Genomic DNA, 72,089 nt, shown 5'->3' with positions numbered 1-72,089 from the left:
CAGAAACCAATGAGCTGATATACAACTCAGCATCAGTGACCTGAGATGCTTGGTTATAAGAGCAACCATGAGACCCAATACCCACCATGGAAAAGACGGTTAGAGGCTAAGATCAAGATCACAAGGAGGGAAGTGAGTCAACTGTCAGAGCTCCAAAGGGGTGCAATGAAAAGATCAGTACCCAAGAAGTACAGCCAGATACCTGAAGCACTCGAAACTGCCAAACAAAGGCTCCAAGCCTTGGCCAGCCGCCTAAAGAGATACACGAGAGAGAATGAAGCCAGGAGGATTAACCGGCTCTTCGCCACCCAACCAGCTAAAGTGTACTCTCAATGGCAGGGTAATAACAACAGAGCAGACCCACCCAGGCTGGAGACTGAACAATACTGGAAAGGCATATGGGAAAGGGAGGCGTCCCACAACAGCAATGCACAGTTGCTAACCTCTCTACGAGAGGACCACAGCAACCTCCCGGAACAAGCCCCGGTAACCATCACTGTGGCAGATGTCCAAGACAGAGTCTTGGGTATGAAAAACTGGACAGCACCAGGACCTGACATGATCCATGCCTACTGGCTGAAGAAACTCACTGCCCTCCATGAGCGACTGGCAGCTCAACTGAACCAGCTGCTACAAAATGGGACTCACCCTGAATGGTTAACTGAAGGGCGCACAATCCTGATACAGAAGGATCCCTCAAGGCAGGCGCGGAGCTATGAGGTAACTGGGAACCCGGGATGGATGGGGGCCTGAGTCTGGAGGTGCCAGGTAGGGAGGAATGGTTTCAAGTCGCTTAAATGTCTGATTATAGACGGAGAAAGTGCGCCCTCACCTGTTGAGAAAGGTGTATTTAATGTTAAAGTTACTTTCCCTCAATGGAATATATACTAGTATGTCCCAATTGTTGTTTCACTTACGGTTTAGCTGGGTAAAAATCAAAAGACAAACACCCCCCTCAACAGTTTCCAGCAGCGCAAGTGATACACGTAAGGGGCCCGGTGATTGGCCCTATGGAGGAATTCAAAGGTGCTAAATTCAAGAATTAAGAGACGATATGATGATGATTTTGTTTTTAGTCTCATGTCACTTTTCTCAACGTAAAACTGTTGTGTGATTGGGTGTATTTATGTATATGGAAAACAACCCAAATTATTCAGCTTCCAGAAGCCAGTTTTTGAGCTAGAAAGTTGGATCAATAGTTTTGAATAGCAATTGTCAGAAACAATGAAGGAATATGTACTGTTGGACCGAAACATTAAATTGGTCCTGCTTGGTTCTGGTCTGATGTAGCTGGGGAACATCTCAGAGATGTCTTCTGTTCTTACTTTTCTGATCATGTGAAATAAAAAAAAATCCATCTCTTCACTCATTATTTTCTCCTCCTCCAAACCTGTGAACTTGTAATATTTGTTTCTCTCTGCCTTGATCACCATATTTACCATGCCGTTGAATACCACACATATTAAAAACCTCAGGAAGTCTCTGCAGTAGGGAGAAAGCTTGGGGTGGAGGATCTGATGGACAATTAATGGATTTTTGCCTGTCTGATGTTATGGAAATTTCATTATCAAGGAATGAGAAATTGTTTCAATAATAAGAGAAAGATTAATCTTTGTCTTTAAGTTTCTTTATTCGAAGGCAAAAGCGTTTGAAGACCCGTCTCACTGAGCGCAGTCAGGAGAAGAGCCCTGAGCAACACACATCACATCGTTATATAGTCACAGCAAGACAAAGACCCTCCCAAAGTCTGATGTTATCTCTACTGCCAGATGGACCAGAGACACCCTGACCCCCACCTCATGAACTATCTCTCACCTCTTGGAGGAGATGATTTTATGGCAGGAAAAAGAGCTGAAACGGATTTCAGGGTTTCTTTTCAAAAGTATCTGTAATAACTCACATTATGATTGTAATAAGAGTAACTAATAAGTTATGGTTATTATAACATTATAAATGAATGTTAAATCAAAAAGGTTATAAGTGTGATTTTGACATTGAACTTGAAAAGGTGTAAAATGTACCTGAGAAAAAAAAAGAATAAGTCTTTGCTAGTGGATTACGTGCCCTCCATGGATCTACATACCCATTTTGAGTCATAAAATCCGAAATCGATTTAGACATATTCGACTGTGTAAAGACCCGAGGTGAAGAGCGATCTAATGCTGGGTTCATTACACAGTTCAAGTCCCCAGCTAGAATCAACTGATGAGTGTCAAGAGAAGGAAGTGTGCTAAATAGATTATTTATAAAATCTGGATTATCAAAATTTGGTGCATAAATGTTCACTAATAAAACAGGGGTGTGGAACAGACAGCCTGCAATTATAAGAAATCTGCCATATGTATCTCGCATTATTTTTGATGCTGTGAAATGAACCTTCTTGTTAAATAATATGGCTACTCCTCTAGCTTTCGAGTTGAAGCCCGAGTGATAAATCTCTCCAACCCATGAATATTTGAGCCTGGACCAATGTATATTCTGCAGATGTGTTTCCTGTAGAAATACTATGTCAGGGTTTAAGCGCTTCAGATGAGAGTTTATTTTAGATCGCTTTATTGGGCTGTTAAGACCTTTAACATTCCAACTTAGGAATCTAACAGCAGGTGAAGATGGGGAAGCTTTCAAATCAATGGACATGTGACCAGATGTTTATAACAGAAGTTGAAAGATATTGCCACCCCTCCCACAACCTCCCCCAGAGTAAGAAGAAGAAAAGAAAAAAAAAAAGAGAAAAAGATAAAAATAAATTGATACTAAAATAAACATACAACCATTTTCCCCCATCCCTTGCTTGCGCTCTGCCCTTCCCCAAATGAAGGAACCGTGCGGACTCCAACAGGAGCCACTAGAAAACATATCCTTACAGCCAAACAACGCAACAACAAAAAACCAACTCCTAAGTACTAGGCGACTCCTGCAGATTTAAACGAAAAGAAATAAAATTAAAATATACAATAGTGTGGAAGTCAGCAGAAAAAGACGAAAAAGATTTGAGTCTTGTTTAATTCTCAATGTCTTCCAACATCAAACCAAAAATCGAATGAACCACAACCGTTGGTCACTTCACACCTCACCTTCTCTCCTTCAAAATAAAAGCATACATTCTGGTGTGAAATATATACATTGTATCCGCCACACAGGCCCCCCCTGAACACACAGAATGTCACAAACACAAAAACCCATAACATGCAAAACAACATTACAAGTATATAAAGAAAACAGACACACAACGGAAAAACTAAACAGCAGTGACAAACAAAGCAATTGAACTACCTAACGGTAACGGCTAGGGAGCTTAATAAGTCGGTCACCACGGCTTCTCTTCACCGGAACAGGGGTTGAAAGTGAAAAAGACTCTCCAGATCGTCTGTTACTGAACTGTCCACCTGAGGGGAACAAATCAGCTGTTAGGGAAGGACCTGGAAGAGTGGGTAAAGACACTGGGGGACGACCACGGCGCGGTGGTTGAGCCAACTCAACTGGGTCACCTGGTAACATGTGAGCTGGCTTCAGACGGTCCACAGAAATACTCTCCTGATTACCCCCCAACTCCACCAAAAAATCTTTAGGTCCCCTCTCCAAAACATGGAATGGACCATCGTAAGGAGGCTGAAGTGGTGAGCGGTGTGAGTCATGGCGGATAAATACATACTCAGCAGACATTAGGTCCTTTGGCACAAACACCTGTGGAAGGCAGTGATGGGCTGCTAACGGGGCAAAAGATCTAGATTCCCCATTTAGAACCGTTTTATTTCCCTGGGAATCAACCGAACCCGACGGACCCGGAAGAAATTCCCCTGGTACCCGCAAGGGCTGGCCCAGGACCAACTCAGCTGAAGAAAACCGCAGGTCCTCTTTTGGGACCGAACGCAGGCCCAACAAAACCCAAGGCATGCGATCTATCCAACTATTATCTACCAATGAGGCCCGCAATGCAGCCTTCATTGTGCGATGGAACCTCTCACAAAGACCATTGGCCTGCGGATGGTAGGCAGCAGTACGGTGGAGTTTAACCCCAAGGCTCTCTGCAACTGTAGTCCACAACTCTGAAGTGAACTGGGGACCTCTGTCAGAGGTCAAATCCAATGGCACACCAAACCGGGACACCCAGGAGGAGATAAATGCTCGAGCCACATCAGCCGAAGTGGTTGATGACAGCGGAACTGCCTCCGGCCATCGAGTAGTTCTGTCCACCATCGTCAGGAGACAGGTAAAACCTCTGGAAGGTGGAAGCAGCCCCACTAAGTCCACATGCACATGTTCAAACTTCCGTTGCGGAACAGGAAAGTGTTCCAGTGGAGCCTTAGTATGCCGTTGGACCTTGGCACGCTGGCAAGCCAAACAGGAAACCGCCCATGTCCGTACATCTTTACGGAGTCCCGGCCACACAAACTTTGCCCCTACCAGTTTAACAGAAGCTTTGACGCCTGGGTGTGAAAGGGAATGAACTGCCTCAAAAACCAGCCGACGCCAACTAGAAGGGACCAAAGGCCGAGGTTTGCCAGTCGAGACATCGCAAAGAAGGGTTGTGCCACACTCATGAAAGGAGACCTCCTCTAAATGCAAACTGGATTCAGCTGCTTTAAAGGCCAGAATATCTGGGTCGGTCAGTTGGTCTGTGGCCATGGCAAGGTAGTCCACACCTAAATGCACAGAAGTAACCCTTGGTCTGGACAGCCAGTCAGCCACCAGATTATTCTTGCCAGCTACATGCTGAATGTCAGTAGTGAACTCTGAAATGGCAGATAAATGCCGCTGTTGCCGAGCCGACCACGGTTCAGAAACTTTTGCCATAGCAAAAGTGAGAGGCTTGTGGTCAACAAAAGCAGTAAAGTCCCTGCCCTCCAACATGAAGCGGAAATGGCGTGTTGCCAGAAAAAGGGCAAGCAGTTCCCTGTCAAAGGTGCTATATTTTTTTTCAACATCCCGGAGTTTCCTGCTAAAAAAAGCGAGGGGTTGCCAGGCACCATCTACCCATTGCTCACAAACTGCCCCAACTGCATAATCAGAGGTGTCAGTTGTTAGAGCCACAGGAGCAACTGGAGATGGATGGGCCAAAAGCGCAGCATTAGCCAAGGCCTAATTGGCATCATCGAATGCCTGCACCCTCTCGGGGGTCCACTCAATCTGCTGGTCCCCTTTTTTGCCTCTAAGTGCCTCATACAAGGGGTGCATGAGGTGAGCTGCCCGTGGGATGAAACGGTTATAAAAGTTAATCATACCCAAAAACTCCTGCAGGGGCTTCACTGAGGGAGGGCGGGGAAAATCGGAAACTGCTTCAACCTTTGCAGGCAGGGGAACAGCCCCTTGAGAAGACACTTTGTGTCCCAGAAACTCAACAGCAGGCAGTCCAAATTGGCATTTAGCTGGGTTCACGATCAGGCCATGTTCACTGAGCCCAACAAACAGCTGCCGAAGGTGCACCATGTGTTCTTCCGCAGAGGGACTAGCCACCAATATGTCGTCCAAATAGACGAACAAAAACGGCATACCCTGCAGGACCGAATCCATAAGCCGCTGGAAAGTCTGCGCTGCGCCTTTAAGACCGAAGGGCATCTGTAAAAACTCAAAAAGACCAAAAGGCGTGATAACTGCAGTTTTGGGTACATCTAAAGGATGGACTGGAACCTGATGGTAGCCTCGCACCAAGTCCACCTGAGAGAACACGGTTGCTCCAGCCAGGCGGGCAAAAAAGTCCTGAATGTGAGGAATTGGGTACCTGTCATTACTGGTTGCGTTGTTAAGGCGCCGAAAATCCCCACAGGGTCGCCAACCCCCGTCTGCTTTGGGAACCATGTGCAATGGAGATGCCCATGGACTTTTGGAGCGCCGTACAATGCCAAGACGCTCCATGTTTGCATACTCCTCCTTTGCTATCGCTAACTTAGCGGTGTCTTGGCGGCGCGTTCGTGCAAAAACCGGTGGACCGACTGTAGTTATACATGCTCCACCCCATGCTTAGCCATGGTAGCAGAAAATGTGGGAACCGTTAAAGATGGGAACTCTGTTAACAGACGCTGATACTCATAACCTGTGGCAAGCATGTTGGCAAGAGGTCGTTGGCTGGGACCGCCAAGTTTACAGGGGTATGTATCAAAAGACAGCATCTATTAAGCATTTATTAGCAACATGCACTAATAACCTAAAAGCACACAAAAATCTGCACCCAAAATAGGTAAAGATACAGAAGCTATCAGAAAGTCCCACTGAAACTGACGTCCGTTGAAACACACAGTCAGTGGCGCAACTACACATTATTCAGGTGGATGCGAAAACATAGATCGGCGCCCCCCACCACCCAACCCCCCGAGGGAAGGATCGTCAGGGTGAAGGAGCGACGCTCTCCCCCCCCGAGGCGACGATACGTGAAGGGTAAAACTCGCTACATTTACCTTGTTATGTGCGCGAGGTGAAGGAGCGTTACACGCGCCGAAGTGTATGGGAAAACAATCATCGGCGCGCCGCCCCCTCCAGACGGGGTTTTGGCGCCCCCTCTGGTGCTGCGCCCCTATGCGTTGCATACCCTGCATACCCACTTTTTGCGCCACTGCACACAGTCACCAACCTCGAGCCAAAAGTGCGAATCGGGGCCGTTAGCCGCGTCCAGTGGCGGTCCGTTACTTTTGCACAAAATGTCCGCTGCCGAAACTGGCATGATGCTCCGCTGTGCACCCGAGTCCACCAGGAAACGCCGTCCCGAGACCTCATCCATGATGAAAAGCAGCTTGTCCGAGCTGCCGGCACACACAGCTGCTAGCGAGCGCCGACTCTGTCGTTTCCCTGACGCACGAACGAACACGGAGGAATGCAGCGCTTCGCCTTCACTCCGAACCGGCGATGGTAGAAGCAGAGAACGTCGTCCTTCCATCGCTCTGTCACCGCAGCCACGGCACCAAAAGGCTCCGACTCTCCATGTGTCACAACTGGTAGAAGTGCATTCACACTGTAGTGCCTGGAAGCCAACAAAATCCGGTCCGCTTCTTCAGCCAGGGAGCGATAATCCTTGGTCCGGATCAGCGGGGAGCTGGCCAGCGCGGTGCGAACAGGTGGGGGAAGCTGGCGCAGAAACAGATGTGTAAAAAGGAAAGAAACATCTCCCGAGCCAAGAAATGCCAGCATGTTCTCCATCAGCTCAGAGGGTTTTGCGATCCCCCAAGCCATTCAGAGAGAGCAAGCGATCGGCCCGCTCCGCGTCTGACAGTTGGTAGAGCCGAAGCAGATTCTCCTTGAGACGCTGTATTTGTTAGCGGTTGGTGGGTTTTCCTCAGCAGACCCGTCAGACGGCGTGTTGAAACGGAATCCAACGCAGCAACTACATGGAAGTACTTGGTCTCATCTGTGGTTATCCCACGGAGATGGAACTGGGCTTCCACATGTTGGAACCATGGTTCTGGATCGTGTTGCCAGAACTCTGGGAGCTTGATAACGGCAGCAAAAACAGAAGCGGCGGTTGGAGCAACGGCCGCCTGGCAAGAAACTGGGTCCGAAACCACAGCTGGCGGAGAAGCGGCGGCAGCATCTGGTGAGATTTCGTTAAAAAACATGTCCAGATGTTTGCAGATGTTCGGGGTCACCAATGTGGAAGTCAGCAGAAAAAGACGAAAAGATTTGAGTCTTGTTTAATTCTCCATGTCTTCCAACATAAAACCAAAAATCGAATGACCCACAACCGTTGGTCACTTCACACCTCACCTTCTCTCCTTCAAAATAAAAGCATACATGCTGGTGTGAATATATACATTGTATCCGCCACAATAGGCACTATTCTAGGAAACCAAGAACACCTACAGAAAACAACCATCATTTGAATTACACAAGTAAGCAGCAACTGTTTCAAAACAGTCTTTTTTTTTCCCCCCATTTCCTCATAACCAGGGGAATATTACTTAATATTACTTAACCAGACAAAACAAAGTCCCCAGAATGTGAAACAAATCATTCTGATTATAGATCTCACTTGGTAATAGACTCGATGTAGATATTAGCTTCCTCGGGAGAGGTGAAGACTCGCGTAGTTCCATCATAGGTAATCCGCAACCGGGCCGGATGAAGTAAGCCGAACCGGACCCCCCAATGCCACGGAGCCGGCGACGGCAATCTGTGAAGGCTGCCCGTGCTCGGGCCGTCCTGGCAGTATAATCAGGGAAAACGAAGATGGTCATACCGTTCACCTTGATCTGCTGTAGCTCCCTTGCCTTCGTCAGGATTTTGGCACAGTCAGTGTAGTAATGTAGCTTAGCTACGATGGGGCGAGGGCCTCACCTGCCTTGGGTTTAGGGATTGGAATACGGTGAGCGCGGTCTAGCAACGGTTCCTCCGCGAAACCGAAGGCTTCCTTTAGCAACCTAGAGACCGCAGCCGTCGAAGCCGACAAAGGGTCTTCCTCCGGGACACCAATGATGCGGATGTTCTGACGCCGGGACCGGGACTCCAAATCATCACATTTATCCTCCAACTGTGCCACAGTTTTAGTAAGGCTGTCTACTGTCTTCCGGAGACTGACGATGTCATCAGAGCAGGTGGATAGGGATTTCTCCATCTCTGTAACCGTTGCGTTTAGCCCCGTAAAACTGTCCTGCACCGCAGAAAGGCCAGAGGACAATTCCTTCTTGAAGGATAGCAGCTCGGACTTAATTGAAGAGAGACTTTCACCAAGAACAGCATGAAACTCTGCTTTAAGTATAGCAGTAAAGTCATCCCGAAGAGCCGCAAGTAGCTCCTTTTTAAGATTGCTAACATCGCTAATTACAGCGGCTCGGGCCGCTGCCTCCGACCCAGGAGACGACTCAGCACAGGACGAGGACTCACCACGAGGAGCAGGCCGCAGGTGAGACTGAATCGAATTTCCCCCTTTAACCGGCTTTGGTGGCATTTTGGTGACCAAACAAAAAAGGCAGAGTTCAATGTAAGGATTACTTATCGTTTGAGGTCGAAGTCGAAAAAAAAAGTGCCAGGAAATAATCGAAAAAAAACAGCCAACCCCGCAGGAGCACACCAAAACACGACTTACTCCACCGCCATTCAGCCGGAAGTCAAGGTGTAAAATGTAACTGTAATTAAAGGTCACTGATGTTGTGTTGAAGGTATATGGGAGGTGAAAGGTCAGGGGAAAAGAGGAACTGATAGGAGAACGGAGGTGACTAAGGCCTTATTGCTAAACTTCAACTTGTCTAAGAAAAGGTTGGGCAGGAAACAGAGGTAGGAGGAACTGTTGAGCAACTTGGGGACATTAGAACAGACATGAGGTCATGAGGTCTCCAGGGTGATGGATATGAGATCATCTGTCCAAGCAGTCGGCCAATGAGAGGCACAGCAACAAAGCTAGCCAATGTAAACGCACCAAAAGGTGGATAAATCCTTTATAAGGTGGGTGCAAAAGAGGAATCTTTGGTTGGATCCTTCAGGCAGCTTCGAGCCAAGACGGAGATGGACAAAGAACTCTGCAGCTGAAGAAGAGCCGGGGCCACAGAGCCGGAGACTGTTCTGCACATGGGGACCAACCCGTTAGCCCCGCAACATGTGGCTTCAAATCGCACTTCTCTCAACAGCTGGGTTCAGACCCCCAAAGACAAAGACCAAGGCAAAGATGAAGATAAAGACAAAGATAAAGACAAAGACAAAGGCAAAGAGGAAGAACTGCTGTGTTCCTTCCGTGGGACCAGGAAGATCATGAGACGAGGAGAAGGGAGCTACAGAGCTGCAAGACAAGAAGCTGAGGACCGCTACGCGCATGAGGAAGTCACCCTGAGGCCCGAGACCTGCCGCTCTAAGTCAGTACTCTTCCTGTACTGGGAACCTCCTGCTGCTGCAACACCTTCTTCATCATCAGGCCAGTTCTGGGGTTCAAAATGCCAAACTCTGTCCGTCTCTCTCAAAGTTTCCCTTTTTTAGTTCTCAGTGTCAGCATTAGGGAAAGATAGGCTAGATTATTGATTTTACTTATTTGATTATTTCTGCTACTGAATTAAGCTGTACTGACCCTTGCAAAATTGCCTTACTAATAAAATAATTAGCATTAAGAAAATCTAAAAGATGTTGTGGACATTCAATTAATGAGTCACCTTAAAGTTCTTTGATGGTTGTGAAATAGCTATGAAGTTTGATTCTGGGAGGAAAAAGTAGAAATGTTTTATAGGTTGCTTTTAGCCAAAACTAAAACAACACCCTTGGGACTCGCCCGAGTCACTAAAACCAACCTGGTTCAGTAACAAGTGCAAGTTGTAATAAAGAGAAAGAGCGACCGTTAACAGGTGTGCTCTGTGAAGCTAGCTGGTTGCAGGCTGCTCAATCTGGCTAATTCACAGAGTGTCTTTCTCGATGCTTAAACAGAGTTTACTTCAGTTCTGAACAGGGTAAAATCCCATCAGATTTAGAAAACTCAAATTACCCGTTAGATGGAGAGCTGGCTGCACATCTCCCTCCTCTGAGAAGGGGAAGTACAGAGAGAGAGAAGGGGAGGGAGGTGTTGCGCAACAACAAGTGGCGCCCAACGTGGGGCGTTGCGTAACCACAACAAGGTGGAGCCCAACGTCATAGAAGTCTAAGCGTGTAAAACAGACGAGAGGGTCTGAATAGCTCACTTGGGAGACTAACTCTTAGGAAATAGAGTTGGGAGCGACTGATGAGGCTTATCAGCCGCGACCCTTGCAGTAACTGTACAGCGTGCAGGCGAGGGAAAGCTTCCACTGAGGATCAACAGCTGTGTCCAGAAGGGAAGCCAGTAGCCAACCTAGCCGAGACCCATCCCTACTCTAAGGTACCCAGAGAGGCTTTGGGGGATAGGCGACTCGGAGACAAAGAGACCGAGGAGTACGACGCAAGGTCGTACGTCCAGAAGATGTAAGTAATTTCACAAGGAAGTGGTGAAATGCATCTGGAGCTCAAGGTCGAGCATCTGAGCACACGCATGAGGGAGCTCATTGGCGTGGAAATGATGAAGTGGACTGCTATGTCCAGCAGAGGAAAATTGTCTTTGTCGGAGCCGAGAAGTGGGACAGTACTCCCAAAGGACGGGAGGTCCCAGAAGAGTACGTGGATGAGGTCGTGCGGAGCGTGCATGAAGCCCTTGGACATGCAGGCGTACGGCCTACCCGTAAGGAGCTGGATGAGCATGAGCTTTGGATCCCAGTGAAACAAGTCCAACGCGTGCTACGGGGCTGTGAGGTATGTGGACAATACAACGCAGGCCGCCGAGGGCAGCGGTTGGAAGGATTGACCATCAAAAGCACGATCCCCTGGGGCTCAATCTGCATGGATGTAGCAGGCCCCATGGATAACAGAAAAGAGAGGTGAGGAGTACCTCTTGGTGCTGATGGACATGGTGTAACAGTGACAGCTGAAAAAGAGCAGGTCTTCCCCTGCAGAGGAACTCCGTTCACGTCACAGAAAGCCGGAAGGCGAAGGCACTTCTCCTTTTTGCCCAGAGAGGGAAAGGGGAAGTTGCAGTTTACAGTGTCATTGAAAACAGGACAGAAAGTTTGGATTAAAGATCAAGATCGGCCTGTAGTCACGGTGATCAAGTTGAAATTCAATGGAATGGATTTTGTGAAGCAAGTACTGCACTGTAAAAAAGTATTACTTATGAAGAAAGGGGTCCACGAGGTCAGTGTTCAAGCCAGTTCTTAGCTAAAGCGAACCAGAACATTGCAAGAATCAAGCATCATGCCATCCTGTGTTAGACTGGCTACTATTACAGGATGATTGCCATTCAAAGAACAACTTCAAGGCTTAGGACTAGGAGGGCCCTGAAGAAATTGGATTATGCTAAAGAAGAACTCCTGTCACAAAAGGATGGATTAAACAGGAAAAGGGACTGAAGTCGTGAGGAAGGAGTGGCGTCATAGACAACCACCAAGATCAATCCTGCAACAAAGTGTTGAAATCACACCCAACACCTGGAAGCAACCTGTGGACTTCACAGAGTCCTGCCTGACAGAGTCCTGTTGCCTCCGACAACTCCAGTAACCCTTTAACGACCCCAGCGATGGAAAAGGATTATGATTATGGATAAAGCGTCATGCTGCTTATGCTTTTTGTTTTGCTCTACTGAACACCCAGAGTTTTTTTTATTGAGGGTTTTTGCCCATCAACCTGTCCCTAAGGAATCTTCCACATCCTGAAGAACCAACGCTTCATTCAGCTGAGGATTTTTTGTCACTATTAAAGGAAAAGAGCGACCTGGGTTCTCTGAAACATTCGTCACTTCCTGAGAGACATCAAAACTCCAAGGAGGGGGTGTCAAAGAGCAGTGGAGTTTGAAGACTGCTGTGCCCTTGGTGACGATGGAGGATCTGCATCTTCACATCCCAGACTGCTGTGGCCTTGGTGACGATGGAGGATCTTCACATCCCAGACTGCAATCTTCTCTTTCCAGGAGAGGAGGGCGTAGACCTGCAAGAGGATGTTGGGTTCCCAGCATGTGAAAGGTCTGACCTCGCGGAGGGGGTGTCGAGAAAAGTCGAGCTCATCCCACTTCCCCATGCTGGAGATTTTAGTTTAATAGTAATAATAAATAAAATTACCTTAAAATTAATTACACAGGTGACATCAAGACCCAACAGTCAGACGGTAATAAAATGAATCTGGTTGTTTGTTGTTATTGTGTCCTGCAAACTTTGCTTTAATTCTACTTTTTTCTATTTAATCATAAAAAATCAAAGTCAGGCAGAAAGAGAGTCATGAAACAGGAAGAGCTGGTTTCCTGAAGAAAAGAGGAAGTTTCTATCTTAATTCAGGCTAAAAATATTTCAGACCATTCCTTATTTTAAAGCATTAAAGGTTTTTAAAGAATAAAATCTAAACGTTTTGAGAGATTGGATAAAACCCAGAGTAAAATACTTAAAATAATGACTTATAATTATGCCAATAATTAATATTGGTTTAACCAGTGGTTGATGTTGGTTTGATTATAAGAATATTTACACTTACTCTTACACTTGTGGAAATACTTAAAGGTAAAACAAGAAACTGTAACATGGTATCAGATTATTAGAATAATGGATTATTCTTGGTTTTTGTCAGAAATGTCTGTAATAACTCACATTATGATTATAATAATAGTAACTAATAAGTTATGGTTATTATATCATTATAAATGAATGTTAAATCAAAAAGGTTATAAATGTGATTTTGACATTGAACTTGAAAAGGTGTAAAATGTTGTAACTGTAATTAAAGGTCACTGATGTTGTGTTGGAGGTAGATGGGAGGTGAAAGGTCAGGGGAAAAGAGGAACTGATGGGAGAGCAGAGGTGACTAAGGCCTTATTGCTAAACTTCAACTTGCCTAAGAAAAGGTTGGGCAGGAAACAGAGGTAGGAGGAACTGTTGAGCAACTTGGGGACATTAGAACAGACATCAGGTCATGAGGTCTCCAAGGTGATGGATATGAGATCATCTGTCCAAGCAGTCAGCCAATGAGAGGCACAGCAACAAAGCTAGCCAATGCAAACGCACCAAAAGGTGGATAAACCCTTTATAAGGTGGGTGCAAAAGAGGAATCTTTGGTTGGATCCTTCAGGCAGCTTCGAGCCAAGACTGAGATGGACAAAGAACTCTGCAGCTGAAGAAGAGCCGGGGCCACAGAGCCGAAGACTGTTCTGCACATGGGGACCAACCCGTTAGCCCCGCAACATGTGGCTTCAAATCGCACTTCTCTTAACAGCTGGGTTTAGACCCCCAAAGACAAAGACCAAGGCAAAGATGAAGATAAAGACAAAGATAAAGACAAAGGCAAAGAACAAAGGCAAAGAGGAAGAACTGGTGCGTTCCTTCTGTGGGACCAGGAAGATCGTGAGATGAGGAGAAGGGAGCTACAGAGCTGCAAGACAAGAAGCTGAGGACCGCTACACGCATGAGGAAGTCACCCTGAGGCCCGAGACCTGCCGCTCTAAGTCAGTACTCTTCCTGTACTGGGAACCTCCTGCTGCTGCAACACCTTCTTCATCATCAGGCCAGTTCTGGGGTTCAAGATGCCAAACTCTGTCCGTCTCTCTCAAAGTTTCCCTTTTTTAGTTCTCAGTGTCAGCATTAGGGAAAGATAGGCTAGATTATTGATTTTACTTATTTGATTATTTCTGCTACTGAATTAAGCTGTACTGACCCTTGCAAAATTGCCTTACTAATAAAATAATTAGCATTAAGAAAATCTAAAAGATGTTGTGGACATTCAATTAATGAGTCACCTTAAAGTTCTTTGATGGTTGTGAAATAGCTATGAAATTTGATTCTGGGAGGAGAAAGTGGAAAATGTTTTATAGGTTGCTTTTAGCCAAAACTAAAACAACACCCTTGGGACTCGCCCGAGTCACTAAAACCAACCTGGTTCAGTAACAAGTGCACGTTGTAAAAAAGAGAAAGAGCGACCGTTAACAGGTGAAGCTCTGTGAAACTAGCTTATTGCAGGCTGCTCAATCTGGCTAATTCACAGGGTGAAGAAGGTGGGACATCTGGATGGAGGTCGTTAGAAACCAGGCTAGTCTTTCTCGATGCTTAAACAGAGTTTACTCAGTTCTGAACAGGGTAAAATCCCATCAGATTTAGAAAACTCAATTTACCCGTTAGATGGAGAGCTGGCTGCACATCTCCCTCCTCTGAGAAGGGGAAGTAGAGAGAGAGAGAAGGGGGGGAGGTGTTGCGCAACAACAAAATGTACAACTCAATAAAAATCAAATATAATCACGATTAGAATATATATATTTGAATTTGAAAGATGTTTTGCCAACAATTGTTACCTAAACCAGAAAGATTATATGACACAAATATTAAGAAAAGATATTGGATTGGTGATTTTACCATAGCATAGATTATCCAACAAGGAGAATATAATGGTTTCAATATCCAGTAATTATTCCGTTACATAATAATAATATGTCTAATTAAAAAAAATCCAGAGTGTGGAGAAATAAATTGTGTATAAACAGAGAATCTGAAGTAGCTGAAGCAAATAATCCAGGAGTGAATTGATCTGTTGACTTTCTGCTGAGGACGATTCCCAGCTCAGATCTTCACTAGCAGGACTTTAACTGCAGTCATGCAGATTTATTCTTCATGGAGATTCATCAGATCAACGATGAACAGGACAGATGATCAGAGGAGCAGAGTTTGTGCCTCCATAATTAAGAAAAGGACTGAAGTATGGGCGGAGTTTCTCATTGAGGAAGTCACAGTCAGTAAAGGAGTAGATCAGATCTGCAGTATCTACATCATAGAAGGAAACCAGACCCTGATCATAATCCACAAACACCCCGATCTTCTCTGGACCAGGATGGAGCGGGAAAAGGACTGAAGTATCTTCCCCTGTTGAGTACCGATTTCCGTTTCTCAACACCAAAGCCCAGAAACCGTCATCAATACACACATTGATTTCTCCCTTCCTGTCTACAGACTCTCTGGCCACTCCTACATCCCAGTGAGTTTTTCCTGTAACCTGAACCTCAAAGTAAAATTTCCCCGAAGAGAAACTCTGCTGTCCTAAAACATTAGCAAACACAGTGAATCTCTCTGGATTGTCTGGAAGTTTCTTCCAATTATTTCCATGTTTCACCTGTTTTCCATCTCTAGACAGGATGAGTTTAGGATGAGCCGTATCAGGATCCAGAGTCACATCCACTGCATGCTGCCTGACCCTCTCCAGCTCCAGCAGCTTCTTCACAGTGTCCTTCAAACAAGGGAGACGTCTTTCCACTTTCTCCTGATATGATGATGTTTGGGCCGTTTGCTCTCCTTGGGTCTCGTTGGGTGGATCGTCTTTCACGGAGGAATCACTTTGGGTCACCTCACAGCTCCTCTTTAACAGCTCCGCGATCTCCTGTTCCTGAGCTTTAATGAACTCTTCAGCCTCTTTCTCTGTAGTTTCCTGTTCATCTTCGATATTGGGCTCCTTCTGACCTCCTTCAGCAGTCTCCATTTTCTGGTCTTCAGCAGACTCCTCCTCATTCTGACCTCTTTCTGCTTTGTACTTTTCTGCAGCCTCTTTCCTGATCTTCATCAACTCTTTCACCTGATGAATCTTTTCTTCTCTCATCTTGATCTTCTCCTGAATCTCACTCTCTGTCATAAATCCTCTATAACCCATACTCTGAGGAATAATCTTCTTGTAATCAAAAAGGGAGCAGAAACGGCAGACAAGCGTTTTGCCGTCGCTGCTCATCAGGTCCATCGGTGTGTTGTGCTTCAGACACATCTTGTTTTCTGGATTCTCATGGCAACGTAATTTCTCCAGCAGGTCATTCCTGTTAATTTTCTCTAAAATTGTGCTGGTCACCTCCAGGCATCGCTGAAGTGTGTATGTCTGCACCATCAAGTCAACGATGTCAATGCTTTTTTTTCTCTCTAGGGTACTTTTATGGATAGGTTGGACCCCAGGAAGGATCTCCGGTTGCTGTAGGAACCACTTGAATTCCTCAAACTCTTCCTGACCTAAGTTTTTCAAAGCGTTCAAGATGTCTTCTGACTTCATCTTTGGCCCTAATACAGTCAGACAACACAGTGATATGATATCAATATAAGAAAATAATACTGACCATCAGTTTTTACAGAGTAAACACAACTATTCATTGTTAAATGTTATTAGCTCTGTTTCCATTTTATTTTGAGAATTTTAATTTTTTACCTGCTGTCATAAATTATTTCAAATAAAACTTTCTGAGACGTTGAAGGTTTGAAGAGTAAATATCCATTCAAGCATTTTCTATACCAGAAAATATAGATTAGAGCAGAGTGATGGGGCTTTTGGTGCCTGTCTTTGGTTCACTCTCCAGATTGCTATATGTGGCTTTAACACCTATTTTACAGTAGTAAATTTTTACACAATCAATTGATGTGGATGGACACCTTAAAATAATATTTGGATTAGTTGTTCCCTGATAAAATATTTCTACAATTTAAAATGATATATTTCTGTTTTATTAACCTCATCAACATCACAGTTCTCTGGGAATTTTTCCTCCAATTTTATCAGATCCAGGCAACTTACCTCAGATTTCTGTTATGTTTCCTATTAACAGAGGTTGATAACAGAAATGTTCTACAAACATTTACAACTTTTTGGATGTTTTGGTTTCGTTAAGGGGGAAAACATTAGTAATTTTTTTAAATGTTGTTGTCTTTACTTGATTTCAACCTGATGATTTTATTATTCATGGCTAAATGTCCTCTGTCCTACATAGATGTAAGTTTGGTCATTATATTGAATATTTTGAAGTAAGAGGCTGTTAAAACGTGTAAATTTATGTCTTCCAATGTTATTATGGGCCTGATGTTAAACTTGTGTTTGACTCTATATAAACTTTAAAGGTGAAAAATCCTGAGGAAGTTTCTTACTATCTCCAGTCGGAGACGCCATGTCTTCTGGATGAAGGTGTAGCTGTGCCACAAACGTCTGGATCTTTAAAGAGGAAGAGAGAAAATAATGAATGAATGTCAATGTATATCAAAAATTGAATGTAATGTATGAAAGCAACCGTCATACAGTTTATGGTTTATGGTTCAGGGACCTACAGTAGTAAATTAGTCTAATAATAACTATATTATTATTATTAGACTAATGGTCTTATTTTAATTATACTTGAATTTCCCCAATGAGAGACAATAAAGGTTATTGCTATTCTTCAGTGACCTATTTCCATTTTTGCAACGGTTGGTAGACATGAAGGAGCATTGAGAAAAAAAGGGGAAGACATCCGATAAAGGTACCATGGTTGGGAGTCTAACCATGGTAAACTGCAATGAGGGTTATAGCCTCCTCATATGGAGTCCCTGCTCTGTCATCACACCACACAACACCCCAGACTATTTCTATTCTAAAACAAGGATAACTGAGAAAATATTCCAAATTTACTATGGATTTCAGTCACTATTTCTGGGAGAAACGCATCGTTCAGCTAAAATGATCTAATCAGAACTTCCTGAACCTGTTGAGTTGAGTCCTGTGTTAGTCCAGCCTGCTGAATCTCAGTAAATATCAGGATTTGCACTCACCAGTATTTGATTCGGGTGCTGAGAAGGTTTTCTGATCTGCAGCTCTGCTGATGCTCTGACAACGTTTCACTTCAGTGAGTCTATTTAAAGCTGATGTTGCTCCACCCCTGATTTCAGGTATTTGTTAAGGTTTGTTTCCTCCTTCAGGCTCATTTTTAACTCTATGGTTTGATTGAAACTTGAATAACAAGTGCATTATGAAAGGAAGGTTTCACAGCTCAACAAATAGAAGAAATGTGAAATATAAAATGTCTTTATTTTTTATTCCGCACAGAATTCATAGAACTTTTTTATAGTAACAAATTTCAGTGATTCTTGAGAATAGGGACAAAATGGGTTTAAATTTTCCTTTTTTTATTATTCCTCAGCCTTACGTATGCAAATATGACAAACAATATGTTATTTGTCATATATATTTTTATATGACAAATAATATTTGTCATATAAATATTAGCATATTTACATTTATTTTTAAATGTAAATATGCTAAGGTACAGGCTCCCAGTTGCAGCATTTTTTTAAAAAATTACATTTTTAATGGACCTGACCCAGAACTTTGTCACCATCTGACAAAAATAAATATAAAATTATTTTAAATGACCCTATTAATTGTATTTTTTTACTCATTTTACAGACAAATTTATTAGTGATTTATTTTGTTTGTTTTTCAGGTAGAAATTAATTTAACCCCCCTCTAGGGTGGAAGAGGTAAGATAGATTTGTTTTTATTACAGACAAGATAATTAGTAACATTTGTTGAAGCAACATTTCTATCATGTGGTTTGTTTTTACCTCTAATTACAAAAAATGAGATGGGATTATTGTTTCTATTTTATATTTTTATGATCTTGTTGATCTTCTTAATATGAATGACAGATCAGGGAGTTCAAGTCCAGCGTGACCATCCTGCAACTTTCAGATTCTTCCCTGCTCCAACACACCTGAATCAAATGAAAGGCTGGTCAGCAGGTCTGTTCAGAGCTAATCCTGGTCTGTTGGAGTAAAGATGCATCTAAACCAGAGTTTCTCCCCCCTGGTCCTCTGCCCTCCTGCTCTGCATGTTTTAGATGAGCCTTTATTCCAGAACAGCTGATTAAAATGATTGCATGACCATCAAGTACTGCAAGGGTGTCAGCTTTGGTTGCTGACACCCTTGTCAGCAACCAAAGCATCTTACTCCAACTTTAAAATACGGACCTCAGATTGAAGTTGACTTTAATGGTTGCAGAATAATACAGCCAACTTCAGCTTGTCTTCATGAAAGGAGTGAGAGGAGACAAGATGTTTGACACATGTAGAGGCTGACAACCTACCTATTTATACTGTGAAACACCCAAGTCCCAAACTGAAATTAATTAACTAATTCAGTGAACTAAAAAAAAAATAAAAATCTAAATAACTAAAATAAAAAAAATAAATTAAAAAAATTATTGTTATTTAATTTTAAATAAAAATTTTAATTTTGGAAGAAACAAATAAAAATAAACTAAATCTAAATTCTAAAATTTAACTGAAAATAGAGAAATAGCTCCTGTAGCTCTGATACATTTGATATTTGTCTCCAGTGTCCCTGTGATGTTGCCAAGTTGTAGTTTGCACAAATCAGTTTAGGAAGGAGTTCTTTGAGAACTACCAACACAACATGACAGGATTCTCCAAAATCCTTGGACTGAAGGAAAGTTCTGTTCCTGTTGTTCATCACTAATGGCGTCGTTGTTCAGCCTGAACCTGATTTGTGAGCTTTAGACTAACAATGAACAGTGGCTGCATGATGTAACTTTAATGTTAATATTCACATGATTTGTGTAAATATTAACAAATCCTATATGATTAATTTCTTTGGATTATAACACTCAGATTTCAATAATATAAGCAAACCTATATTCAATAAAGGTTTTATATATAATATTGATTAAACAAAATCACAGTTATATTTTGATTTATTCCAGAATGAGGGGAGGTTCAAGGTTTGGTGATAATCAGGTTTGAACGTTAAACAATTGCTTGCAAATGCAAGATTCTCTCTATTAATTCCATATGTAAGTACTAAATACTTTTTGAAAGGTCAGATGTAATACTCTAATTTTAACTGTTTGCATTACTTTTAAGTGGACAATAATCATAATTAATAGAAACATTGGTTTCAGAAATAAATGAGCTTTTCAGTAATGTAATTTATTTAATGGGTCTTTATATGAAAATTGCAACCTGCCTGAAACGGTACAGCAGGCGCATTAAATTATGAATCAGAAAGTACACATTTAAAGTAAGTAATTAATAAAATGGGCACCAAATGTACAATTAGAAAGAAGATTGGAAGTGATGAAGGTAAAATAAAAAATTCAATAGAGATAATTTAGTCAGCTAATGTTAATTTACCGACGTGGTATTATTAATGTATCTATATAGTTATGAGTTATTTTACTTTTTTCCTGTTTATTTTCGGTTTACGAACCAGTCCAGTTGGTGGCGGTAAGGAACCATGATTGTTGGTCTCCCGACGGCCATTAATCACAAGAAGAAGAAGAAACGTAGTTTGGCGCCGTAACAGGCCGCTGGATATTCTGAGATTGTTGGGATTATTTACCGGTAAATTATACTTCGAACACCTTTTTCCAAAGTATAACTTATTTCGTTCAGTTTTTTTCTCCCGCCCTGATTAAGTTATTGAAGGCATTTTTGTGTTTCATCGGATCTTGTAAGCATGACGACAGAAAACAAACGGCTCGACTTCTTAGCGGCATTTCGCTCGGCTGCTGGCGCCTGAGAAACAGAAATGGCGTCAAAACAGCAGCAGATTGAGGATGAACGTTAAAGAGGAATCGCTACAATCAAGGGAGGATCTGCTGGACTCATCTAAAGGTAAGTGAAGCAACTCCTGGAGCGGCGGACCGAGAAGACGTCTCAAGGTAAGAGCTGCTGCTGGTCGTTGCTAGCTGTTGATGCTAATCTGATGATGCTATAATCAAATACGCTATAAAGCAGCAGTCACTCTAAAGAATATCACTTTGATAAACCCTGATTTAAATATAAAGTGATTAATCTAAATAATGAACTGATGTTTTGGGTTAAAATAAGGTCTTCAGTTTAGATTTAAACAAATTAAAATCCTTTTTTTTTTAACACGGCTACCCAATAGATTGAAATTCAATCTAAATAATTCAGAAACTGGTATACATTCTCATCAGTATCATCTATTACAGTCAATAGTTCAAACTGATAGTATTCATGTTCTACAACAATATAATGTGAATTTTTCGTGCCAGTAAAATACTTGGCCACATTCAATTTCATCTTTCCTGCATGACGACTGTTAAAGGAGCGATTTAAACACAGCGGCACCATCTGATGAATCTGCAGGTAATTATCGGATCCATTATTTGATCTTTATAATATAATCTTTAGCCGTTGTATCCAAACGTTTATTCTGAACTTAGTTGCTATTGTCATAGTTTGCCTGTTTGCCTGTTTTTACTCCCGATTCATGTATAGAAAATTAGAAACTTAAGGAAACCTAACACACTTTGGCAGGACTTTATCCTGTAATCTTATTTATTTTTTCTCAGCTATGCTTTACTGCATTGCGACAGTTTATTTTTTAGTTGTAGACCTAGGAGATTTTGTTTCTGTAAATAAATGAAACTGATTGTTCCTCCTTTTGTTTGGTAGAAAGCGGTAAATATAAGTTGTCCCCATTTCTCGGACTACTATCATTTTGGCAAAGTCTATAGCTTCGGTTGTGCAGCATGTCTGGTTTGTTTCTAATGTGAAATCCTCACCATTAAAGCCTGGTGTCTGACCTTTATATGAGTATGGTGCAAAATGTATGTTGTAACCTTGAGTTCTACAGACCCTATGCAAAATATTTAAAATATTTTTATAGAAATAAAATCTATTTAGAATATGTACTCTATGAACAATGGAAAATTGAATTTGCCCTCAGTTAGCATAAGAATCTAACATTTATTAGTTTCATCAGTTATGGCAGAAAATTTAGTGATGGAAAGTTTAGTCAGGCATGTTAAATAATAATAATAATACATTTTATTTCAAAGGCGCCTTTCTGGCACTCAAGGACACCGTACAAGAGTAAAAAATAGTGACAGAAACAAATAAAATATAACAATTAAAAATAGATAAAAATAAATAAAACAAAACAATGCATCTATATAAAATCTATGTAAAATCAAGCAAACCAATTGTGTCATGTGGAAAAGGCAGATCTAAAAAGGTGTGTTTTGCGTCCGGTTTTAAAATGTGATAATGACTTTATGTTTCTAAGGTATGGTGGTAATGAGTTCCAGGGTTGGGGAGCAGAGCGACTGAAAGCTCTGCTCCCCATGGAGGTGAGACGGGCAGGATGCAGGAGGATGATCTGAGGGAGCGAGAGGGAATGGCAATATGAATAAGATTTGAAAGATATGGTGGGGAGAGATTGTAAAGGGCCTTGAAAGTGTACAGAAGAATTTTGTAATCTATGCGGAACTTGGTGGGCAGCCAGTGGAGTCTCTGCAGGACAGGAGTGATGTGGTGCATGGATGGGGTTTTGGTAATGATACGGGCAGCTGAATTCTGGACCAGTTGGAGCTTATGAAGAGATTTCTGGGTGAGACCAAACAGAAGGGAGTTGCAGTAGTCCAGGCGTGATGTCACAAGACGGTGAACAAGGATGGCAGTGGAATGGGGAGTAAGGGAGGGGCGGAGGCGGTTGATGTTGCGTAGGTGAAAATAAGCCGAGCGGGTAATGTTATTAATGTGAGACTGGAAAGACAGGGTGCTGTCAAGGATGACACCCAGACTCTTTACCTGAGGGGAGGGATAAACGGGACAGTTATCAATTACAAGACTGAAGCTTTTGATTTTGGCCAGAGTAGATTTGGTACCAATGAGAAGAACCTCTGTTTTATCACTGTTAAGCTTAAGCAGGTTTGAGGAGAACCAGGATTTTATTTCAGTCAAGCAGTTAGTAAGCGAAGACGGTGGGAGGTTGGAGGCGGGCTTACTGGAAACATAGAGCTGGGTGTCATCCGCATAACAGTGGAAATCAATGTCACGAAAAATATTGCCCAGGGGAAGGAATGTTGATTTTCTGTTACAGTTACCGTTCGGAAACTACCGTAATCAGTTCGGTTAAATCTAAACTTGGCAACTTTTTCTTTTTCAACCCTTATAAAAGTGATATTCAATCGACCTGTTATTACTCAAATGTTGCGTGTCCCCCTCTGCTGCTGCTGCATCGTTGTGGAAAACCTGGAGCGGCAGAGACATCTGCGGCTTATAGTCTGGTGCGGCTTAGACATGTACGTTTAATGGTTTTTAAAAAAACAAAAAACTTTGAGGTTGCAGCTTGTAGTCCGGAAAATATGGCATTTCTTTTATAAATAGTGTTATTTCCTGGATTTATTCTGTGAAGAACCAGAGATGGTTTATTTGATTGTGCTTTCTGGAAAACAATACATTTTTACATTTAGGCACTCCTGCAATCGTCACACTTTTTCTGTTACAAACTGACTCCGGCCCCCCAGCAGAGAAGGGAAAAGTTATGTGACCCTCACAGAAAAAAGTTTGGGGACCCTTACTGTAAACTCTAAGCTGTTAATGCTAAACTGTTGACGGCTAGCTGCTGTGCTGTTTGGCTCTTGTTGTTTTTGGAAGTTCATAATCTGCTGAGTCGATGAGCTAAATGTGCTCCGGAGGATTCCGCTGTGGCTGAAAGTCATTTAAGTTTTTTCCGTTTTGCTTGTGAATCCGCTTCTGCTGCAGTGACTAATCTGCGAATGTTTTGGTGCAACAGGCATGTTGGAATCTGCATCAAGACTGAAAATCAGTTTTGATGCTGCAATGGAAAGAGGGAAAATGGAGGGAAATGGCAGCCAACACTTTGGCAGATGAGTTAAAAAGCAGCACGAAGAACATTCACTCTAAAAGGTCACTTTCATAAAGCATAGTTTAAATATAAAATGATTATTTAACATACTGACAAATATAAATAATAAACTGATGTTTTGGGTTAAAATAAGGTCTTCAGATTATATTCCAACAAAATTAAAGCATTTTTTTGGTTTGAAATTCAATCTTAATAATTCAGAAACGGGTATCCATACTCATCAGTATCATCTACTAAAATTATTAATGGTTCAAACTGATGTTATTCATGTTATACAACAATACAAAGCTACTTTTTGTTGGAAGAATGCTGCATTCAATTTCATCTTCTGCATAAAGGAGTGTTTCACACACACAGCGGGTCCACCTGATGAACATGCAGGTAAAGTTCACACTGTCTGATCTATTATCTGATTTTTAGAATATAATCTTAAAGTTGCTGAGTTGCTTTGTTCATTTAAAACCAATCATTTTGACAAAGTCTATGGCTTAGGCTGCCTGTTTTTACTCCTGACTCATTTATAGAAAGTTAGAAACTAAAGGAAACCCAACACCCATTGGCAGGACTTTGTCCTGTAATCTTAGTTTTTTCTCAGCTATGTCTTACTGCTTTGCAACACATTTTTGTAAACTTAAGAAGTTTTTATCCGTAAATAAATGTAACTGGTTGTTCCTCCTTTTGTTCGGTAGAAAGCAGTAAATCTAAGTTGTCACAGTTTCTTGGACTTCTATCATTTTGGCAAAGTCTATAGCTTAGGTTGTGCACTATTAAGTCTAGTTTGTTTCTATTATAAAATCCGCATCATTAAAGCATATTGTTTAACCTTTTCATGAAGATGGTCACATGTTGTGACCTTGAGTTCTACAGGCCTTAGATTGCCTATTTAGAATATGTACTCTATGGACAATGGAAAAACTACCTTCAACTCCAGTTTATTTACCCTCAATTAGCATAAGAATTTAATATTCATCCATTTTGTATAGTTTTATCATTTGTGGAAGAAAATGTAATGGACAGTTTAGTCAGGCTTGCTAAATATTAATTTTTATGCTTTTTCTATCACCTGCTTTAGTAAAAGGTCCAGACCCAATGACTTTGCAGAGACGTTGAGGATAATTGAAGTACTTCAGGAGAATCACACTGTGTTCTTAGCTGTGGCACCTCCCTGCCTGCAGGGGGCGTCAGCTAAGCTACTTCTGCACATAACAGCATGTTCTCCTCCTATATGTGATCCATTGGGCTCTGCCTTTCAGTGTTTTCCTTTGCCTTTCAGTGTTTTTAACCATCTGTTTCCTTGGCCAAGCACATTGTTGACCTTTGCTGTAACTAACATTATTCTTCCCCTTTTGCAGCTTTGAATGTGAGACGAAAGCTGATGAAGAAAAAAAACATCAATAAAAAAGAGGAAGAAAGACAAAGAAAACAGAATTTTGAAAGTGAGGCTCATGTTGCCAAACTAACGAGACTCCAAGAAGTTCTCTATCCAATAAACACGTCATTCGCTCAAATGAAGACAATAACAATTTACTGGACATAATGACCCACATCTGACCACCTTCCAAAACAAAACATATTTTTACAAAGCCCTCAACACAACCACTATGAAACTCATCTTAAACCAACAAAACCAACTTATTATAAACGATTATACACCAATAACTAATGCAAAACTCATTCAGGATTTCCCCCACTGTATTATAAGCCTGGTGGGCCACCAGGATTGTACCCCAGGTTAACCATTACTTAAGTCTTTTTAAAATGTTTGCTGTTTTTAAGATTTTATAGTTGGTGTTCAGGTATTAATCTTTCAATGGCACATAATTATCAAGTGATATTTTCAAACTAAACATTTTTTAACTCAAAACATGACTGGCTGCTGGATGAATGACTCATTTTACTCCACTAAAAAGTAAATAAAACACATTCTAAATATCTACACTACAGCCCCAAATAAGGTATTTGTTTTCAACCACTAAAAAGCAAAACACATTTTAAATAACAAAACTTAATTTTAAAAAGCCCAATACCCACCAGTAACCAATGGACATTATTTCTAAACCACGAGAAACAAATATAAACTAATTTTAAAGTGTTCACTCCACCATCAATCAATGTAAAACTCCTTTAACACCACCATATAATTAAAAACCAACCAAACTGAACACAAGTAATGAAAGTAGAAGTTCGATAATCTACTTTGTCTCTCGGAAACAGCTGGACGACTCAATTCAGATGGTTCAAGGTCTGAATCTCTGTCCAAATTGGACAAAGTGTCCTTGTCTAACTTCACTGCTTCAATCGTCTTTGAACGCTCCACAACACAGATTGACCTGGAAGGAACAGAACATCAGATGAGTTTGGTTTATTAAGAATCTAAATGCTGTTCAGTCAGCTGCTGTTAATCCAGTTTGAACGCTGATGCTGATTTGACTCTAATTGTGTTGGTTCAGGCTCTGCTGGGTCTGTGTGGAAACTACAGGAGGTCTGAGTGAAGAGAGGCTCTCTGAGGACGGCTCCACCAGGTAAGAACTCCTCACTGACTGACGGATGGACTGCAGGTAAACCTGCTGTGAGACTCAGTACACTGAAACTACAGTCAATCGCACCAAGACAACTGGACTGTAAGCAGAAAACCTAATGCTTCATCATGTTTAATATCATGTGATGCCAGGCCTGATGACAGATAAATCATTATGTTGATGACTTATTATCTCCATGTTCTGCATGTGGAGTAACTGTTTCCTCCTGAAGGGGGCGCCCAGTACATCTCCAGTACAGAGCTTCACTGCTTTATATCATGAAATAGGAATATTCTGATGGACCTCTCTGTAGGGATGAAGTTAAGGTTGTATCTAAAAAGAATTGGTTCCAGCTCCACAAACTGATTAAATGTGAAATTCCTCATTAGTATCAGGTAAATATTTACCTGAAACCAGCACCATGTCAAGATGGCTTATAGCTACCACTAATAACTCATAACTAATAGAACAGATATTTGCTGCCATCTAGTGGGCAGAGTTGCGCCCAGCAACGCCCGATTTTCTTTAGCTACTTGGGGGATTAAAATAACTTTCATTAACATGGAAAAATAAGATAGAAATGGAAATGGTTTAAGTCTATGTATTAAACACACAATAAAATCACTAAGTGAAAATGGATCAAAGAGATGAACACAGACTAAATAAAAATATTCACACGTTTGATAAATTTTGTATATAGTATAAAATATTTCAGATTCTCTGCTAATTGTAAAGATTCTTCAAAAGCGATTAAGTAAATCAATGGTTTGCTGTAAAATTAAATTTCTGCAGTATCTCTTCTCTCAGATGATCACCTCTCAGCTCATTACTGTGTATTTTACTGTTTATTTTAAAGTCCAGAAAAACCCTGAAATTAGACACATGCAAATGTGTTCAGTATTGACACTTAACACTATGGTAACTAATTAAAGATGGGTGATTGGACAAATTCATCAACAGTAGGCTTTTTTTTTACCGTTTGAGTTAATTATGGTCATAACAAAGCCAAGAGATGCAGGCCAAGGAAAAAAAAGGTCCACATATTATAAACCCTGCATGAAGTTGGAGATGAACCAGGTGGACCAAGCTGACTTCAGTCATTTAGGATGAAACGATGAGGCGGCACATGAGCCTACGATCATGGTAACCTGGGAGGAGTGGAGAATCCCCCAGAGTTTAGCCAGAACAGAACAAATCTTTATCCCAACTTCTATAAACTTACTGATGCTTTTCATGTGAAAGGATCCGTTCTACAGCAGACGGAACCGACTCAAAACGGAGCAGCTGCTTAAGGCTCAGCACTGTAAAACATTTTACTTAAGTAAAAATATAATTTGGTCCCAAGTAATATGAGCACAGTTACAAAGTAAGACTCTCTGTCTACATCAGCAAATTACCTTGAAGAATAACAGAATAATGAGGCAGCGATGGCGTGAGGCTTGATGTAAACGTTTTATTAACAGAAAAACATTGCAACATGTATGCGCTCTCAGCTTTTGTTTGGGAAATGTGCTTGAATGTATTCTCCATAGAAAAGTAGTTTTGTAAACAGTTTTCAGATAAACATGCAGTTTTTAAACTCCACAAACGAGATGCCACAAGTTACAACAAGGCTTGGAGAAAATGTTTTTACCTGTGATGAATCACTAATTCACCAATCTTTGGCTTTTATTAACCTCTTATCCCCTAAGGGGGTATAAATACATTTCCGCCTGACAAAAACGCACAAAAGTAAATCACTTATAGCCTCACAGCTATTAGATCTAATAAGAAACTTTTGGTACCTCTGTAAAGGTAAGATGTCATAGAATGGTTTTCTGGTGTCAGCACCATTGTAGCTTTGACCCTGCCTGAAATATTAGGGACAAAATACAAAATATTTTGCTTTTTTTTTAACCTCGCCAAAATTTTCTTTGAAATAAACATTGAAAACACTACCAAAATATTATTTGTAGCACAAAAAAGTAGTACAGACTTTTAAATCTAAATGTTGTGTAAAAGTATACCAAATTTGGACTCAATTAGATGAATCATATTTATTTTAGAATGGTATTAGTGAGAAATTTCTTAGGCGGAGAGGCCATTTTGGCACATTTATCCAAAATGTCACCAAACTGTGCCAAATGTGTTTTTTACATCAATGCTGGGGGTTTGTTAAAATTAAATAGCTTATTACCATCTAATGACACTTTCTACATATAATATAACCATTGGTCATGACATTTACCCCATTTATATGCAAAATGTACCATTGTGCACAGTGTAATATGTATAATAATGATGACCTAAAAGCTCCTTCTTTGACTCCAAATAGAAAACTTTTATTGAAACAAGATAAAACAGTCAAACATTGAACCTTAAAGACAGAGACAAAGTTAATTATGTATTTAAACATTTATTTATTTAGCACAACTCTTAAACGGTGAATTATATTTTAAGTTTTTTTCACAGATCATTTTACTGATTTTACAAATATTTGCAGGTTTATATTCCCTTTTAAATCAAATTACAGCAAAAATATGACACTCAAATTAAGCCAACAATTAAGAGCTGACTTTTGTATTTTATAATAAAGAAATAACTGAACCCAAAATCATCTTATGAAATAAGATTAAAAAAAAAAAGCAAAAAGCATCAACCCACACATAAACCAGCCCTACTTACATAAATTTAACAGTCAAGTTAGAAGATTGTCATCGGCTTAAATGTTTCCATTATTGTGATTATTTAAAATATTTGTTTGAAATATTAGAACTGGATCTACAGTATTGGTATTTTTATATTTCATGCATTGCTGATCATAAAGACAAACTTTTAAAAAATGTTAAAACATCCAGAGACCTGCTGACGTTCTGAATATTTAAAGAAATCGCACTTCGTTAGCTTTTCATTTCTCTGCCAACAGAAAGTTGCTCTTCTGTTGAGAGTTTTGGTAACGTTCACTTCAGTCTCAGTTTTAATTTGAACTTATAATGGCTTCCTGCTCATTTCCTTTGGTTTTCTTCATTTCTTTATTCCAGCTTTGACTTGTTAATGAAAACATTCGATGGCTTTAAAAAGTTGTTTTCTTTCTTTTAAAACTTCCTTGGTCGTCAGCTGATACTTTGTACAATGTTATTCAGAAAGACTGAATGTTAAAATTAATTAGTTAAAAACTTTATGTTGTTTTCTCATTCTGGTGTTTTACAACATTAAGGTCAGGAGAAAAAAAAGATCAGTTTAACTTTTTAAACTCCCTGAGTTGGATGGGAGATTCAGATCATACAGAGACTAGGAATCACTTTGACCTGGTCTGACTTCCTTAAATAATATCATCTTATTATTTTTATCATAAAGGGATTGGAGCTGTATGATTATGTTCAGAGATATTTACCTTTTATCTGTCCTGATGTGTCAAAAAAGAAAATTAGACCAGCTTAACCAAACGTATTTAATCTTAGTAAAACAATATTTGTTCATTAAAGATTTATATTTCCTGTTTAAAACAAAATTAATTGCTTCAAACAAAAACTAAGAGCAGTAAAACTACTGCAAATTTAAAATTCAAATGGTTCTGAGGAAATCTGTTGACTTAACATCTCACATCAAGTGACTTATCAAAGAGGTTTTTCTCCTTTCTCCAATTTAGCCATAAACTCTGCTTGTTGTTTCACTTCCATCAGTGACTCAACTCGTTGTTTCCAGCCTGGTTTGGCCTCCTGTTTCTCTCCTTCGATCAGCATATCAATGTACTCTGGAGTGGTGAGAGGATTGGGCCTCAGTGCTATCTCCTTCAGTCGGTTCAGACACTTTGCTGCCTTGTCCATTAATTTATTCACCACATCCTGCATGATACTATAGTTACCCTCCAGTTCTCTCATCAGCCCCTCAACAGTCATCTTCTGCCCTGTGGCCTTTTCATAGTTTTCTTTCAGGTCTTTGACTGTCCGTTTCTCTAACATCTTTATATTCCCACCTGTACTTTTGGTTGAAATGAACATTCCAGTTACATTTCCCTGTACATTCAGTGCAGTATCCATTGCTGTCCATCGCCGTACATCCTTTTTTATCTGCATCATTTGCTATTCCACAAGGGTAATGACAGGTGACATGACACTGCTGACAGTTGGTAATGTAGTTCCCAGTACCTGAGATATCAACTTGTTTCGGTTTTTTCACAGTGACATAAAACTCAAACTTCTCATTTCTACTGATCTCAGCTTCATGCTCTTTGATTTTTTCTCTCGTCTCTCTGATCTCCTTCATTTTGGCCAAACCAAGTTTAACCTGACGCTGCAGATTCTCACCTGAAACCTCCAGCTGTTGTCTTTCTCTCAGGACCTCATTTGTCAATGTCAAACTTTTGGTTTCTATCTGATTTAGAGCAACAAAAAACCTTTTCATGCTTTTTGTTCCCATGTTCCAAAACATCTGATCGAAGTTTCCATCGTCATCATCACTCAGGGCATCTGCTGCAGAGGATTTATTGTCAGCAAACAGAGCAGAGTTGTTAAATTTGAAGTGAACTGGAAGACCATCTTTCCCTTTCGGACTTGGTACGCCTGAAGCTTTGATGGCTTCTAGAACTGGAGGCTTCTTACCATCTGCAAATGTCACCAGGATCCTGATGTTTTCTGCTATATCTTTGTCAAAGATGGAGAGAATGGAATCAAAGACATATTTCTGTGTCGGTGTGAGACGAGCTAAAGCTGATTGAGCTATGAAACACACAGCATCAATCACACTGACCCCGTCTTTACTAGTGAAGAGGTTACGGAGCTGCTCTGTGATCTCCCTGTCTCTGTCTATTCCTCTGGTGTCTCCAAAGCCTGGAGTGTCTATGATGGTCAGAGAGAAGGGAACCTCAAATCCGTCCCTGTAGTTGAGTTTGTACACAGTGACCTCAGAGGTCTGACTATGAACTTGGGATTTTGTTGGACCGTCATCCACTAAGCTGAACCGATACGAGTCTGACCATTTAACACCTAGAATGTAATTTATCATCCCATTGATGAGGGTTGACTTCCCAGCACCTGTAGCTCCAATAACCATGATGGTACGACTTTGTTTGGCAGCAGGTTCTCCAAACCTGAAGAACCTGCATCCCTTTATTCTGATGTTCTCCTCCTTCAGAGGAACTCTATAAACAGGCAGCGGTCCTATCTGTGGCTTCAGCTTTGCCTTTAAAGAAGCCTTAACAGCGTCACAAAGCTTTGGTTTTGTTGTACGAACCTGAGCAATCTTGCTTTCCTTGCTCCTGCCGGCTCCACCACAGTCACATATGATCCTGACTGCATATTGTGTTTCTGACTGAAGTCCTGAAATGATGAACTTTTCACCTTTTGACCTTGTTTGGTTCCAGATGAGATCTTCTGCCTTTGCATATTCCACAATGTAGCTCAGGATCTGAACATCTGGTCCGAGCTCAGCAGGTTTCTCCCAACTCACTGATATCTCAGAAGAGTTTGGTTCACCTTGAAGTTCTCCAGGAGGGCTGCAGGGTAAAGTTTTAATGGGATCATTGATTACATTGGCCGGTCCAACACCTGCTGAGGTCACAGCTCTGCATCTGAACACGTACTCTGTGTCTGGCTGCAGTTGGGTCACTGTGATTTCTCCAGATTTTGGTTCACTCTGTTGTCTCCATCCATCTTGTCCTCTGACACAGAACTCAACAGAGTAGGATGTGATGCTCTCTGCTCCAAACCTGGGAGGAGAAACCTTCAGAGTCACACTGCTGTGGTTTATGTCAGCCGCTGTCACAGTTTCAGGCTTTGAAGGAGGCTTAAAGTTCTCATTGATGAGGAAGCCATCTTCATAAAGGTAGATGGTTGAGACTTCATGGTTATCATCAGTTAAACCTGCAGCCAGGAACTTTATCTCCTTGTTCTCCTTGTTGGCTTCTGCAAAATCATGGAAGAGTTTGGCTTTAAGTCTGATTTCATCCAGAACCTTCTTAGAGACAAACCATGGTTCCTTCTCTACATCATAACGATCATCTGGTCTGGTTCCTTTCAGGTGGGCTGATAATGCCGAGAGCAACGGGTCATTACTCCCCAGTGAGGTGAAGACAAAACATAGAACTGGATCCTCAGTGTTAATAATCTCATTGAACTCATTCTGTGAGATTATCTCAGTTTGTGGCATCATGTTGGTCAGAGATTGTAGGACATTGATCTCTTTTTCTTTGCAGATCATCCACCTCATGAGGTCGGTCTTGTTGAAAGGAGTTGAAAGACGAAAAGTGGCCTCATTCTCTATTATCTGATGAAATTTCTATTTTCTTAAACCTGATGGAGAACTTTGTTTTAATCTGACGAGGGTTTGATCCTTAAACTGAAGGATTAAGTCTTTGAAAGTTGTCAGTTTGTCTTGAATCTCCTGAAACTGCTGAGCTGTGATGGACTGCAGTGCCTTTTCCCTCCTGGCTTCCAGGTCTGGAAGGTCTTGCAGAATCTCCTGAAGATGCAGCTCATATGGTTCTGATGTTCTAAAGACAGCAGTTTCACTTTCTCTGCTTCTTCCAGATTCTCCGCAATCACATCGGACCCTGATGTCATATTGTGTGTCAGACTGAAGGTCTACAAGGGTCTCTTTCAGGGATTTTGTCTTTAACTGGTTCCACTGGACTGGACTAGGCTCTCCTTTCTCTGTGTACTCCAAGATGTAGCTTGAAATCTGTACACTGGGTCCGATCTCAGCGGGTGTCTTCCAGGTAACTGAAGCACTGACTGAGTTTGGTTCAACATGAAGTTCTCCTGGAGGACTGCAGGGTAAAGTTCTGATGGGTTGACTGACTTCATTGGTCAGTCCAATGCCAAATGAGGTCACTGCTCTGCATCTGAACACATACTCTGTGTTTGGCTTAAAGCCACAAATTGACAGAGAAAATGACTGCAGGCCATTTTTTTCAATGCCCAGAAACTTTCTGAGACGTCTGCTTGAAAATGGGAGCACTGGGAAGGATTTCATATCTGTCAGGAACTACAAAGTTGTTTTAAAATGATGTGGTTTGATATGGACAGTAAAAATGCAGAGGTATAACATTAACTCTCTTTAGAACAAATTTGTATAAAAGGCTCATGAAAAGTTCAGATTTTTATGGCTGAGCAATAAAAAACAATGTAAGTACTCTTTCCCATTTTTAAAGAAAATAAATCATGTTTTTGACGGTGAAAAAACAGGTAAAACACATCCTGAGTCAACAAGATGTTAACAGGGTTAATAAACATTAGTATGTATGTGTGGAAGTAAAGGAATACAGCAGAATTACTCATAGCCCCCTAAAAGATCCCTTAGCAGAAAGTTGCAATCAGGGCAACATTTACCTGCAGAATTCATATAAAAAAGTGATGCATGAAAGATTTAGAGAGAAATTAGTCGATGGAAATCTCGGGAAATCTAAATTAGACACTTTAGAACATTTTGGGACAATGGGTCCTTTTTCAGATTTCTCTGTTTATTTTCTTTAGATCTGCTTTTTTCACTTGTCTCAGTAAAGATCATTATCTAAGCTGATTATTGTTTTTCCAGGTTTTTTCGGAAAAATCCATAACACAAGCACAGATTTGAAAAATAAAAACCCTAAAACAACAAAGAAACTAATAATTTCTTTTAGATTAAATATTCCAGGTTCTATTGTGTATTGAGTTGGGCTCAGAATTCATCTTTGTCATGTTGAGATGTAAAAAGGGCCCAAATTTAGAGATAAGCAACAGATGTTGGTGATTAATAAGCAGCTACAGAAAATTGCATGATTAAACCAGGATAGAAGCAAAATGACAGCATAGGAAAGAACCTATAGGGTAAAATGAGGGAGTTTTACTGAGAATGTGAGACTAATTAACTAGGTGAGACAACCCAGGTGAAAAAAGTATACTTTAGTATACTTCAAACATACTTACATTTGTGAAAGTACACTTTAAGTATACTAAGTATTAGGTGGACTACCAATAAGTATATTTGAAGTTTACTAAAAATGCACTTGTACCAATTTCAAAATTCTAACTTTAAACGCACTTAAACATAATTGTACCAAAATACACTTTTAATATATTAAATAAAAGTATACTTTAAGTGACCAAAATATATATTTGCCCAAATGTAAATATGCAGTTTCTCAAGTATATTTAAAATATATTTAAAATATATTTTGTGTAAATTGTAAAATTTATGCTCAAAATAGAATTTTTTTAAAATTCACTTAACACTACTTTAAATTATTAATTTCAGTATGTTTTAAATTACATCTCAGTGTAAATTTGAGGCTAATAAAGTATGTTTTTTTAAACTTTCTTTATTTAACCAGGTGAACCCGTTGAGATCCAGATCTCATTTTCAAGATGGACCTGGACAGAAAGTCTGCATCACTCAATACATATGGAGAAGTTTGTCTTTTAGGAACCTATGTAGTATTTTTCATGTAATTTTTAGGCATACTTTATAAGCCTAATATTTTACTGTTTTTGTTAAAATTGCAAAGAATAAAAAAATGATCATGATGTAATGTCGTGAGAACCATAGACTTTTATGTCCATTATAATGGACATTTTGTTGAAGCTTATTTTTTGTTCATACTTTGAGTTATCCTTTCTAGCCCTACAGTACTCTTTAGAGGACATCCTGGGCTTTCCAGGGATGTGTCATGTGATAGGTTTGCATACTGGGAAGTCCCTTTTTATCCTGAATCAAAATGGCCGACCTGCCAGAAACCACATTTGGGGGTAGACGAGTCAAATATGTTTTTCTTTTGTTATCTTTGTCATGATAATTATTTATATTCTTGTTAATAAAATACCAATAATAATATTTCGACCAGTAAAAACAATTTAATAATTTCTGTTGAGAAATAACAGACCATTTCTGAATGTCAGTCGTAGTGGACATCAGGACATTTAATACTCCACATTGTTGTAGGAGAAAGATGTGAAACTCTCCACAAGATAGTAGATGTACTTTATTAGCAATAGCAGTAAATCAAAAATAAAAATGGTGTAATTTAAATACATTATTAATATATTAGCAGTATATTTAAAATATATTGAAAGTATATTTTTAATATAATTCTATGACAGAATTAGTACACTCAAAATATATAAATAGTATATAAAAAAGTATACTTAAAGTATACTAAGTACAACTTGAAGTTGTTCCAAAAAAGTACATTGTAGTATAATAAGTATACTAAAAATGGTAATTTAATACTATTTAAATACTATTAAAATATACTAAGCACAAAAAAGTTGTTCCAAAATAGTACAGTTTGAGTACATCAATCAAAGTATGTTAAAATGTAGTATACTAAATTCCAACCATCCATTTTCTAACACCTTGTCCCTCAGTGGGGTCAGGAGGTGCTGGTTCCTCTCCAGCTGGCGGGGTCACCTGGACAGGTCACCTGGACAGGTCACCAGTCTGTCACAGGGCAACACAGAGACACACAACCATGCACACACACACACACACACACACACACACCTAGGGACAATTTAGACAGACCAATTAACCTGACAGTCATGTTTCTGGACTGTGGGAGGAAACCGGAGTACCTGGAGAAAACCCACCATGCACAGGGAGAACATGGAGACTCCATGCAGAAAGACCGGGAATCGAACCCAGAACCTTCTTGCTGCAAGGCAGCAGCTCTACCAACTGCACCACTGTGCAGCCCCATATACTAAAGTATACATTTTTTCTTGATTGCTGTACAATCAGAGCAGCTGATGGACAACAGGAACAGTGAACTGAAAGAAGGTGACAATAAAACAGCTGAATAGAAAAACTAAGTAATTCAGTGTTCTGAAAAAACACTGAAAGGAAGAATCTAAAGTAAATAACTGAACAAGACTAAACTCAACACAAAGGAAGAAACAATATGGCCAGACCTTATTGATAATAATCACAACCCTGAAATGGTGAAAATACAAGCAAATGAAAACCAAAAACACAAACACAGATCATGAGACATTCTCATGATCTGTTCTCAAACCGTTGCTTATCAGACTTTCCCTCTATGGTTGGGGTCAAAGTTTAGGATAAAAACCAGGAAACAATCAGAACCTTGGTACCATCCACAGACCCGTTTCTGACCGTTGTTCCTCCCTTTCCTTCACACCACCTCCTCTAACACTCACTCACCAGATGAGGGTTTTTTTTCACTTGCTTATTTATTAACTTGGTAGATGTTCATCGTTGGAACTAGTATTTCATAGAAAACACTATTGTAGATTTATAGTTACACATATTTTCTTGTTCCTATGTTCAGACTAAAAGCTTTTATGTCTCCACACATCACTTTCTTGAATACTTACTCTCTCATATTATTAGTTGACAGGTTTCAACTTATAATGATTAAAAAACATTTAAGGAATAAGATGAATATTTTAGTTTTTAGTAAAAGTTCCTGAATGAAGCTTCAGTCTGCATTGCAGCTGTGTTGACTTCAGCTGCAATGCAATTCTGTAGTTTATTATAGGAAAAAACCTGAGAAGTTTCTTCTTCCATTCTTTGAATCTCACCTATTTAAACTGTAAAATCATCTGTTTGTGTCCTCATAATTATAAATATTGTAGTGCAGTGGTGTCCAAAGTCGGACCTGGAGGTTCTGCTTTCAGGTCTTCAGATGTACCTTTGGTTTGTGACCACTAGAGGGAGGTGTAACCTTGGCTGTAGTGTTAGCCCTTCAACACTCCATCCATCCATCCATCCATCCATCCATCCATCCATCCATCCATCCATCCATCCATCCATCCATCCATTTTCTTTACACCCTTGTTCCTCAGTGGGGTCAGGAGGTGCTGGTGCCTCTCCAGCTAACGTTTCAGGCAAGAGGTGGGTCGCCTGGACGGGTCGCCTGGACGGGACACCTGGACGGGTCACCTGGACGGGTCACCTGGATGTGTCACCTGGACGGGTCACCTGGACGGGTCACCTGGATGGGTCGCCTGGATGGGTCGCCTGGACGGGACACCTGGACGGGACGCCTGGACGGGTCGCCTGGACGGGTCACCTGGACGGGTCGCCTGGACGGGTCACCTGGACGGGTCGCCTGGACGGGTCGCCTGGACGGGTCACCTGGACGGGTCGCCTGGACGGGTCGCCTGGACGGGTCACCTGGACGGGTCACCTGGACGGGTCACCTGGACGGGTCGCCTGGACGGGTCGCCTGGACGGGTCACCTGGACGGGTCACCTGGACGGGTCGCCTGGACGGGTCGCCAGTCTGTCACAGCCTTTCAACACTTGCAACTTATTAATCACAAACAAACCAACTCACTGTCTGGTAACGTTTAATCATGTAAGGTGGCGTGGTTGGTCATTAAACCTTTGCATTTTATTAATTATTTCAAAAAGTAAAGACCTGAATTGAAAACAAATGGAAGCAACAAACACATAACTGGTTTAATTCAGATTCTACCAATATAAGTCGTATAATCTGAGGTGCCAACCTTTTTTCATTTTGGTTTTCTTAGCAGATTCCTTATTTTGAAGTTAAAATGCAGAATTATTTTTCATTGATTTGTTCTATGAAACATTTATATCTGGATTATAACACAGAAAGCTTTAAAGTGAATCTAATGCAGCCAAATTTATACAAAGACCAAGTGACTATGAACCTCAGCCTTTCTGCAAACTGAACCGTTTCATTTTCTCTTTCCACAGATTACATTACATAAACTGGAGAATAGTTTTGTGTCTTTATTTTTAAATGTAAATAATAATGAATCTCATCCATAATCTTAAAACTATTGCTCAGTGGCTGAGGGTCAGGTGTGCAGGGACAGAGCAGCTGCTCAGTAAATCCAACATCTGATGGAGATTTGAAACTGGCTAACCCTTTCATGCAGGAATCATCATCCTGTAAGTCAAGTTTTTTTTTCAAAAGTGTTTTTTATTTTCTCAGGGCATAAAAATAAGGTGGGAATTATTTTTTTTGTAAAAATCTTTTTTTTCCTTTCCCAAGATTTGTCCAAATGTCCACTTAGGTGGACAACATGCGCTTATGTCTATTCAACTAAAGAAATGCTGTGTATTATAATGTGAATATATTTTGAGATTAGTTAACATAATGCATAAATATATATAACATTGTATTCAACTCTAATCTAATATTCACTGCTAACTGATCCCTTAATTCAGTCCCTCTCATTCAACCGCTTGATCTCATTTTGGCTCCTTCTCAATCAGTATGATTTTATTATGGACATTTTTAATTTTATAAAACTTACAACATTGAACATGACACTTCAGCCTTTCTGCTGTTTTCTGTAACATAACAATACTGTCTCTTCAGCTTCAAACATATAAAAATCAAGGCTGTCTTGTATGAAACAGTGCAAAGCACCCAGGTTGCAAACAACACATTGGATGCAGATGTATTTAGTTTTGTCTGCAGGCTGGATCCTTGCATGTTGATATTTTTGGCTGCAGTGAGATCAGGCTGAGATCTGGAGACCTCAGCCTGATCTCATGGGTTTGTCTTAGACCAGTGGTGTCCAAAGTTGGTCCTCGAGAACCGGCATCCTGCATGTGTTAGTTCTCTCTCTGCTTCAACACACCTGGATCAAATGGTGGCTCATTAGAAGACCTCAGGAGAAACGCTGAGGAGGAAGCTGCTACCACCAGGCAGAGAACTAGAACATGCAGGATGCTGGACCTCAAGGGCCGACTTTGGACACCACTGTCTTAGACACTGGTCTGCATTTCAACGGTGATGGGATGGCACTGGTACTCATAAGCGTATAACCCTCATTTATTAGCACACAAGCTACAGATTGTAAAAGATTCACCTTCTCCAAGAAGTGAAAAAACACTAAGTACGATGTCAAGATGAAGGTCTGGTTCTGATGACAATACATTCCTGACCTCGGGTATCTGAGGTACGACATGACTCCATATTTATTACCAGAAATATTCTCACTTCCTGGCCTGTTAAGGCCAGAATGTATTTTATTTTTTGGGATGCATTCAGGTTTGTATTCTGTAGGTTCTGCATCTCCAGTTATTTCATCTCAACATCTTGATTTACCTCAGTGATCAAGTAGAACTTCATCATCATGACGTCCACTTCAGTGGACAGGTGATCAGTTGCAATTTTCTGCGAATATAGAATTATTTAGAAAATACATCAGTAGTATTAGTCTTTAGGGGTTTCTTGATGTCATAGTATTTTTTTTTACCTGCAATAGTTTTCCACAGAAAGAGGGGGACTGGATATTCCCAAGTTAGTCTGATATGCTTCTGTCTGTCAGCCATATTGGATGTATTATCGCCATCTGCTATGCTGGAGTGTGGACCACAGAACCTCCCTTTAATCTAAATTCTTATAAATAATCCTGTTTCCTTCAAAAGTTCAATAACTGCTTTATTTATTTCATGTTTAAATAATACCTTATTGAGACTTAACGTCTCTATCATATTTCCTATGTTCTTGTTTGAGCTTCTCTCTACTTACTGTATATTTTCCACAATAAATTATTACATGTTCTACAGTTTCCGTATCCCTACCCCACTCACAACTGCCTGTTGGGTGTTTATCTATGAAATGTAAAGTTTTATTTAATCCAGTATGTCCGAGGTGCCACCTTGTCATTACTTCCTGCTCTTTTCGATTTTCTCCAATTATTTCCATATTTCCTCATTTCTTTTCTATATGAAATAAATGACGACCTTTAGTTCCTTCCTCCCACAATTGTTGCCATTCTGATTTAATTTTGCTTCTAATAATTGATTTTATTTCAGATTTACCATATGCTTTTTCCGTAATTCTACTTTGTTTTAAAGACATCTTAGCTAAATGATCTGCCATACATTCCCTTCTATATCAATTCTTACAGTAGACAGTAGTTGGCAGTGTTTCACCTGATGCACTAGTGTTCACTTTAGTGGACTGTGTGCATTTATAACATAGAAATCCACAAGAAACACAAGAAAATGGCTTTTAGACAGCTGTCCACTGCAGTGACCGCTATGCATGAAAGGGATTGTCCACAGCATCGTGGAGCTTGTAGTGAAGACTGAATGTTGCTGACCTCATACAGCTTCAGGTATTCTAGGATCCATGTATAGTGTTGAGTTTTAGGCCGTCTTGTTATCAACCCAGGCAGTGGACAGGTTGGTTTGTCTGGCTTTTCAGTCATGGATGATTGTTCTGTCAAACATCAGCTGGTGTTTATACTAAGGCCTTTCTGTGATTCTGTCATGTATTGATCCACCTTCTGTCTTAGCAGCTCTGATACCTGACAGCAACATGTTGTGGAGAGACAGGTTACTGGCTGATACTTGGATGGGATTGGTCTCTCCTGGTCTGATTCTTCAGTAGATGGTTCATTTGTGCTGCGAGGCTCTTATGGACAGACTTCTTAAGCCAGCAGTACTGGTCCATGTCTGGGCCAGGTGCTGCCCAGTTCTCCATACCTGAAAGTCGGTGGTGGATTCCTGCCTTTGTGATGTTCATTCTGCTTTGTTCAGGCACATTAGTGTGGTCTGCTCTAAGGCCTATTAGCTGCTCTGCATCATGGTCATGCGATTCTTCTTGCTCCCACATACACTTCCAGTTCTGTCCAGTCTCCAGCCTTGGTGTGTTGGCTTTGTGTTATTACCAGGTGATGAACCGTTGCCCTCTTTTCCACAGAAATATTCACTTTTCACCATCTGTCAGGACATCAGGGGACTTTCATTGATTCATGAAAATGCCCAGAACTTCATAGTTTTTCCGTGGATTAACATGCTAAACTGAATAGTGCAATGCATTGAATATGTCTTGTATTGCTCTTTGTCAAGTCCAGAGGAGCTTGAAACTGCGTACTCCCACATTCTTCAAATCACACTGAAATAGTGTTCATTTGTTGGAGATAAATTATTTGTTTGTATCCCATAATTATAAATATACTGAAACATATAAAATGTTGGTAAAATTGTGAATTACATTTGGTTTGTGACCACTAGAGGGGGATGCAACCTTGGGATTACTTTTAGCTTTTAATATCTTCTAGTTACTCATAGAAACACTTTGAACTCAGACAACCAGACAGACCATTGTGTGGTTTAAGTCATGTGAGGTGGAGTGGTTGGTATTTAATCTACCTTTAAATTGTATTGCTGCTCTGTAAAAAAAAAAGAAAAGAAAAAAAGACCTGAACAGAATAAAAGGAAATGATATAAAAATATTAAAATCATGAAAAACAGAGGGTTTGGTGCTTATTGGTCTAAATAACTGAATGTAGTCAGACTTCAGTGTATTTAGTGAGTTTTGATGCTTTGTAGTTTGATATTGTCCACAGAAAAAGTTTGCGTTCCTGCCACACATTTTCACGCGAGCGTAAAAGTGTGTATATTTACATACACTTTGACGAAAAGTAAATTTTTATACATGCCGACTTGTGCGTAAAATATGGGACCACACTTTTTTGTGTGCATGTTGCTTTATGCATGAGGCCCCTGAACTGCAAACAAATGGAAACAAACATAGAAGGCGTTTCATTATATTACTATAATTTCAGATCTCAGCTTTTTTAGTTGGGGTTTTGTTTGCTGATTCTGTTTGTGTTGTGAACTGTGTTTTATTAGTTGCTGCTACATATAAAAGTCACACTAGATTTATATTTAGATCATAAAACAGAAAACTTTAAAGTGAAACTCAGCCCTTCTGCAAACTGAATCATTTAAGACGAGTTATTTACATAAACCTGCAGTGTAAAACGGTTTAAAAATGTTCATTTTCTGTTTATTTCTATAATAAATATTACTTAACCTGGTAGAAAATAAGAAAAGTATTGCTCAAATCTTGGGAAACTGTTCAGCTCACAGTTTTTTTTACTTACATATGTATGCACATTAGCAGGAAACAACACTGTGTTGTTATTATGCACAAAGTGTCTGCAGGAAACTACATTCTTTCCACAACCAGTGCAAAAATAAAATCCTCCCTGACGTTGAGTCTTTGATCTTTAAATGTTGACGCCGCTCCATCTTTTTGCTCAGTTCATCAGAACAGTGAAGTCTGTGGTTCAACCAGTTTAACAGGAGGAATGTTTTTATCTTTACTAACAGCTCAAGCCTGAGGCTTCAACCTGTTTTGTAGTTTGGGTTCTGATTCAATGGCTTTTTTAGGTTCAACACTTGAACTTTTTATATTTGTCTTATTAACTTATTCAATTGTTGTAAACAATCTTTTCTTAAGCATATTCATGATTTATTTCAGTGTTATGTGTAAAAATCTGTTTTATGTGGATTTAAAATTCTGACATGTAAACTTTAAACAAACAGAATTTTAGAGAAAGTGAATGATGATAATCCTCTGCCCCACTGCAACCTGGATTAATCCTGATGCAGAAATAGCTACCTTTAAAAACCAGGTGTAGACTTGAGGCAAGGTAGGTCATTTTATTTATATAGCATATTTTCAGCAGCAACAGAGTTCAAAGTGCTTTACATAAATTAGAAAATGTGTAAAAGTTTGTGCAAAGAGAACTGTGATCCACTTATTCTGTCTTTTCTCGTCACAGACTAAGTAGGAGATCAATGTGATATCAAGGGTTTCCCCCAGAAACCTCGTTCAGCCGATGGTCGGGGCGCTGATGCGGTCCACCATGTTTTTGTATTAAAAGATGTTAAGTTGACAGGAAGTATAAAATTATTATTGGGTAATTATATCACTGGAAGATGTTGCTGCCAATTCCTAAATCCACAGCTATAGGATCTTAAAAACAACAAATCAAAAAAATACAAAACTGCTATTAAATTAAGTATAAATTATTCAGGGGTCCTGGAGAGGAGGGTCCGTCGGATAGTCGAACCTCGGATTCAGGAAGAGCAGTGTGGTTCTGGTTCTGGTCGTGGAACACTGGACCAGCTCTACACCCTCAGCAGGTCCTGGAGGGTTCTGGGAGTTCGCCCAACCAGTCTACATGTGTTTTGTGGACTTGGAGAAGGCGTTCGACCGTGTCCCTCGGGGGCCCTGTGGGGGTGGGGGCTACTCCGGGAGTATGGGGTACCGGGCCCTTTGATACGGGCTGTCAGGTCCCTGTATGACCGGTGTCAGAGTCTGGTCCGTTCTGACCAAAACAACCAATCAGAACCAGGAGGAGGGTCTTAGCGCTGTCAATCATCCTCATTGACTCACTGCTAAATGTGCTAATGGTGGAGAAACAACTTATTGTTACAAGAAACTGTTTATCTGCCGTCATTGGTAGCTATGCTAACTAAACTGAGCATTCAGAGTTTGAATCTGCACAGCTCTGTGCTATGCTAGCTGCAGCATGGCACAAACTGAGGAGAAGGAAGGATGAGCAGCACCACATGAGATTGTGATTGACAGCACTATAACTCTCCTGCCTCTGATTGGTTGTTTCTAGCACTGGGAGAAAGCAGAGGAAATAGATTTTTCACAGATTACCTCTCATACCATACTGTCACAACATAATGACAGTTTTAATAAATATATGAAAAAAAATGTTTTTTATAAAGTTACATACTGCAGTTTTAATTTCACTCAGGAGAGGACGGGTCAGGAGGGACGTGGGTTAGAGCTGCTGCTGACTCACTCATCTGTTAGGTGGTAAAATGTACAAGTTAAATATATGAATATGTTGGTATTTTTTTCTTTAATTCATTAAATACTAGTAGAAAGGATGCAAACAGTAGTCTGTAGCTAAGCTAATTATGCTAAATGATTGATAATCTCACACAGTCTACCCACCTCTCTTGGATAAAAATTGGGTTATAATTTAACACTTGCCTTTTTCTCGCTCTCTCCCTCTATTTTGTTTTTGAAAACTTGATTCTATAACTTCTTAGCAGCATAGTAACTGCCAGTCTTTCGTGGCCGCTGTATTCAGCTGCGTCACTGTGAAGCGCTCCAACCAGGAACGAACCATTTAACCCAGATAGGGGGGTTCAGGGCCAAAATGGATGTGTGTTTTTTGGTCTCGGAGGGGTAGCATTACATTTTTACTGCTTAAAACAATCTTTGAAAATACAATATGATTAATTTTGTATTTTACAGGGACCCCAATTTTTTTTTATTTTGTGAACAAAATATAAATAATTAAATTGTAGAGGGCCCCCTGCTGGTCAGGGCCCCTAGAATCGTCATCACTATTCACTCCTTTACCGCGTCCCTGATTAGATTACTTCTGTTTTAACATAGTTATATTTCATAATGTGTTTAATATCTGCTAAAAGGTTATTTTTGAAAGGCACTATTGATCTGTAAGCTTGATCAGGACGCATATCCTAATATATTGAATAAGACTGTAAGGCCTTCGCATGTTAGTTTTGATTTTATTCTTAGCACTGAAAATGAAAAGGTCTTCCAGTACCTGGGTGCATCAGGGCCCCACGGCTCCTCATCATCCAACCAACTGGCAACATAAAGTTACACCTTTGCTTTTACGTCGTCATTCTTTAAGTTGGTACTTGATAATGAAGTTCTTCTGAACAATCATAGCTACAGAGGCTTCCAGAAACAATCCTCCCACTAAGTGACCTTAACATAGAATAGTTTACCTCAGAGGTCAACAACGTGGTGTCATGCTCTGGGTGAGTCTACATGAAACTTTAAAATTCCTTCCACAGAAACCGTAACAATAAACCCATCAATGAAAAATGCTTCTTGGCTTTTAAATGTTAACGTCTTTCCAACTTTTGGTTCAGGTTCCTCAGAACAGTGAAAATTGTGATACAACCAGTTTAACAGGAACTTATTTTTTACTTTATTAAGAGTTCATGGCCGAAGCTTCAGCCTGCTTTTGTAGCTTAGCTGAGATCAGGTTCTTCTGCAGTGGATAAAAGGATTTGAAGCACATTTAATTTTACTGTCTTTGTTTCTTTAAATTGTGCTTTATTAATTGGTGGCATGTATGAAGCTCAAAACTTTTATATATGACCATTGTTTATGCCAGCACTTCTCTCAGAAAGAGAGTCGGCGCTCCATCCAGCAGCTGGATTCATATGAGGAGATTCACCTGGGATTAACAGCCTCCTTCCGAATGGTTCACCTCGCTTCCTTCCATGGGTTGACCTATTAGCTGCCGGAGTAAAATTAGCTCCCATAGATCACATTCATTAATGATCGCTCTGCTCATTTTCACAAGTTGCTCTTGGAATTAGCCCAGGTTCAAACTTTGTGTCTTGGGCTACATGTCACAGAGATGATGATTTTATTCTATGTATTTTGCTAATCCTGTTTCTTCAGATGAAGCACCATGACTAATTCTATCTATCAGAGAACTTTGAGCAACACATTCATTGAATGTCCACCACATCCTTTCGGGTTTACTTTATGCTAAATATTTTATTAGTAAAGGTGATGTTTTTCCAAGGGTCTATACAGCTAAATTTCAGTAGCAGAAATGATCAAATGAGAAAAACCAATCATCTTATCTAACCTTTCTCCCCCTAATTCGGAAGCTGAAAACCAAAAAGACATTTTCAGAGACAAAAACTGGAATTTCAAAACCCAGATCTTGCTTGATGATGAAGGATGTGTGCCAGCGGGTGGAGGAGACTAATCGATGGAGGCAGGCATCCCTGCAGGTCTGATGAGCTTTTGCCTCCACATGGACGCTGACATAAGGTCTTGGTCTGGTTGTTCTTATCTTTGTCCTTTGAGGCTTTGAGGTGTGAACCAAGATGATGAGTGAAGTGCGATTTGAAGCCACATATTGCTTTTCTTATAGGTTGGTCCCCATGTGCAGGACAGTCTTCGGCTCCGTGGCCCTGGTTCTTCTTCAGCTGCAGAGTTCTTTGTCCATCTCCATCTTGGCTCGAAGCTGCCTGGAGAAGCCAACCATCCTCTTTTGCTTTTATAGGGTTTCCACTTTGTGAACATGTTCACATTGGCTAGCCCTCTTGCCATGCTTGTTTTATTGATTATCTGCTTAAATAGGTGATCTCAGATCCACCTTTGTTTGGAGACATTATTTCAAGTCTGTTCTTGTCCTGGGTCACACTCCATCCTCTAGGCTGCACACTCTCCTTCTCTCAACAGTCTGAGTTGCTTGACTGTTTCCTGTCCAGCGTGGTTTCTCTCTTGTGCCGGGCTGTGCATCTCGTACTCCAGTCAGTCATCTTCCTGACCTTTCATCTAGCATCTTCCTCCAACACAACATCAGTAATTTTTGTTACGCATTTTACATCTGTGGCAAGATGAAGCCTGCCCTCCAGGAGTGAGGACACCTGGCATACAGTTAAATCCTAACAGGTGTGGAGCATACCTGGTTTTCTTTATGCCTGCACATGGTCACACTTCGGTTGGAATGTTGCTTGCTTGGTTTGCAGTGGTCATAACTGTAACTTCAGTGAGTTTCTCCTGTATAAGAGCTGACTCTTATGATGGTGCGGTGAGAGGTTGGAGGAGTTAGCAGTGATGGTTTTCCACTCTAACCCAGAACAGCCGGAGCTGTTGAAGTTTTCCACACTTTAACTTTATTTCACTTCGTCCATGTAAAGCCAGAGCTCCACGGTGCTAAACTTTATAGTCTCATACATGAGAAAAGTAACCATAATTTACCTCTCTGCACCTCATCATCACCTATGATGTCTCTACAACAGCGTGGAAGACAAGTTAGGCCCTTGTAGTGAAACAAGCAGTATAATGACTGTTACACGTTGCAGTTGTGCAGCACAGACTGTTTATGGATTTAGAAACTACCTGGAGTCTCCTGCTGGTACTGGGATGTGGTTGTAATTTCACCTCCCCAGTTGCTCTTAGCAACATAAAACAGGTATGTAATCTTTACTCCATCCATGCAGTTCAAAAGTACAAAAACATGTCAACTGTTCATATATAGTCCAGTCCCTTTGTGCTGTGCGAGTGATTATTGTTGGGATTTCTTAACTATCGAGTGTCTGTTCACAAGTGCTTAGGGTGATTTATTTGGATTTATTCTTTTTGTGCTTTAGAAACCAATTTTTGGACTGCCCTCCCCCTGCTGGTAGGCTTCAGCGCTGCTCATTTCCCTTCTTTAAATGTTGTTTAAATTTTAAATGTCTTTTAAGTGAAACATGGAACAATAAAATGTAACTTTTATGGAATAAAGTCTTGTTCTCATTGGTTAATGAACCTTAAGTGTCTTATTAGTGCTTTATGTCCTTGGGTCCAATTCCCAAGGTGGCGCTGTTGACATCGTTGGGTTGCTCTGCTCTGAGAGGAGCATTTAAAGGCCAGAATATCAAGCTATTTCATATCCTTATGTTGCAACTCATCATTTCAGGTTCATTTTCAAAATTGCATCTATAACCTATTTAGCTTCTTGGATTTAGCATTAAAGCGATAATAATACAAGTATTTTACATTGGGTCTTATTCAATTACTCTAAGTGCTTAGACTTCATTTAAGTTTATTTGATAGGGACAGACACACACAGACAACCAGAACAGCAGTCCCATGGTTGTGTCATAGTGCAATCACAACAGCTAATTCGCACCACTTGTTCCTAGATGTGCTTTTAAACAGTACACATTAAAACTAGTAAAATTTGAAGAAAGTGTCAGAGTCTGGTCCGTTCTGACCAAAACAACCAATCAGAACCAGTCTTAGCGCTGTCAATCATCCTCATTCACTCACTGCTAAATGTGCTAATGGTGGAGAAACAACTTATTGTTACAATAAACCTTCAGATAAACATCTGCCGTCATTGGTAGCTATGCTAACTAAACTGAGCATTCACAGTTTGAATCTGCACAGCTCTGTGCTATGCTAGCTGCAGAACGGCACAAACTGAGGAGAAGGAAGGATGAGCAGCACCACATGAGATTGTGATTGACAGCACTAAAACTCTCCTGCCACTGACTGGTTCTTTCTAGCACTGGGAGAAAGCAGAGGAAATAGATTTTTCACAGATTACCTCTCATACCATATTGTCAGATCATAATGACAGTTTTAACAAATATATGAAAAATATATTTATATAAAAGTTACTGCAGCTTTAATTTCACTCAGGAGAGGACGAGTCAGGAGGGACGTGGGTTAGAGCTGCTGCTGACTCATCTGTTAGGTGGTAAAAGGCACAGGGAACAAGTTAAATACTTTCCTGCTCACCATTATTGGCACCCCTTCATGATTTGCAACTTCATTATTCATTAAGCTGGTATGCTGTTATGAATCATTCCCAAGAACAAAGTGAATAACTACAGAAGATTCCAGATCCTTCCACTGAGTGACCTTAACATGGCTGGGAAACCTAAAGTACTTTACCCAGCCAGAAAACAACATGGTGTTATACTCTGGGTGTGTCAACATGAAACATTCCTTCTGCAGAAAATGGAACCACAAAACCATCGAAGAAGTTAAGAGGAAAAATACTTCTTCTCTTTTGAATGTTGATTCTTTTCTAACTTTTGGCTCAGTTCCTAAGAACATTGAAATTTATGGTTCAACCAGTTTAACAAGAGAAATGTTTTTGTCTTTACCAAGAGATTATGCTCAGTTCACCCCGTAGATTATTAGAGTCCGTTTTTTTCTAGGTCTGTTCTATTTGTTCTCTTATATAACGGTGTAAATTTATTCTTCCTGCAAAATAACTCTATATACAACCATTAATGTCTAAACCACCTGTAACAAAAATGAGTACACCCCTTAGTGAAGGCTCCTTAAGTGTCCACCATTATTGGCCTAAACCCCCTTAACCCTCCTGGGTCTGGAGTCTCCAGAGCTTCACTGGTTGCCACTGGATGTTTTTCCTCCATGATGACATCACAGAGCTGGCGGATATTCAAGACTTGGCTCTCCTCCACCTTCTGCCTGAGGACGCCCCAAAGATGTTCTATTGGGATTAGGTCTGGAGACATGCTTGGTCAGTCCATCACGCTCAGCCTCTTCAGTAAAGCAGTGGCCATCTTAGCGGTGTGTTTGGGGTCATTATTGTGATGGAAAGCTGCCCTGTGACCCAGTTTCCAGAGGGAAGGGATCAGGCCCTGCTTCTGCATTGTACGGTACATGACATGTAACTACCCAACACCTCCTGCTCTCATGCAGCCCCAGACAGTGATCCATCATTCCCACCACCATGCTGGATCACTGTAGCCATCATACACTTATCTTTGTGCTCCTCACCTGACAGGTGACACACCAAATTAATTGATCTTGGTCTCATCAGACCACAGCGTCCAGTAATCCATGGCCTTTGTTGACATGTCTTCAGCAAACTGTTTGCTTTCTTGTGTGCAGACTTCAGAACAGGCTTCCTTCTGGGGTGATGGCCATCAGACCAATCTGAGGTAATGTGCACCGTATGGTCTGATCACTGACAGGCTGACCTCTGACCTCTTCAATCTCTGCAGCAATGCTGACAGAACCCCTACACCTGTCTTTCAAAGACAGTATTTGGATGTGACGCAGAGCAGGTGCTCTCAGCTTCTTTGGACGACCACCGCGATGTCTGCTCTGAGTGGACCCTACTCTTTAGGAAGCTGGATGACCTTGGCCACTGTACAGCAGCTCAGTTCCAGGATGTTAACAATCTACTTGTAGCCTTGGTCAGCTTCATATGGTGCAACAATTCGTCTTTTAGGATCCTCAGAGTTCTTTGCCATGAAGTGCAGCCCCGGCTCCAGATGAGTTTAACAGGATGGGGCATCGACTTATTTTGGGGGGGGGGGGAAAATGGTTACATGTTAACAACAGATTAAACATTTTTAACTGCTGAAAAAAGTGACAGAGGACACAGATATGGGAAGTGCAGAAACTCCTACTGCAGGGGTGTCCAAAGTGGGTCCTGGAGGGCCGGCACCCTGCATGTTTTAGTTCTCTCCCCAGTGGTTGTAAAAACCTCCTCAGCAAGTCAGTGTTCTCCTCACGCCTCTAATGATCCATCATTGGATGCAGGTGTGTCAAACCAGGGAGAGACTAAAACATGCAGGATGAGGGCCGGCTTTGGACACCCCTGTCCTACTGTATCAAATTGACAGAGGAATAACAGAAAGTTGGCCATTCTAAGGTAAAAACAACAGCTTCTAGTCCAGGGTGGGCAATGTCCCCCAATGCCTGCCCAAGCTGCTGCGCTTGATGAGGTGCCCTGTTGGACCTTCAGTGATCAGCAGGAGAGACTGTGAGAGCTGCACTGCAAAACTGAACACTGAAATGTCTGTTGTTCCCTTTGACCAGTGGTCCCCAAACTACGGCCCGTGGGCCGGATCCAGCCCGCCTCCACATTTGGTCCGGCCCCTGAACAATAGCAGAGAGCATTCAGATTTTTTCTTTTATTTACCGTATTTTTCAGACTTTAAGTCGTTTATATGTGGATTTTTCTTCAACCACCAGGGGGCTCGTTAGCAGAAAGTAAATCATTGGAAGTCTGGTTACTTGTGCACCAACATTGAGCCCACAAGCAGCAAAATGAGTAAGAAACAGATCAGATGTCTTTTGAAAGGACAGGAGAATGGATTTATCCGTTAAAGTTTTCACGAAAGTAAAATGTTCGTTTTTGTGGTGCTTCTGTATCTTATTTTGAAGGGATATGTAAACGTTACCATAGCGACCAGAGTCAAAGAGTATGGGCAGTGGTCGAGAGGAGATGAGTAGAGCTTGTGAGTCTTAAGTCTGGTTTAGACGGCAAGATTTAAGAATGTCGGCCGATTCTCCAAACCTCTGTGACCACAGAGCTGATAAAGTCCAACAAGTTCGATCGGTTCGTGTGTCCAAGGCAGGAGCAACACGAACCGATTCCAGTCAGAACATCCCTATTCCAGAGGATAATCCAGTAAAACCCCCAACATAGCGGGAATTTAGAATAACCAAACACGGATGACGATGTAGAAGCAATAGTGATAGTTTGTGGAGTCATTTTAGAGATAAAAGACGTAACAAAAAGAAAAGGAGGTGGATGAAAGACGACGGAGCAGCCGCTCTATTTGCTGCTCTATGATTTGGAGGTGAATGTTTTTTCATAGTTAACATTTTTAACTGAATAAACATAATAATGACCTTTAGATTTAATAATAAACATTTCCACATATCATCTCCGATATCCACCGGACTCTCGCGATATGTCAGCTGTTTGGGATTCCCCTCTGTTCTGACGTCACCGCGCTTTCTGATTGGCTACCTGTCACATTCAACAGGTTGTATTCTCGTTCCCAGTCAGGAAAAACCCACAGGCTGCGATAAAAGGGCCAAGACAACCCAAATAGGGAATAATCAGGATTTAGCGGGAACACCAACATGCAGAAGCCTTATCTGACTGTTCATCCCCCCTCCCGCTCCCCCTCTCCCCCCGGGCCGCAACAAAATGTCCAAGTCTTGACCGGTCCACGGTAATAAACAGGTTGGAACCACTGATTTAGCACATGCTAGTAGCAGACAGAAGGATCAGCACTTTTACAGTTAGTTACCGTTCGGAAATTACCGTAATCAGTTAAATCTAATCTTGGTAACTTTTTCTTTTTCAACCCTAATAAATGTGATATTCAATTGACCTGTTATTACTCAGATGTTGGATGTCCGCCCCCTCTGCTGCTGCATCGTTGTGGAAAACCTGGAGAGGCAGAGATATCTGAGGCTTAGATGTGCATGTTTACTGGTTTAAAAAAAAACAAAAACTTTGGGGTTGTGGCTTATAGTCCAGTGCTGCTCATAGTTCGGAAAATACGGACTATGATCCTTCCTGGAATTTTCTGTGAAGAACCCAGAGATGATTATTTGATTGTGCTTTCTGGAAAACGATATATTTTTTACATTTAGGTACTCCTGCAATCGTCTTTTTCTGTTTCATTTTTTCTGTTACAAACTGACTCCGGCCCCCACCAGAGAAGGAAAAAGTTACGTGGCCCTCACAGGGAAAGGTTTGGGGACCCCTGCCTTTGACTGTCTCGTACACTATGGACTGATGTGCACATATTTTATCCTCTACTGTATTGGCTGCATTGTTTGTTTGTTTTATGTTGTTGGTTTTTGTCTGTGTTGATTAACTGTGAAAAATTATATATGAATAATTAAAGAAAGGAGATTCTGAAGTATTTAAACAAGAACGATTTTATTCGTTTTAAGAATTTCTTCTGTGCTAATACTGTTTATTTGACAGTAAGAGACAAAAACAGGGAAAATGACATGCAGCGAATGAACTGAGGACGAGAGTCAAAGTCATAGACGGTTGCACCAAGATCTAAAGCAGGCGTGTCAAACTCCAGGCCTGAGGGCAGCTGTCCTGCAACCGTTAGAGGAGCCTCTGCTTCACCACCTGAATAGAATAATCAGGTCATTAAGGCTCTGGAGAACTGATCTACAGAAGGAGGAGGTGATTAAGCCGTTTCATTCCAGTGTTTTGTACCTGTGGCACATCTAAAACCTGCAGGACAGCAGAGGACTGGAGTTTAACACCCCTGGTCTGCAGCCTCTGTGTATGGTGCCCCTACTCTAATCACTGTACGGTGCAATGCCCGCTACACAGCTTCTGACCCTCTAAGTGTCATAACAAGAAAAGGCAAACATACATTGTTTTCTAAAACTGCAAAGTAAATCTGGTTTGTGACCACTAGAGGGGAATGTAACCTTAGAACTACGTTTAGTTTTTAATATCTTCAAAAGTATAGTTACTCAGAAACACTTTGAACTCAAACAGACCGTTGTGAGATTTAAGTCATGTCAGGTTGAATGGTCTACCTTTAAACTGTATTGCTGCTCTGTAACAGCAGGAAGCAAACAGAAGGTGTTTCATTATATTACTATTATTTCAGATCTCAGCCGTTTTTAGTTTTGGTTTTGTTTGCTGATTCTGTTTGTGTGAACTGTGTTTTATTAATTGATGCTACGTATAAAAGTCAAACTGGATTTATATTTAGATCATAAAACTTTAAACTAGTGAAACTAATTCAGCCAAAACTGCAAATAATCTATAAATAACAGCTTTTCTGTAAACGGAATCATCTACAATGAAGACGTGTTTACATTATGCATTATTTATATATTAAGTCATCTAAATAATTTTTACATTATTTATGTGAAAATAAATAATGTTTATTAATTTTTACACACAAAAATAAATACACATTGACATAAAAGCACACAAAAATAAGTGTTTAAAATTTCATGATCTGTTTTCACCCTGTTCAGGTGTATACTTCCTGTTGACCGCTCGAGGTGGGACCGGTATCCATGGTGACTTCACAATAATAATAATAATAATAAATTAATGGACATAAACTGCAGAAGGATGAATTGTATATATTTTCATAATGAATATTTATTAACCTGATAGTCTGAAAAGTGTTGCTGCTAAAATCTAACATTATTCTAGAAAACTGTTCAGTTTGTGGATGTCTGATTCATATCAGTTTTTTAACTAACATATATGCACATTAGCAAGAAACAGCACTGTGTTATTATTATTATTATTATTATTATTATTATTAACAGTGTCTGCAGGAAACTACATTCTTTTCACACCCAGAGCAAAAATAAAATCCTCCCTGACGTTGAGTCTTTGTGATCTTTAAATGTTGACGCCGCTCCATCTTTTTGTTCAGTTCGTCAGAACTGTGAAGTTTGTTTTTACAACCAGTTTGACAGGAGGAATGTTTTTGTCTTTACTAGCAGTAAAGATAAAACATTTGTTTTGCTGTAGCTTGGATTTTCTCAGGTTATTCTGTAATTTGAAGTCACCAGGTTTTCTAGTCCCCGTTTTAGTTCCAGACATATTTCTATCAACTGAACTTCCCAGTTCCTGGTAAAGATAAAACGCGGCGCTGCTATGAGTCACTGTGATTCTCTATGGTGTATTCAGAGTGATTTGTGAAGTCAGTCACTCTCTTCACATGATATTTTGCAGGTTGGCTAAAACATTCAATCCATCCATGTTAACAACTTGCAGGAACAGGTGTCTGTCTCCAACAGTCATTGGCTGAGAGTGAGACTTGGACAAGTCGCCGGTCCATCACAGGACTAAAACGTTCAGTTTTTGGTAGGGGTGCACCGATTTATCAGCCAACCAATTTATCTGTGCCAATTTCCCTAAATTTGGGAGATTGGTGATTGGCCGATACATACATGAGGATCCGACCTCGCCCGCTGATCTTATCTACCTCAGCAAAGATCTAAAAATTAATTTCCGTCCTTGTCTGCTCTGCTATGAGGTTTGACTGACAGACCAGACCACCGGTCATGTCTGTTGACATTTTACCAATAAAATTGGTATCGGCCTGTGTCGCCTGCACGGCTTTGGTGAAGCCACTGTTGCTACTTCTTATAGTTTACTTTTAATATTGGTTGGTTCCTGGGTAAGGTAAATAAAAATACAATATAGGAAGACATATGGAAGTATTTAAACAAGATTTATTTGACTGGTACATTTTTATTTTTTACCACCATCCATGTTAATTTAATTGAAATCAGACAGGGAAGAGAGAAAGGAGAAGAGAAAAGTGGCAAAGGAATGGACAAGATTAGATCTCAGGACGGCTGCATCGAGGTCTATAGCATCCGCAGCAGAGGACAGGCTGGGCTCCGCGGTGGGATTGGTGGCGTCGGCGAATGAGCCGGACTCTGAGGTGGTGGGGCTTCGACTCCCCCCCGCCGCCACTGCTCCTGCTGACTCGGGTCATAGACGTCTATAGCATCCATATATGTGGTGCAAAATCTAACCACTGGGCTTTTTTGACTCTGTGGTTTTGTTTTTAATAATGTAAAGCAGTTTGAAATGCCTTGCTGCTGAAATATGCTATACAAATAAAATTTGACGTTGATTAGATTTTTACCCTCTATGGTAAAAATGTAAACTAAACAAGTTGTCATGGTTTGTGATTTTAATGTGCACCCATAGGTACAGGCTGCAAGTAGATAATGAAAGTTTAATAAAAACAGGAAGATCAAAATGTTGAAAAACGATAGAGAACACCAGGAGTCAAAGCAGAGCAAAAACATGAATCCAGGAACAAAACCAGGAAGGTGAAATGGGGAAGTAATGGGTAGGAACAGGATTTAATTAATGAGAGGAACCAGCAAGGAGTGAGAATAGTAAAGGTCTACAAGTACTGAGAGAGAGTGGATGCTGGAATAATGAACCTGAGCTGATTAGCTAACAGGTCACAGGTGTTAGGAGAGAGAGGAAAAATGGCACAGGGGGCGAGGGAGAGAACAAAACAGGGAACTATAAAAGTGAAACTAAGCAAAGAATAACTAGACATAAGGAAGAAATAAAAACAAACTAAAATCACTCAGAAGAACTGAAACAAAGCTGATCCAATCAAAGAAGAAACTAAGGAATACAGAATAATAACGAAACTGGAAATCAAAAATCCAAAATAATCCAGAATCCTGACAGAAAGCAAACAAAAAAACATGTTTTCAAATTAATTCTAATCATTTAATTAGTCTTTAGGTTCAAAGACTTGGGTTTTGGTGTAAAGTGTTTCTTAAACTTCATTGTTTTATGTAGATTTAAAATTCTGATATGTGTAAAGAGACACAGTTGTAGCAAAACTGAATGATAATATCCATCTGATTATTTATGACAGTGGAAGTATTTAGTATGAAGTAGTTACATGAAAGAAATCCGCAAAAAAATGATGTTTTAACATTTCGTGCACCCAGAACCATCTCATTCAACACATTTCTGTGTTTGTTTTACAGGTGACCTTAGAATCAGCTGAAGAATCATGGCGGGTTTATTTTCCATTTTTTACTCTTGAAGTTGGTATTTGATAATGAAGTCGTTCCTGAGAATCATAACTACAGAGGCTTCCAGAAACAATCCTAAAATATGAAACCTAAAATAGTTTACATAAGCAGAAAACAACATGGTGTTATGGTGTCAACGTGACAGTGTTTAAATTCCTTCCAAAGAAACTGGAACAATACATCTTAAGAGGAAAAGTGATTCTTTTCTATTCAATCTTGACGCTTTTCCAACTTTCGGTTCAGGTTCCTCAGAACAGTTAAAGTTGTGATACAACCAGTTTAACAAGAACTTGTTTTTGACTTCAAAAACAAGTTGGCTGAGCTCAAATTCAATTTTTTTTCTCAGCATCAGGTGACAAACTGAACGCCGCCAGGACGCTGAGAGCAGCACGTCGTCCTCTGATTGGCTTAAAATGTTCGTAACTTTATTAAACAACAACAAAAAAATCAACAAAACGTGTTCAAATCAATGACCCAACAACAATAATCTCAGTGATTATTGTTTCAACAAGGTGTTGAGCAATTCTGTGCGTTTTGGTTCCATTATTAAAATAACGAGCAGATCAGGAGTTTAAGATGAACCAATCAGCCACCACTGAGATCATGAGGTTATTAATGATGCACAATAAATATAGAGCCTGAAAACCTGATATCGGACTGAATGTTATGTTTTTAATGTAATCTCTGGTCGGCTCGTGGAGCGCAGGCGGTTGCCATGACAACGGGTCTGCTTAAATGACAGAGAGAGACGGAGAGTAAAAAGGTGCGAGTGGTTTAGAGTTGATCACCTGTTCAGGTTGTTTTACCTTTGTTTACCGTTCCTGTGTCTCATCACAGCCGCTGTAGTTTCTGAACTTTCAATAAATGACAAACTTGGACTAATTATCTCGTTCGTTTGTTACTATAGTCATTCACAACAAACATCAAACACGGTAAATATGTTTAATTAAGTATTTAACAAACAAATGGCTTCTACCGCGATAATTATATTAAATTAAATTAATTGTCTGATATAAAAAATAGTTTGGTGCTGTCGGGGCTCAGAGTCTGAGAGGCTTTTCCTCTATTAATTTGTTTTTTGCCTCTTATTTAGTGGAAATATTGATGTTGATGAGATTTTCTCCAAAATAATAACCTTTTTCAACCTTTATAGCTCCACTGTCGAAAACGAGAAACATTCACAAATGACTGTGAAATAAAATCCAGTCCAACATCTGGTTTGAGGTGATCCATCCATCCATCCATCCATCCATCCATCCATCCATCCATCCATCCATCCATCCATCCATCCATCCATCCATCCATCCATCCATCCATCCATCCATCCATCCATCCATCCATCCATCCATCCATCCATTTTCTTACACTCTTGTCCTGTTGGAGGAAAAACATCCCAACTTCAGAAGATGAGCTTTAACCTAACAGAGCTCTGTGGTTCCTCCTGTCAGTATGAGAGTCAGGGTGAGGAGGCGCCGGGTTAGGAAGAGAAGCTGCAGGATCTTCAGAACAAACAGGTCATGATGCTGGGCTACTGATTATCCCTCTGTCTGGACACAGGACCAATAGAACCAGTTTAAAAGATAAAATTAATGGTTATATGACAGACATGGAAAACTGGGATGCTCTCCATGCCATGATGTTCAGGATTTAGGTCTCATGGCATCTCAAGGTGTCAACATTGCAGCCAGTGGGCTGAAGGAGGAAATACAGCTTTATTTTGTAGCAATTTAAGAGCTACCAGATTTTATTGCTTCGCAAAAAAATTAATCAGCACAGAAACTCCAAAGCACACAAAGACAAATTTACACACACACACACACATATATATATATATATATATATAAAATTCCCTTCTCACCCTCCGCGGGTGGTCTGTTTCATCCTCTGAGCTCTGTCCTCTACCAGAGGCCTGGGAGCTTCAGGTTCTCCTCCAGTATCTTGGCTGTGCCTAGAACTGCACATTTCTGGACTGAGATGTCTGATGTTGTTCCTGGGATCTGTTTGAGCCACTGCTCCAGTTTGGGGGTGACTGTCTGCCCCGAGGGCCCCGATGACCACAGGCACCACTGTGGTCTTCACCTTCCAGGTCTTTTCCAGTTCCTCCCTGAGGCCCTGGTATTTCTCCAGTTTCTCCTTTTTCCTGATGTTGTATCACTTGGTATTGCTACATCCACCACAACGGCTTTCCTCTGTTCTTTATCCACCACCACAATGTCCGGTTGGTTCTCCATCACCATCTTATCTGGATCTGGATCTTAGCTCGGTCATTCTCCACCACCGTCATGACAGTATAATACAATAATAAATTATTATTTGGGGTTTGTCTGGTAGATTTGTTTTCAGTGTTTTGTTAATTTTTTGTGCTAAATACAAACTTTAAGTTTGATTAAAATATTCAAAATTAAGAATGTGCTTTTGCAACAGGAAAAAATTATAAAATTAAGAAAGCATAACACTTCTTATATAGGGAAAATTAATGCAAAAGGATTTATCATGCAAAATATTTAAATTTGCCAAGTTATGTTAAAATATCGGGCTACGGAAAATCATAAATTAAGACTCTTGTGGGAGCCAAGCCACAAGTGTCAGCTCCCTGAAAAGAGCTGAACTTTCTATCACTAACCTCAAACTTCAAATTCTAATTAGACGTACATATTTCTATAACTGCACCAGGAGGGCCAGCCGCCATAAATTGTCTGGGAACTCTGTGTATTGTGGTAAGCCAATGGCAGTACATGCAACAATAATTATTTACATATAAACATCAGTGTAAAAATGCAGATTTAAAATTGCATGCACCCAGAATCACCTCATTCAATGTATTTCTGTGCTTGCTTTTTACGGGTGACCTTACCTGAGTCAGAATGAAGGCGTGTTTTTCTTTTAGTTCCTTTGTCATTAGATGGTATGTGGTAATGAAGACATTCCTGAGAACCATTTTAATAACTACTGTAGCTTCCAAGAAACCACCCTCCCTCAAAGTGACATTAACATAGCTGAGAAAGGTGAGGTAGTTCACCTAAGAAGTAAACAACAGTGTTATGTCTTAAAAACCTTCAATTCCTTCCACATAAAATATAAGAAAACCCCCTAATTGGCTGCTTTTTTAGTTTCAAATGTTCACATCTTTCCAACTTTTAGTTCAGGTTCTTCAGAATACTGAAGTTATGACAAGAAGAAGGTTTTTGTCTTTACTAATATCTTATGCCCGCAGCTTTAGCTTTTGCGGCTCAGATTAACTTACTAAGGCCACAAGATGTTCTTGCAGGATTGTCTATTTACTTCTATCAAAATTCACACCAACTGTAAACAGCTTCCCTGTACCTGCAAACACCAACCAATCATGGTGATTGCCATCATGGTTTACCATGGAGATGGTGTATTCAGGGTGATCGGGGAGTTAGTCACCCACTACACATTAATGTTGCATGTTGTCGTTTAACAATTCATCCATCCAGTTTCTGTGCCCACATATTTGTGTAGGCTGTGCGGTGCACCCTGCACAAGTTGTCAGTCCATGACAGGGCCAAAATATTATTTTTTTTACTGAGAATTATTTAAGCAGAGCACCTTCTTCCAGGTTTGCTGTGTCCTCTGTGAAACCACAGATGGTATTTAATGGTTCTCTTTAAACACTTATCTAATCTTGACAGATCTTTCATAAGAGAAGAGATTTAGAAGTATTTCAACATGAACATTTTCACAGGCAAATAGCTTTTCATCTGCTGCAGTAAGATATTCAACCAGAACAGGCAAGCCTATAATCAAGCTCTACCCAATAATTAGTGTCTTAACATAAAAGACTTGGGACCTGGTCTTCCAAGATTCCAAATAAAGTGCTAAGTTGCCTGAAGAAAAAAACATTTAGTGGGTGTGTTGCACGCAATCTACAGAGATTTGATTAAAAGAGTAACAGAGGTGCGGACTGCCATTTTAAATGATGATTTTGCATGAGTGTCAGAGAATAACAATAAAACAAAGTAGAAAGTCATTATTGTGGAGGTATAATAATACAATTCATTTAAAATGATACTGAGGTTTAAAAATGTGCGTTTAACTTCACAGCGCCTGCCTTTTTCTCCCCATTGGTATGTGCTGTGTTGATCCAATCTTACCTCCAATCTTTATGCAACAATTTGGAAACAAAAGATATTACTTTCTTGACCCAAACAGCCCATCAACATTTTCATAATAATGTGCTTCATACAAGCCAGTAAAGGAAATTTGAGGAGGGAGGGATGATTCTTACACATAGGACAATTATTTTTATTTGTTTCATCTTCAATATCTCTCTTGGTTACATTCAAAACAAACGTAGGCATTACAAAGAGCTTCTCATTATTTCTCCTTATGACACTTGTGCATTTTTAAGATTTTTTTTTTTGTTACTCTTGGTGTTATTTTAACGCAAATGTCTTTAAAAAATAAATGTTTGGACTTGACGTTCGCCAAATTTGAATATATTCAAAACCTATATGGTGGTTAATATTTTTGATGAAATCTCTATTTTTGTCCTTGTAGAGAGTCTGAATGTTGCCTGAAATTCATCTGTTCGTCGGTGTGTCTTTTAAAAATTTGGGCCACTAGCTTCAATACCTTATTTGGCCAGTAGGGGACTCTACGCCCGGCCAAACATTATTCTCTCTATTCAAATGATGGTTATAAGTCCAATTTTTCTCATTTGCTTTCTTGCATAATGTGCATTGCATTTATTCAAATGTAACGCAAATGTATCTCAAAGGAGAGAAATACTTAAATCAGTGTTTCTCAACCTTTTTCAGCCCAGCGCCCCCCCAGCCCTTATCCAGGCCCCTCCTCGCCCCCCACCAAAGAATTTATAGGCTACTATGCACTGACCATTATTTTATCATTAATATCACTATTGTAGATGTTCTGATTTTTATGCTTGTTTCTGTATTTATCATCAAAAATAATTTCCCAGAGAACAAAAAGTCATGGGAATAGAAATTATTTTCACAGGCGTCTAACAGCAGCCAGTCAGAGTGGAAACAATATTCTTATTTTGTGCCATTTTCTAGTTGTTAAATATTCCACAAAATTATAAAAGATGTTCAACATGCCAGTTTAAACTTTGAACTATTTGCAAACGACTGAGCTGCAGCATTAAAACATGGATAGAACTGTAACTACATTAATCATAACTCTTCTTCTCTTCAGGGTTTCTGGTGGTGCAGCTCTGTGCTGCATTCAGGAGAATGGGACATCAGAGCATCATCCATAAAACTTCACTCACATGGCGTTTATTGTGCAAATCAGAGCTTTCAGTGGAAAAACTAAAGTTCCTTTTAATGCCATATGAGACAGAAACATGGATTATATCTTTATATAGACCTGTCTATTGATTATAGATTAATAGTTCGTTGCTCCGTTCTGTGTCACGGTTCTCCTGTTTCAGAGTTTTGCGCAACGTGTGCATCATCTCTCTCGCTCTTTTTTTTTTTTACCCCATATGGCGCGGGGCGGCCGGGAAGCGTATTGATGGAGAACAGCAGCCTGACGTAAACCTTTTAGCTCTGGCATTCTAATTATAGAAATTTAAAAGTGCTGTGTTGTTCTATCACCCCGTTTCATACCGGACCACTTACAGCTCCGTGTTAACGCTATAAAATGAACGCTCTCTATCGAGGTATCAGCCATGGAGGGATTTCTTTATTAAAATGGGTTCATTTTTCAGAAGGATACAAAGTGAAGGTATCGTGATTTTAGTAATTACATGTTTATAAGAGCGATTTTCTGTTGTCCTTCCATGGAGGCGGGCAGCTTTCAAACGGAAATAAAACACTTTTTAATATAAGTTGCTGCTTTGACATGATCACAGAACTGCAAAAACATATGTACAAAAATCCTTAATGAAACATGAAATATTTGAAAATGAGACTCCAGACAAGTGAATCACAGCAACGTCATCAGCCGGTGAAACGCTGAACTGATGCAGTGAAGCTACTAGCAGGAGAGGAGCTGCGCCAAAAGCTACAAACACTGAATAGAAGAAGAGCTGCCATCGATACAGTTGCAGCATGGTTTAATGTTACACAATACAGTTTTACCAAGTTGCTCAAAGTCTAAACTGGTATTGTTGTGGATTTAAGATGTAAAGTTTAACTTCAACCAAACGCCCCCCAAAGGCATCCCAGCGCCCCCCTTTTGTAAAAACGTCCGCCAGCGCCCCCTGCCGTCCTCTGAACGCCCCCTGGGGGGCGGTACCACCCACGTTGAGAACCGCTAACTGTCCGAAAGACAGTTCAGCTGGTGTGCGCAACTCCCTCCCCAACATGAGGAGTGATGGAGTGCATGTTGTGGAGTCCTGTACAGCCGAGTGGCATGCCATTAGCACCAGTGGAAGGTGCTCGTCCCAGTCACGCTGATGCTCCGCTGTGAGGATGGCCAGCTGCTGTCCTAAGTTGCAATGGAGTCTTTCCACCAGTCTGTCGCTCTGGGGATGTAGTGGTGCTGTTCTTGTTTTCTGGATGCCAAAACGGCTGCACATGGCAGAAAACACCCGTGACTCACAATTTCTGCCCTGGTCACTATGAATAATGTCTGGTACCCCAAACCTGCTAATGAACTTGCACACTAAGACATCTGCCACTGTCCTCTATGTCCTTCCTGCACTGGCTCCAGTAAAACACTTTCCAGAGGCAGCGGAGTGTTTTTGTGACGCCAAAATGTCCGGACCCAGATGCTCCATGCGTAGCCTGCAGGACTACGTCTTTCAGGCCTTTGGGGACTACAATCTGCCATCGCTCCTCACCTGTGGCGGGGTCTTTCCATGCCCTCTGAACACCCTGTCTTCTAGACGCATAGCCTCAAACTTGGACCACAATTCTTTAATTGCCAGCGAGAGCCCACCAACCTCCTCTCATGGCCGTCTCAGTTGTTTCTCCACCCACTGCAACACAGGCTGGACGTCAGAATCCTGTTGCTGCTGATGCCTCCAGCTGTCTGTGCCAACCGCCTGCAGCTATCTGCAGATTAAAGTCACCCCGACATGATCCTGTCTGGCTCCGTTGCAGCTATTCGTCCTCCAGCCTCTCCCTCTGGTCATAGTAACTGCATCCCCCTGCAGTACAAGGGCGTTGGGCGAGGGCATCGGCATTAGTGTGCTTAGCTCCAGCCCGATGGAAAACTGAGAAGTTGTAGGATTGCAGCTCCTCCAGCCACCGATCCACCTGACCCTCAGGTTCTTTAAAAGACACCAGCCATTGGAGAGCAGAGTGGTCAGTCCTTATAATGAAAGGCAGGCCACACAGATAGTACTTAAAATGGTGCAGAGAAAGTTCCACTGCCAGCAGCTCCTGCTTTGTTACCCAGTAACACCTCTCTGCCCTGTTAAAGGCCCTGCTGAAATACTACCCCACCACTCTCTCTCCATCCTCCCCCAATTGGGAAATGACACTCCTGATCCCCACATTACTCGCATCCGTGTCCAGAATGAAAGGAAGAGAGGGGTCAGCAGGAGCGAGCACTTGGGTCTCAGTCAGAGTTTTCCGCAGGCAGTCAAATGCTCCCTGGCACTGTTAAGATTTTGATCAGGAGTGTATTTCCCCAAGTGTAAATATACACTTTCTCAAGTATATTTAAAATATATTTTGTGTTTATTTTAAAATATATGCTCAAAATATAATTTTTTTAAAGGTTTTGTTGGCTCTAGTGGCCTTTAATGAAAGTAGTTTGACAGGAAAGAGGGTTTTATAAGAAGGGAAGACATGTGGCACATGTCTTGAGGCTGGGAATCAAACCTGCGACCACTGGCATGAGGACTAAGGCCTCAATACATGGGTTGTGCTTTGCCCCTGCACCACCACAGCACCCACCCAAAATAGATTTTTTTTAAATTCACTTAACTCTACTTTAAATTATTAATTCCATGTTTTAAATTACATCTCAGCGTAAATTTCAGGCTAATAAAGTATGCTTTTTAAAAATTTTCTTTATTTAACCGGGTGAACCCCATTGAGATCCAGATCTCATTTTCAAGAGGGACCTGGGCAAAAGTCTGCATCCTGATTACAAAACAAAACTAATTAATACATATGCAGAAGTTTGTCTTTTAGGCACCTTTAAAGTACTTTTCATGTCATTTTTAGGTGTACTTTTTAAGTACCTGAAAGTGTCTTTTTAAGTGCCTTAATAATCTTTTACTATTTATTAAAACTGCATACAATAAAAAAATGATAATCATGATGTAATGTTTAAGAAAGTATCCAATGCATTTTCAGATGTGTGATGTAAAACCTTATAATCAACGGCTCCAGTTCCTACTCCAGACCAGATGGTGGCGGTGTTGCACACTTTCATTTATTCAAAAAACGCCACAAAGAGAAGAAAAAACTTGAAGCACGGAAGATAACAGACGCTGTTCAAATTCTCCATTTTTACTCGCATAATACTGCCTTAAAAGTAGAGAGGGCCTCGACAATAGTTACTAATTTTGGTAAATTCAAGCTGGTGACGTCCTAGTCCGAGTTAGACGACAACACAACGGGACAACAACCGATGGAAATGAAATGTGTGTCACAAAAGAAGCCCAGAGGGACGAAGGCTGCTAAGTGTTGGTTTCTTAAATAATTATTTTATCAATTTTATTGTGACTTGTATGATTGTTACTATAGGAATCATTCAGCTTCATGTTGTAACTGCATGGAGGCTGTTTGTTGCGACTTTAATTCATAAACTAACCTGGTTTTAATTAAGCTCCATAAGACAGAGAGACTTTGATAATATGAGATTGTTGTTCCAACTCGTTCATCAATGTTTTTATCTTCAACATATGTTTGCAGTCTAACTAAGCAAATGAAGATGAAAGAGGAAGCCAGAGAAATCAGGTGTTAGGAAACCTAAAGACTTTCCTCTCAGAAGAAGCTCTGACTCCACCAGATCACCAACCAGCTCTGAGGATGAACCTCCACATCGTCTTCATGATGTAAATTTGTTTTTTCAATCAGGACCTAGCTACATTTTCAACAACAAAAACTGCTGCATTATTAACACCAAGTGCTTAATAAACATTATTTGACTTAAAGGTAACTGGAAATAATTTTTCTCTTCTTGTTAATCTAACATTTATCTTTCTTTTTTTAAATTTGTTGTTGACTTTCAGGGCCCTGCCATCAATCAATCAATCAAATTTTATTTGTATAGCACATTTCAGCAGCAGGACATTTCAAAGTGCTTTACATCATTAAAATAAAAACAGCAGGTGACATTGAATAAACAGAAAGAGAAGAAGATTTGGAAAAAAAATATTAAAACCTGCACCCCTTTTAGGACTTCAGTTAAACATAATTTAACTGGGACTCTAACATGTTTTCCGGGGGACTTTACATCATTAAAGCGTAAACAGTGAGAAAGAGAAATAAAAATAAATAAATAAAAAGTAAAGGTAAAAACGTTAAAAACATCGAAGAGATCAAAACCCACTCTAAACCTAATTTAGCCATAATCAACTCTAACCAGCTGGTTTAAAGTTGAGATTTAAAGGCTCTCAGTGTTTCAGCTGTTTTACAGTTTCCTGGAAGTTTGTTCCAGATCTGTTGTGCATAGAAGCTGAAAGCTGCTTCTCCTCGTCTGGTTCTGGTTCTGGATGCAGAGCAGAACCAGAACCAGAAGATCTGAGGGGTCCAGACGGTTGGTACAGCAATAACAGATCTTTAATGTATTGTGGTGCTAAACCGTTCAGTGATTTATAAACTAACATCAGGATTTTAAAGTCTATTCTCTGAGCTACAGGGAGCCAGAGGAGGAACTTTAAACCTGGTGTTATGTCTGTATCTTCCTGGTTTTAGTCAGAACAGCAGCAGCAGCTTCTGGATCGGCTGCAGCAGCTCCTGGATCGGCTGCAGCAGCTCCTGGATCGGCTGCAGCAGCTCCTGGATCGGCTGCAGCAGCTTCTGGATCGGCTGCAGCCGTTTGATTGATTTATTAGTCAGACCTGTGAAGACGCGGCTAAAGATAAACGCAGGATGAGTTTCTCTAGATCTCACTGAGACATCAGTCCTCTAATCCTGGAGATGTTCTTCAGGTGATAGAAGGCCGACTTTGTGACTGTCTTAATGTGGCTCTGAAGGTTCAGGTCAGAGGTCAGAGGTCATCACTACTCCCAGGTTTCGAGCTGATTGCTGGTTTTTAGTTGTAATAACTGAAGCTGTGCATTGATTCTGGTTCGCTCCTCTTTAGGTCCAAAGATAATAACTTCAGTTTTGTTTCTGTTCAGCTGGAGAAAGTTTTGTCTCATCCACACATTGATCTGTTCTAATCATCTATTCAGTGATTGGATGGAGTCAAAGGTCACCTGGTGACACCGTGATGTAGAGCTGTGTATCATCCGCGTAGTCATGGTAGCTAATCTTATGTCTTGTTATAACCTGAGCCAGTGGGAGCATATAAATATTGAAAAGAAGGGGTCCTAGGATTGAACCTTGGGGTTCCCCACATGTGACCTTTGACCTCTCTGATGAGAAGTTTCCGATTGAAACAAAGAAATCCCTGTTCTTTATGTAAGAGTCAAACTAGTTGAGCTCTGGCCCGAGAGTCCGACCCAACTCTCCAGTCGATTCAGTAAAATGTCCTGGTCAACACTGAGGTCCAACAGAACCAGAACCAGCACTGTGGTTCTCCCACAGTCTGTATTTATGTGTGTCGTGATCCGTGTTTCTATGTGTTTATTTTTGAGTTTCTGTGTGATCCTGTTCCCTGTTAGTCCTGTCTCTGCGTCTTTCCCCGTTGATTGTCTCCCAGGTGTGTCTCGTTTCCGTGACTGCCACGTGTGTATTTAGTCTCACCTGTTTGTGTTCTTCGTCGGGTCCTTGTCTATTGATGTCGTCTGTCTCCGTGGCTGCCAGTTTTCCTCGTGCCGTTCTCCGCTGTTCCTTGTTGTTGGGGTTTCATCATTAAACCTATTATTTCACTACATCCTGGGTCAAGCTGCGTCCACTTCCTCACCACAACCTACCAGCTCATGACAATGTGGATGTCATTGAACAATTTGACTAGACCAGTCTCCGTGCTGAGGTAACCATGGAAACCAGATTGGAAGGAGTCAAAGTGATTCATTATCGTTATTTAATTGTTTAAAAACAGAGGTCAGCCTGTAATTCTGCAGTAGTGATTTGTCCAAATTGTTCTTTTTTATCAGTGGTTTGATAACTGCTGTTTTCAAAGCCTGGGGGAAAACACACCTGAAGAGAGCGATGAGTTACTATTTGGATCAGATCGTTAGCAACGACAGGCAGGACTTTCTTAAAGAAATGTGTGGGTCGGACATCCAGACAGCAGGAACTGGAGCTTAATTGACTTATAATTTCTTCTAGGGTTTTATAACTAAGTAGCTGAAATTGGGTCATTTTTCCTGCATTTGTTTTGTTTGGGCCCAGCATTGGTACTGTCTTTGGAGTGGATGTGCAGATTAATCCTCTGATCTTTTGAATTTTCTCTAAAAAGAAACTTAAACTTGTTGCAGGCGGCAATAGATTGAAGTTCAGGTGGCAACGTCATAGGAGGGTTTGTGAGCCTGTCAACAGTAGCAAATAAAGCTCGAGCGTTGTTAATGTTTTTGTTTATGACATCTGCAAAGAAAGCCTCTCTGGCATGTTTTAGTGTTGTGTGATAGTTATGTAGTCTTTATAGATGTCATAATAAACGTGAAGTTTAGTTTCACACCATCTCCGTTCGGCCCTGCGGCAGAGTTGTTTTGCAGATTGAACTGTTTGTGCATTTCTCCATGGAGATTTCTTCCTACCAGTCACAACCTTCACCTTAGTGGTGGCAATGTAATCAATGATATCTGAAAGTTTGCACTGAAAATCATCCACCAACTTATCTACGTCACTATAACTTAAGAGTGAGGAAGAAGAGTAGATTTGATGAAATGTTTCTGCTGTGTTTTCTGTGAAAATACGTTTTGTGATAGTAGCTTTTTGTCCAAGTGGGTTAACGGATGAAGAACTGTCAAAGATAACAGGAAGTGATGCGACAGGCGACATCAGTTACAGACATTGGAAATATTCACACCCTGACTGATAACCAGGTCCAGTGTGTGTCCATGAGTGTGTGTTGCTTGTTTGACATGTTGTCTTAAACCAAAACTCTCTAATATATTAAACAGCTTTTTAGCCCCTCGGTCTTCAGGTTGTCAACATTAATGTTGAAATCACCGACAATTATCAAACAATTGTAATCAATACATATGAGAGATAGAAGCTCATTCAAGTCCGCAAAGAAATTTTCCTCATATGTTGGAGTTTTGTATAGAGTTGGTGTCAAAGTTCGTTTGTGGCCTTTTACCTCGATTCCAAAATATTCAAAAGACATAAAATTACCCAAAGAGATTTTACTACAGTTTATGGTATTCTTAAATATTGAAGCCACGCCTCCTCCTTTTTTATGTTTTCTATTCTCACTTAAAAAATTGTAAGTAGGAGGCGTTGATTCAATTAGTACGATTGGTTCATTATTGTCATTCAGCCATGTTTCTGTCAGAAATAAAGCATCAATATTATGCTCAGTGATGAAATCATTAATTAATTAATAGAGCTTTAGCACAGAGAGATCTGGTATTTAAAAGAGCCAGTTTAAGTGACTTGGAGACTGAGAGTTCTTCAGTCTGAAGTTTGAATTAAGACCACTATTTTTTGTATTTCTGTTCTTGTAGTGATCCGGACAGGTAATGTCCTGCTATGCGGTGATGGGGGGCCAGACACATTCTGGAGGAAGACGGGTGTAAAGATAATATCTGGTCCCCGGTCTCAGACCACTGAAACGCAGAGTTCTAGATCCTCAGGGAGGTCAGAGGCACTTCGATGAAGTGAGGTCTGCTATGTTAGCGCTAAGGAGAGTTGTGCCGAGGCGAACCTGTTGACCCATTCCATCTGTAAATTTTAGAAACTCTGGTCCGGAAGACATTTCTTCAAAGGTGTCCAGGGAGGAGCAGAGAGGGAGGGGGGAAGGAAGAGGGAGAGGGGAAGGAGGACGGAGGAAGAAGGAGGAAAGGGGGAAGGGAGAAGGAGAACCAGTCATTCTGTCCCCATTCGATGTTTTATCAGTTTGTTTTGGGACACTCTGATAAGCGGTGAACTGGTGAACTGTCCATGGTGAACCCTGCCTCTCATCTGATGGCTGCTGGAGATGGGCACCACCAGCCCCCCTCACCACCCTGCAAGGATCAGTGTGTTCAGATCATGGATGGAAAGATTTTAAGGTAGTTTGTCTCCTTAAGTCCACACTTAAAACAGCTTCATAGTTAATGCCAACATCAACTAATTCTATGACATTGCTGACTATTTTTTTTACTTCTAACATAAACAGGCAAAGAAGACACCCAGAAATGTTTTTCCACCCCAGGCATCCGGTCCCAATTTTCATCAGTTCTGATGATGTCACATACATGGCGAGTACAAAACGTCTTAAAATTGTAAGTATTATTTTTTATTTGCCATTTTTCTGTTCTCTTTAAATACAAATGCTTTCTCTGTTTAATTGCCCTATTGTTCTTTTTTGTAGGTTTCTGTAAGGTGCAGTGAACGGGAATGATCCTCACTCCTGTTAGGAGGGAGAAATGTTTGTCTGCAGTTATACTGTGACATTGTATCAAAACAATCCTCTGTCCTTGGTGAAACAGTTTTCACATTTCCTCTAAAGTGCACCTATCGTTTTATTGTGCTGATTTTCATAATTTTGTTTTTATAAACTTTTAATATATTGACAGTTTGTACAATTATCTTATAATGGCTCCTGAAAAAAATTTGGTAAGACTTTATTTGATGGGGTGTGCATAAGACTGATATGATACTGTCATAAACATGACATAACTCATGTTAGGAACATACCAACAGTGTCATGAAGAATTATTCAGTAAATAATGACACTTTTAATGAGAATTTGCTCTAAAAATTGGATGACAGGTGTTATGTTTATGACAGTGTCATGTCAGTCTTATTCACACTCCATCAAATAAAGTTTTACCAAAATGGTGATGTATTGAAAGCACAATGTAAAGTAATAACTTTCATGTTTTATTGTCATACTTAAATTTTCATGTTCATGTGTTCACTTTTGATTTGTAAACTGATAATTTATGTAAAGTTCATAAAGTTGTGAGTAAAATTGGACAATTTTAAAATGTCGGTAATAAAACAAAATATGTGAATTACCTTGAACGTCTTGTGTAATTAATCCTTCCATGTAATTTTAACCTAAAACAATGTAAGTACTGCAGTGTAGTTATGTCATGTACAAAGTATGATGAGTAATTAAAATTGTACTTTATTAGCAATAGCAGTGAATCAAAACAAAATTAAGTGTAATTTAAATACATTACTATATAATAGTATATTTAAAATATATTAAAAGTATATTTTTAATATAATTGACAGAATTAGTACACTAAAATATGGAATATTTTGGAATATTTCTCTTGAATACTACATAAAAAAAGTATGTTGAAGTATACTTGGTATACTAAAAGTTGTAATTTAATACTATTTAAATACTACTAAAGTATACTAAGCACAAAAAAGTTGTTCCAAAATAGTACAGTTTAAGTACATCAAAGTATGTTAACATTTAGTATACTAAAGCATACTTTTTTTACTAGGTTAAATTAATTTCTTAATCTTAATCTTGCAATTTGGAAGTTAAATTACATTAAATTATAAAATTAAAATGATAAAAATGAATAAAATAATAAGAAAATGAATCAATTTAACCAAACCTAAAATTAGGTGTAAATGCTATTTATATTTATATTAAAAAGCAAATGTTGTCAATTCAAAAGTTTACTAGTAAACACCCTGTCTAAATTGTTTATAAGCTAAACTAACATATTATGTCAAATAATGGAGATAATGAGTTCTCCCATGACAAAATAATTCATTACTGCTCACTAGGAGACAGATGAGATATTATTCCTTTAGAAGTGGAATAAAATAAAGGGTTCAGATAATTAAATAGAAGCTCAAGTGAACCTGACAAGGATAGTTATGAAGTTCCTATCCTACACACCAGGATTAGTTTCAAGGGGGGTCAGCAGCCTAAAGGTTAGAACAAAACAGCTTTAGTTTTAAGAACTGTCACAATAATGTTTTTACATTAAACAGTTGATATTAAAAACAAAACAATTTGTAAGAGCTCAAAAAGATTGTCTTTAGTACGGCTGTACCACATAAACATCATACATAGAAACAATGCTAAGATAAATAGATCAGAATTTGTCTTTCTTTGAACTCTGCAGTGGGTGTTTCACTTGCGCCCTTTCAAGAAAAAACAAAATGTGCACTGTACTTCATTTTCTCTCTGTATCTTTATTTAAACTTATGTAAAGGACTTGGAAATATTAGGCTAGTGTTAATCATGGGGGCTGCACAGTGGTGCAGTTGGTATAGCTGTTGCCTTGCAGCAAGAAGGTTTTGGGTTCGATTCCCGGTCTCTCTGCATGGAGTCTCCATGTTCTCCCTGTGCATGGTGGGTTTTCTCCAGGTACTCCGGTTTCCTCCCACAGTCCAGAAACATGACTGTCAGGTTAATTGGCCTCTCCAAATTGTCCCTAGGTGAGAGTGTGTGTGTGTGGTTGTTTGTCCTGTGTGTCTCTGTGTTGCCCTGCGACAGACTGGCGACCTGTCCAGGTGACCCCGCCTCTGGCCCAAAATGTTGCCTGGAGAGGCAGCGGCACCTCCTGACCACATGAGGGACAAGGGTGCAAGAAAATGGATGGATGTTAATCATGGTTTTTGTTAGGTTGGTTATCAATTTGTTTCTGTAACTAAAACTGTAGATAAGAATATCTACATATCTCTGACATCAGTTTGAACTTTGTTATATTTCTCAAACACAAAATATTCCTTCAAGAAAACACATTATTGAAGAAGAAATGTTTCATTTCAAGTTGTGATTTTTACCAGGACAACAGATTCAGCCTCATTATTACAAAGTAAAGACAGGACCAGGTTTGGATTGCATGCTTTGTCTGAACAAAAGTACTAATTGTTTCTCCTTACAGTTCTATCTTTTTCAGAAGGAAGACACCTAAATATCTCCAGAACAGAAGGACTGAGACCTGGAGAGACGGTATGATAAACCATAAAGTGAAAATATGGCTAAAGT

General features: G+C 40.3%; 2 protein-coding genes across 2 annotated transcripts; both read right to left on the bottom strand.

Annotated features, from left to right (window-relative positions):
- Window positions 1–14,244: 14,244 nt before the first annotated feature.
- On the bottom strand, window positions 14,245–18,155 carry LOC103460937 (uncharacterized). The gene is made up of 3 exons (XM_008403250.2): window positions 17,979–18,155; window positions 17,322–17,385; window positions 14,245–16,466 (listed from the first exon to the last, which is right to left on the bottom strand). The coding sequence occupies exons 2-3, from the start codon at window positions 17,341–17,343 to the stop codon at window positions 15,064–15,066; spliced, it is 1,425 nt and encodes a 474-aa protein (XP_008401472.2). The 5' UTR covers window positions 17,344–17,385; window positions 17,979–18,155; the 3' UTR covers window positions 14,245–15,063.
- An 11,777-nt stretch (window positions 18,156–29,932) lies between these two features.
- LOC145548038 (uncharacterized) lies at window positions 29,933–33,746 on the bottom strand. Its single transcript, XM_081598485.1, has one exon. It carries the CDS (start codon window positions 32,568–32,570, stop codon window positions 30,282–30,284), a length of 2,289 nt encoding a protein of 762 aa, XP_081454611.1. The 5' UTR covers window positions 32,571–33,746; the 3' UTR covers window positions 29,933–30,281.
- Window positions 33,747–72,089: the final 38,343 nt, after the last annotated feature.

The sequence above is a fragment of the Poecilia reticulata genome, chromosome 17 (assembly GCF_904066995.2).
Source record: "Poecilia reticulata chromosome 17, P_reticulata-male-v2, whole genome shotgun sequence".
Taxonomy (NCBI): Eukaryota; Metazoa; Chordata; class Actinopteri; order Cyprinodontiformes; family Poeciliidae; genus Poecilia; species Poecilia reticulata.
Note: the sequence above shows the minus strand (reverse complement) of the source record. Positions and strands in the feature narration are given on the sequence as shown.

What these genes read in the sequence shown, in the direction of transcription:
- LOC103460937 (XM_008403250.2), bottom strand. Translation starts at nt 17,343, where the DNA reads ATGGCGTCTCCGACTGGAGATA. An exon ending in GGCGTCTCCGACTGGAGATA is followed by an intron (nt 16,467 to 17,321) that starts GTAAGAAACTTC and finishes TGACTGTATTAG; the next exon opens with GGCCAAAGATGAAGTCAGAA.
- LOC145548038 (XM_081598485.1), bottom strand. Translation starts at nt 32,570, where the DNA reads ATGAGGTGGATGATCTGCAAAGAAAAAGAGATCAATGTCCTACAATCT.